We start from the raw sequence: 55,149 nt of genomic DNA, 5'->3' as shown, positions 1-55,149 counted from the left end.
GAAAATGTAGAAAGCTGCTGCGGCTATATTACGCTTTCATTCATCGTGTCTGCTGTGGCTAAATCGTGTGGGAAATAGTTGGAAGCCAGTAATGCAATTTTTGGTGCATTTGCATTTGTCCTTTTTATTGGGCTGATTTGTTTATTTTACTATAGTTGTCAATTACAGTAAGCTAGTGTCTTGAACAGATTCCCCTCTGAGAAGACCATACATATTATTTTAATTGGTAGGGATAATAGGATATTGTTTGTATACTTTTTTTGAATCACGGTAGGGAAAATTGCAGGGGAAAACAGTATAGTAATATTAGAATATACTGATTATCACAAACAACATTAATTACGTTGTTGTATTCAAATCTCGTTTATCAATCTTTTCAGTGGGCTTATGCACTTGTCAAGGATGGGAAACGACTGTATGAGGCGGAGAAGTTCAAAAGGGAGTCCTTTGGAAAACTCTTTAGTAAGTGTTTCTGTCATTTTAGAGCACCATTTGCTTTCAAAATAACACATGAAATACAACCAGCAGCAGAGTTTTATCTATTATCTTATTTCCTTTCAGGGAAGTCTTTCCTCAGAAATCGTTTGTTCAGAGGACTCGACTCATGGCCTCCAACATCATTTTGTGTAAGCTATAATCAATTTGATCACTTTGGTATTCTCGTGTAGTTTATCTCCACTGTATTTGAAATGGTCTAATTTTTTGCCTGCTTTTTTTTGTTTCTAGACACGAAAGCCCAGAAGGTTTGACGACGAACTTCCAGACATCTCAGTTGATGACCTGCAGTACTTGAAATCTTGTTGTCCTACAGAAGTGCAGCCTTTCCTTCTGTAAGTTACGCTACTAGAACTATCTTAACGTGACAAATCAAAACATACATTTGGAAGTTTGTGTACACAATTATATCACATTTATTTGGTTGGATTCCATTCATGCGTTTTTCTGTAGAATAATCGAAGACTTTTTGTCATTCCTAATTTAATAGTTTTCCCTCCAGGGTCCCAACAATGTGTGATTTCGAGCCCTTAAATCGACACGTAGAGACGCTTCACCAGCTGGTCAAAGCTGCACAGAGTGTGGATGAGATGTCTCAAACTATTACTGACCTGCTAAATGAACAAAGGGTAAAAACAGCTTTATCAACAAACTTTATCTGTGTTTACTTAATCAGTGGTTCTTATACCTAATGGCCCTATGTCTTCATCTTCCTGTCTTTGCAGACATCCTACAGCCAGAGATCATCTGTGTTGACCCCGCAGTCTGGAAGCATGCCAGGGTCCTCGACACCAAGATCCCCCAAAACCCCTTCCTCTCTTAACCTTCAGGGACCCAGCTGCCAGCCCCTACATGTTCCCGTCCCAGCTCCTCTGGAGGACTTGTCCCCAGACAGCATAGATGCGCAAACATTCGACTTTGAAACCATCGGCCACCCGAACATGGACCCCGTCCTGCAGCAGGGCTCCCTTGACTTGGACTCTCTAGCAGAGAGCCCTGAATCTGACTTCATGTCCGCTGTCAACGAGTTTGTGATCGAAGTGAACTTGACCTCTCCAAACCCAACCAGTGACCCTACAAGTCCCGAGATGATGGGGGAGTCGCTGTACTCTTCAGTCATCAACGCTATTGACAACAAACGTATGCAGGACACCACTATACTAGAGAGGGAGAACTCGAGGATCATTGTCCTCAAACAAGAAATTGACAAGTACCGTTCTGCTGCAGAGGAGTCCCATTCCAACTTTAGAAGTGTAAAGGAGGACCTCCATCACTTGAGAGGTGTGGTTTTAAAAGAACAGCAGGACTTTGGTTTTGTTTTGAGGAATATGTCCACAGAGGTGCGCACTATTGTGGACAACATCTGTGAGATCCACAAGCTGGAGCTAAAGGAGCAGCATGAAAGCGAGCTTCTCTCCCTGCGACAAGAGCTCGAGAAGCAAGTGCAAACACTAACGGAGGAAAACCAAGTAAACCAGAATATTGTCAGAGATGTCCAGCACGCAATGCTGGAGCTGGAAGGGCATATGGAGCGCAAAGAGAAAGAACTGACTCAGCTGGAGAATGAGAAAGAGCGATGGGTTGAAACGGAGGGTAATCAGACGGGTAGGATCAAAAATCTGGAGCAGATGATCGGCGAGCAGATTGAAGAGATCAAGACACTGTCAGCTTCAAAAGACTCTCTGACCAGCCAGCTGGAGAATCTGCACTTTGAGATTGAACGTAGCCAGCAGAAGATCCGGCAGGAGTTGGAAGTTGTCGAGCAGTCCCATTTGAAGCAGATGGAGGACAAAATGAAGCAGGAACATGCAGACAAACTGGAGACCCTCACCAAGGATAACCAGGAGGCTCTGAAACATCTGGCGGCTGAAAACAGTGCAAAGTTAATTGAGACTGCTGATCATCATGCCGCTACACTGAAAGAGAAGGAAAACCAAATGAAAGACCTGGAGGCTCGTGTTACTGAGCTCGCAGAACTCCGCTGCAAAGTAGAGGTGGAGCTTGCCCTCAAAGAGTCGGAGACTGAAGAGCTGAGGCTCTTATTTGAGGAGACCAAGTCGCAGCAGGCAGAAACTGTGACGTCCCAGGTAGACGCTGCAACTGTAGCCCTGAGTGAAGAGCTGGCAGTCATGAAACAACAGCTTCATGTCAAGAATGAGGAGCATGAAGTGGGCCTGGCAGAGCTGAGAAGTATGATGAGGGACGAGAAGGACAACTGCATCTCCGAGCTGGTGGACAGACACGACGAGGAGATCATCTGTTTGCGCAACGAGCTCGCCTCCCTACAGCGCCAAACCGAAGCCGCTGAGAAGAACCACGCCGAGCAGCAACACAAACTCAGGCAGGAATCGGACCAGCAAGCTGCTGCTCTGAGTGAAGAACAAGAAAAGCAGTCCAGGAGTTTCCAGGATCAGGAGCAAGAGTTGAGGAGCGTTATCGGCAGTTTGCAGGCAGAAAACGACCTGCTCTCCAAACAACTAGAGCAGGTCAGACAAGCAATGGAGGAAGAGTTGGAAAAGGAACAGGCCTCTGAGGTTAAATCACAAGATGCCTTTAAAGATATGGAGCAGCAGAAGGAGGAAATGGAGAAGAGACTGACAGAGAAAATAAAACAGCTCGAGGCTGAGCTGCATGAGACACAATCCTCCAAGAGGTAAGTGTTTGACTAAAATGGCACCACATAAATAAATCAAGTTTTTAAAGTGAGAACTGAATGGAGTTTGGATTCTTTTAATCTCCTAGCATTTAAATGACACAAACATGTGGGGTTGGATAAGTAAACAATCTTATTTGCTGTTAATTGAGAATAAACATTTATTTGTCTTTGCTTGCCTATCCAAATAATACAACTCTTTTTTTTTTGTGTGCCTTTCAGGGATGAAGGGTTGCCGCTGCAAGCTGAGGGCCCGACAGATGCCGGAGCCCCTCTGTCTCTCGACTCTGCACTGCAAGAGCGGCTGCAGCAGGAGAGGGCCTCCCTGCAGTCTCAGATGGAGCTCCTGGAGAAAAAGAAGAATGAGGAGATGCAGAACCTCAAGACATCACTAATCGCAGAGCAGCAGGTTTGTATTTTCCTCAGGCTGTAGTAGAAAATATCTGGTAGCTAAATATGTATCTAGTTGCTGTGTAAAAGAATGTACAGTAGATCGCTTTGAACTACATTGAAGCCGTGCCGAATCACCGCTATACACCATGCGGATTGACATTGTACTACAGTGTAACAGTGAGTACTTGACTTAAATGTCTAATAGATATTGACAGCGTCACTCTCAGCCTCTTACAATCAATTCAAGTTTTCCCTTACACATCAACAGATCAATATTTCGTTCATTGGATTTCTTTATGCAAAAGATCCCCCAGTGGCCTCAGAAAGAGTGTATTTACGTCTCTCAAATTGCTCACTTGCTCTTACCTAGGAAAAGTTTGATGTTTTGTCTCTTATTGATTACAAAGAGCTTTCTGAAGCACTGTTTTGGTGGTTCTGGAGTTCTCTGTTACCCCTCCCCTCACAGCTTAAGCTGATAAGAGTTTTGTTTTGTCGACACATTACACAATACAGCGTGTTTACGATATTTTGGAATAACAATTGAGCCCACATAATTACATTTTAGATGTGTTTATGTTTTGTTACTGGGTTTAATAACTGGTGAAGGGATCAGACATCGGTTAGGGTTATGAATCTAACAAATCAATATAAATCAACAAAACAATTGTAACTCCAATGGCTGCCAGGTGATCTGCTTTGATAGCAATTACGAGACATTACCCTAAATCATCACGCCGAATTCCCTGTAGCAACAAAAACGCCTGTTAACCTTAAATCTCTGAATGTATTTTTGCTTTGTGTTTTTTTTTCAGACCAACTTCAACACCGTTCTAACCCGAGAGAAGCTGAAGAAGGAGCAGATTATAAACGAGCTCACAGAGGAGTTAAGGAATGTCACCCAACAGCAGGAGAAGGACAAAGGTGAGTGCTGTAAACACTGAGCGCTTCGAGAGGAGGATCATCTTTAAGGAAAGGAAGTGTCTCTACTACTGACTGCCAATAATTAGCAACAGCCATTGTATCGGCAATAAAATAGAAATGTAACTTAAACTAAAACTGCTGCTTGGGCAACAGTAATCTTAACGCAGGAAAAATGTCCAGGCCAGTAATGTCATCTTTGTCCGGTTTATTTTTTCTTGTATTCCATTAACACCTTTCGCCTTTCCTTGTCTCTCCTGGTAAAAATCAAATGCTCAAACTGGTGTGCCTAACCCACCGCCTCCTGTGTTTACTATACAATAATAACCAGGTGCTCAAATCAGAGTGTTCAAAACTTCCTTCAAAATAAAAGCATAGAGAACTACTGCAACTAAAATGATTCTGATTAATAATGATTCATTTAATACAAACAAAAAAGAGCCATAAATAAATATTATAACAGCCATGTTTCAGGTTTTATGTTACGTATTGGCATGCTGTTTCTTACTCATTCGACTTTTTGCAGCTCTGATCGAGAAGCTCTCAGAGGACCGAGCTAGTGTCATGCAGGAGAAGAAACACTTGGAGGAGGAGCTGAACCGCATGCGCAGCACCGCCATGGTCTCCTCTGCCTTCTTCACTCCTCACCACTCGGCTCGGGAGACCCCAGAAGCCGCAGGAGCTGCAGCTCGAGCTCCGCCTATGGCTGGGGCTTTTACCTCTGAGCCTCTGTCTGAAACTGACAGATTGGCCTCTGTAGCAGCCATTGGAGATGACGAACAGATCGATTCAGCAGTGGAAGCCAGCATGGTGTCAGTCCAGTAAGCATCCTTACTCCAATAAACATTATGTGAGATGCAGTGTTGGATGGTGATTTCTCCTGATGTGGTTCCATGTTTACACACAACAATTTCAGGGAAGAAAAATAAAGGCAACACATTTAAATGCATCGCCTTAACCTGATTAATGGCTGTGCTTTACAGTGGGGTCAGGGAGTTCTTCATAGTTCACTGAGTGCAATCTGTGTAGAGGAGAAACGCACAATTGTCGCTTGTTTCTTGTTTACATGAAGCTCAAGAGATCAGCGTACTGCAGAAAGCTGACAGTTTTCAAGAGGCTGTAGTGAGTGTAAACTGAATTACCACAGTCAGTATTCATCTTCAGTGCAGTTTCAATCTGATACTATGATGCCTTCACTGACAGAACAAGGTATTTGTGTTCTTGAGGAAGGTTTAAAAGGTTGTTGTGTTAAATAGCCATAAATGGATGGACAGGAAGGACATTTGACAGTGTGAAGAAGGCAGGCTAGGAACAGACAGTGTAAGTTTCACATTCATTACTTTAAACAGAAAATGCCTCAGAAATGAGAACCCACACAAAACATTTTTCATAGGACCTTCGTCAATAATCTTCTGTTTTCTTTCTTGTAGTGATAACCTCCTGATGTCAGAGGAGAAGCAGCGGATCCTCTTGCTGGAGAGGGTAAATGTACTCTGTGCATCTTTAGAGACTCTTTGTTTCTGGGTGTTTCTCCTCTCTTTAATCAATCTGATATATGTTTCAGACTTTACACATGAAGGAAGAAGAAAACAAGCGCCTCAGTCAAAGACTGGTCAGTCATTTATTATCTCTGTGTTATGTCACAGCTGCTCCACTTGGTGGCAGTAGCATCAAAGAGTACAATCCTGACCCAGGCCAAAGAGCTCACTGAAGGAAAAATAATTACTAGTGTCATTTGTGATTGTACAGAAATACATTTCAGTGAAACAAAACTAAATCTGAAGTGTTCAGTTCAAATGTTACACATATTGAAAGTTGAAAATATACTTGCAAGTTAATTACCTTTGTTTGATTCACAAAGGAAAACGAACTCTGAGTATTATGCTGTTAATTGGGTTAAAGTGCTAATACTTATTACTAAGTCTATTTCTTGAAAATTCCCAGCATGACAAATGTTTAGAAGTCATTTCTAGCCGGCGTTAACCCTTCAGTGTAACACTTGTAACGTTGCCTTAATCCTTTCCTTTGTAGATGTCTCAAAGCATGTCGTCTGTGTCGTCACGGCATTCAGACAAAATCGCCATCAGAGAGTAAGTGAATATAATTAAAAACACACACATGGCCTTTTGTGATTTTTAGCAGTTATTGTTTTGAGCTAAAACTCTGACCATCATTACATGCGGTGTAATTAAACACATTACTGTATAATTACGTTAATGTGTTTTTTGTTACCAGTTTGCACAAGTCGTGTCATCATCCCTTTGTGTGTCTTTGTGTTCAGTTTCCAGGTAGGCGATTTGGTTCTCATCATCCTGGATGAAAGGCATGACAACTACGTGCTGTTCACCGTCGGTCCCACCCTCTACTTCCTCCACTCAGAGTCTCTCACTGCACTGGACCTCAAGCCAGGTCAGCTACACCCACATGTCCTGTGACCACGAGGAGGATATTTAAAATAACTAATTGAATAAAAATGTAAAAGTGAGATTTGTTGATTAGATTTCACGTAGAAAGCATATTTTAATGTCAAACAATGATACTGTATTTATGACAGTTTTATGATTTTGCTATATTTTATGTGTTAACTTTATTACACACATAAAATGCTTTGTTGTTGTTGAGTGTGTTTATATGTTTAACAAGTCCATTGATTTGTTGTTTAGCATCAGGGACTACAAGACGGCCGTGGGTTCTTGGAAAGGTGATGGAGAAGGAATATTGCCAAGCAAAAAAGGTACTGAATTTACCAGGGACAAGGGATTGTTCTTGTATGTTTAATGAAATGAATATTTAAGAACCGATGTACACACAAATTCACAGTTTTCTTGGAAATCATGTTTTTTGGTGACGTATCCACACTGGTTATATAATAATTTATTTGAATTGATCTGTGTCAGTTATTCTGATATATTCATGCTGTCACGTTTTTAACCTGACCAAGCTTTCTTTCCTTGTCTCCTTTCCTTCACTAGGCCCAGAACAGGTTCAAGGTTCCTTTAGGAACCAAGTTCTACAGAGTGAAAGCTGTTCCCTGGAACAGAAAAGTATAATAGCCAAGTAATGAGCTAAAATGTATATTTATATTGCTTAATTTCCGAACAGAAACTTCACATCATCATCCATAACTTGAAAATCGAAAGACCTTAAAATACGGACATAATTCAAGAAGATCATCATGATATCATCAGTTTCAGTTCAAAGTCCCACCTGCCACCACCTCTTTGTTTTCTTTAAACCCAGATTTGTTATTGTGGACCAAATGCTTTTAACTTTATTAGGGCATGGCCCGTTACACTGTGGCATTTTGCCATTTGACCTGTGTGTAAAATTGAACAAAATTTGGATGTTAAATATTAGTTTTCATTATCAGCATTTGTCCTTTTGTGGAAAATACTGTGTCATTATCAGCATAATAAAATAAAAATATACATTTATTATAAATGTTTATGGAGGAATGTTCATGGCATGCATATTGATATATTTTCTTTGATTTACTTATCCAGATAAATGTTGTAGTTGGAAATGTAGTTAATGCTGTTTGTTACTCACAAAGCAGTGTGGCCCTCTGTCGATACTGAAATGTACATTATGGCGGACTGATGCGGACAGTCGTCTTTGCAATCCTTGAAATGCACTTTCAAAAACAAATGCTTTAGTTGATTTGAAAAGGGAAGTTAATTGAGCTGTCAGAACTAAGTAAATATATCAGCACAAACTTCTCACTATCATAGAATATGGATATGTAGAAAGGAACACGTTGTGACTGTGTTTCATTATCAGGAGACATTGTACATTACCCATTAAACACACATGTAACAATAAATGACTGTATTGTAAAAGATAGAGTTTTGAAACAATAAAGGATTGATCCCAAACATATTCTGCTGTTTTTATCCTGGACCATTTTTTGTGTTGTATATTCATGAATTATATGCAATAACGCTATTTAACTAACCCTTATAATAATTAGGGTGTGAAAATGATTCCCGGTTCATGGACAAAAAATGATTTATTACACCAGCAGACATTTTCCAATTTTCATGAAAAGCTGCCTGTATTAACTAATGAATCATTTTATTAAAGGCTGTTGTTTTTAAATGATAAAAAAAAGTGACTTTCAGGACATATAAGATAAGTACTTTTTTAAATTATGCTTTTAAATGTTCTTGGGGATTCAGGAGTCAATGTGGAATAGCACAGTATAGTGTATTCATTTGATTTAGCGTTTTTGCTTTTGTGGAAACATTAATGTTGGCACGCTGCTGCAGGAAACAGACTTCAAAAAGGCTTCAAATCGGGGCCCAAGAACGATGCGGCCCTCATGGAGAAGGAAGCCCACCAACATCACTTTCCCAGTTCACAGCGGGGAGCATAGCAGCTCTCTGCCGAGCACTCTCTACCATGTGGGTCTAGGGGTGTTTTAACAATGTTTAGCTCTATTTTCTCCATTTAGCATAAGCCTGTTGTCACATTTGGATGGCTCCTTCATAAATTGATGGTGTGATTCCTACAATTTCGGGACAGGCCTGAATGACAAAATATGCAACACAACATTCGATACCGAGGTGGCTGGCAAGCACCAACCATGTGCACTGGACAGGCTCTTAGTGTAAATGTTTACAACCCCCCACTGAGCTCAGTGCTGCTGGGAGTCACTCTCATCAGGCTGAATGGGATTTAACATTGCCATGTGTAGTCTCTAGCTAGTTTCACCATTAAAACTGCCTTTGACTCGCTGTCAAACTCCTTTTTTATAACACCTGAATACTTGTCTTCAGTACTGTCTCATAATATTATCTGTTGCTAGGGAGTGTGCATAGTTATCTAAAATGTGGGATTTATCTTTGTAGTATTTAATTAAACAGGAAAGGTTACAACAGTATTTTTGTGAAAACACTACATGTTACAAACCACTGTTAAGAGTGTTTCTAATAAATAATAGTGTTGTTCTATGTATAACGTTTTTCAAGGAAATTAACAAAATACAAACTGAAAATATGAAGTCATAAACATCCAGAACCTATGTTACCTTTGTAAAATATACAAAATACACATTGTATGCCCTATAGGTAGATTTGACCACCTGTCACACACCTACATAGACGCAAGAAAATATATTAAATTAAATGAAAGAAGCCTTTACGTAAAACACTGTTTCAGATGTGATTTAAAAGAGGATCATTTGAAAAGCACAAGTTGAAAAAGCATTGTTTTAAAACCTATTCTTATAACACAATTAGAAATGTAATCTTGCCCAAATTATTTTTGTATTAATACTGAAGTGATGTAAGTGTATGTGAAATTCTTAGAATAAAATAAATCATAAGGAAAAATTGCCATCAAATTTGCACAACTGAATTATGACATGACTGTCAATATCTATATCACCACAATGTAATTCAAATGAATCTGTTTTATCACCATTATGCAAAAAGTTCAAATATAAGCTGAACTGCCTTAAATTCAAAAGCATAAATTCATCACAAACGTACTTCAATAATTGCATAAGGACAGGTATTTTAAAGCAGCTTTCAAATGCCATCAGCTGAAATGCAAAGACACATCATAATGGCTTTTCTTTGCTTGTCAACACATGCTGGAGGCACTAAATTAAGGTTTAGATGAGTAAACGTGAAATATCAAAACGATGTCAGAGACAACTCAAAGAATGTCATATGGCCTCAGATCTTGCCCTTTGTCACTGATATCCTCTGTATTTGAAGATAATACACAAGTTGTATTTGATTTTCCAATATCTCTGACACTGTACTATAGACACGGAGCTGCAAATAAACAAGCATTATTTGTGGAGTAAATATATGCATGAACTTCAAATGATGGATAAATGAAAATAAATAGGGAAGCCTTAACATAACATTTATATTTTCGAAATCTAAATGGAACGAGTGTGTTGAAGAAGAGCCAAGAGGCATTAAGGCTGAAACTGCAAACCAAGGAGTAAATCGACTTAATGCCATCACATTTCCACCCTATTCATGCCTAAGAAAAGGGTAAGGGAAAGAGATTAGGTTATATATCTGCTGTCAGGCACTGAAGAGACCAAGAAGAGAACTTCACCTAAACAGAATGATGATCAAACAGACATGCTTTAACAGACATGCTTCATAATCTCATCCGTTATTGTCCCCCTCTCTGCCTTCACTACAGGTTCAGAAGGAAATCTTAGACAGGGGCAGATTAAATGTGTGATGAAATGTCTGAGAAATATGTGAGAATGCGCGATATAAGGATGGTTGATTTTCTACCCACATGATGAACATAATCACTATTAGTAACACATATCCACATAAATATGATAATTCAAATTTTAAACACATTTATTGGGTTCATATTGGAAATCATCACCATCTGATGGCATAGTTTTATGGATAATTACCGCCAAAGAGATAATGCAGCATATGAAAGGAGAGCTTTGAGGCTTCTCCACTCACTGGGAGGAGAGTGCGTAGGTTTAGTTGTGCATCTGAGCTGTACCCAAAAGGCAAATATGTGGAAAGTTTGGTGACAAGCATCCAGGCGTGTGGTTAACAAGATTGCATCTGGTTAGCAGGAAGTGTGGGATATAACTGAAACTACGTATTTAAAAAGGAAAATTATATTCACGTTAAGTTCAGTTCCAGCAGTAATCCGTCCAAATATAGATAGAACTATTTCATTTTCAGTAGGAAAATAATTATTCAAATACCCTATAGTGCAAATCCCATTAATTTAGTGCATGACACAGTTTTTGATTTCCTACCACAGAACAAAACGGGAAAAAATCCAGTAAACATTGAAATCTGTTGTTTTATTTTAGTAATCTGGCTGCTTACTGACAAGTAAATAATCAATACAAATAGTTCTGAAGTGTCTGAAAATAGACGAGCGATTTAAACTGTAACTAACAACCATGCATTTTCCAGCTGCAGAGCAGTGTTGAGGAAATGACACCAGCTTTGATGGGTTGTATAGCTTTTGAGATGAGCCTCTTTATGCCGCTTGCAGTTCCATTATGGCTTTGTTCGAAAGCTTGTTTACCTGCTGATAACATACACTGGTGGATTCAGGAGCACCGATCCAAAATCTGCTGCCAAAGTCACTCAAGTCTCATTGTACTGCAGGAGGGGAAGAATGAAATGTTTATGCGGAGGGGAATGCAAATGCTAAATGTGAAATCAAACTATGGGACCAATAAGGGATCAGAATAACTTTGCCAGGTTTTATTTTTAGCCCAGTTGCAATGCTAGCTTTGTGAAACACTTTTCAGTTTAGCCTCTGTGCATCTGCAAGCTTAGGTTTTATTCAGTGGAGAAATGCTGTTGCAATTTTCCCAAAATGTTAAAACTGTACATTATTTTTTCCCAAATAGGTTGAGGAGAACACAACCTGATACCATCATGCTGCATATTGCTTCAATTAAATTGGAATAACCTGCCCAGTTAAGGAAAAAAACCTGATTGTGGGGCTGCTGGTCTCTGATAATATCCAATATCAAATAACCAGCAGATCAAAAACTGCTCATCAAATCTCATCGTTGTACATCACTTGAATATTTTTGGATTTCACTGTTAGAAAAGCTATGGTCTCAGGTCAAAGGAAAAGCCCCTTGGTTTGCATATTAAAGAGGATTTGCTAGACCTCTGTTAGCCATGCATCCCCATGCAGGCAGGTCTCCAGGGGGCCAGCAGGGCCCCACAGACGGGCAACTAGGGGGCCAGGTGACCCTGTCTCTGAGGTTAGCAGGAAACACTAAAGAGGGATGGGCAGGGAGCTGAGGAGCCACTGAGTGCGAGTGTGCAAGGCTGGTGATGGCAGCTGTCAATGGTTTGGAAGGAGAAGCAGACAGATTGTGCGTTCTGTTGGTGCAGCCAGTTCGCCACCTGGCAGGCTTTTCCTTGTTAGAACTTCTTGCTGTTTCTGTTCTCATCAGAGAAATGTTTTTCCTCTTATCCTCTGTGTTCAGGGGAAGTTAAATTTGTCAAAATGTTTAAAGATGTTTCGCAAAATGCAATTGTTCAAAGTACGCTCTGTGCATTCTGCGGAACGGCTGCTGCTACTGTCTTTTATCAAACCATTAGAAATGAAAAAAAGCTATATATATTCATGAATGTAAAACAAGCTTTGGACTTAATGAAAATAAAAACTACAAACTGAATTAGAAAATGTAGTGCGATGTACACTGTGAATTTTGACCCTGTGCTACATTATCAACTCCGTTTTTAAGAAAGGGAAGGGGGGGGTTTCAAGGGGTAGGATTTACTCACTAAAAAATAATCTGTAACTTTCAAATCCCATCATAGCCGTAAATACTGCTCCATGTTGTTCACTTGTTAAGAAGAAATGCAAACGTAAACCATGAACAGCTTAAAAGTACATTTAAAAATCAAATTTGGCAGACAGTCCTTGTTCCAACAGGATTAAAAAAAAGTCTTTCATTTGATATAAATATATGCAAAGAGAGTGGTGTGGTGATCTGGGTGCCAGAGGTGGCGCTTTACTCTGGATATTCTGGCTTGGGCCTGTAAGGGACATAAATTAACATGAATTAACACATGCATGCAATAAGAAAATAATTAATTCAAGTTATCAGTCACCTCTTCCATTCCAGGAATCTGATTGACAAGATAAAGTAATGTGCAAACTGCTTTTCAAAGCTAACAGCCTGGAGCACCCCTCCTATTAGTTAGTCATTCCCTCAGTATCACACCCGGAATCTGTCATTTCACAATTTTCTCCTATAATGCATATGTGCCGCTCTCACCACTTCACTACAGCAACTGCCATGTAACAAGTTGACACAGAGAACGATACAATTCACGTCCAGTATTCAGTTCCATATATGACAAGCATCTGAGGCAGACGGGTCAAGAATATGGTACATTCTGTTCTCTCTCAAAATCGCTTTTCCACAACTGAGAGAAGCTAGATGAAGCGCCATGATATCCTTCAAGCACCTAAAATGAGTTTTTAGGATTTAAAACACCTAGAAGGTGTAAAAATAGTCTGTCTTAATGAAATTATGCAATATCTCAAACCTGTCTTTTTTTCCTTAATGTTGCTGTGATGGTTAAAATTCATGCACATTTTCCTTTAACCTTATTTAGAACAGCAAGTCTCTATAGATGCATTTTCTCTTTACAAGAAAGCCCTGGATAAATTAGCTAATAGTTACATTAATATGTGTATAGTTGTTGTTAGTGTTAATATACTTGGCATAAACCTTATTCCAATTTTGATTTAACTCTTGATAATTGATAAATGTACATTCACATACAGCATAGCACTCCTGGTCAGATTGGACCTCAGAAGAATAGACAAAGAATCTTGACTATTTTCCTCATGAAATATAATGTTGTTAAATTGGCGTTTCGACGCCTGACATAGGTGTTGTTTGACAATAATCTATGTATTGTGTAGATTATTGCAACGAAAATGCCATTATTACCATTTTCACTAGAAGTTGCAATGATACAGTAAGCATGTATTTAAATGCATAATGAAGTGTTTTTAAATCAATATAATACAGTTTATGATAAAAGTGTTTTGATTAAGATTGCAGTTATATAAACAGCCTTTACGAACCACATGAACGGTAGTCTGTACTTCATAATTTTATCAATAGTTTAAAGTATTTTACCCTTTAGCATTTTGTCTGTTAGCATTAGCCTTTTAGCAATGAAGGGATGCCTAAGGATCTATACTTTTTTTAATGAACATTCTCAAAAAAGTACGCTTTTTAAAATGTATTTGAACAGACACAAGTGAATATTTAAATTTCAATCTACACCTGAACAACTTTTGATAAAATGATAATTTTGGAAAGCATTTAAATTATGTGTTACCATTGTCTGCTGTTAGCCTGTTTAGCCTGGGCTAAAGTGTATGCTCATAGTGGGTTTTATTCCGAATAACTACAATTTATACAAGTTGTTTTTATTCAAATGGTTTAGAGCTCAATTTAAGCAATTGTATGTGGTTTGGTTACAGCAATTCTTAAGTTTAGTTCAAGTTAAATTAAGTTAGTATGTTAAGCGGCTAAAACACAAGTTATCATTAAGATTTCTGGTGGTGAACACACTGTCAAAGTCAAATTTCATTTCATTGACATTGCATGTTTTGCTACAAGCTACATTTGCATTCATAACTGTGTGTAAAAAGAAAAACTTAACAGGTTTCTAAAAAGGTCCTTTAGCCTTTACATAAAACTTGGTATTATCTTCTTTGCTGGAATAAAATATAACATTTAGTACCTTATTGGAGTTTTGTTTGCTATGCATTATCAATATGTAATGATAATAATGTTAAAGAGAATTATGTTGCTTTTAGGTTGGTTTCAATAAAGTAGATGGAAACCAAAAAGTACACTAGTCCAATTTGGGGAGAGAGAGAAAAACTCTCCAGCGGACGGTGGTGTGCACAAAAGTTGTTCTGTTGCCCGTGAGTGTGGTGTCAGCCCGTCCCAGTCCCTGCGGCCCTCACCGTGCACTGTGCAGGCCTGACGGGAAACTGACTGCAGCTCAGGACATGGCCTCGTTTGTTCACGGTCCCCCCTCTCTGAAAAGAGTTATGCTGTCTGTTTTGAATGGACAGCGTTTTTCTTTGTGTGCTCGATCAAAACAGAGGGCAAAGTTAGTCAGCAAGTTGCATAGCTTCTGCATTCTGATTCTTCAAGCCTCTTTTGTATGAAGTTTAGCACAATGTTTTACACCGTGTTTGACCCGAATGGCATGCTGGAGGTAGGAACATTTTTCCGAACTACAAAATAGAAAGGGGTATAATGTGGTTTTGCTATTAAATATTACTCATTTATGCTTTTTTTCCTGTAGAACAAAAGTAAAAATTATCATACAGGGTTAAAAACTCAGCTATAATACACACAATGAGTGCCGTGTTGCTGAAATATTTATACGCTTTTATCTGATCTATTTCCTAACCACAAGGTGTTTGCCTGCGAATCCCTGGCACTTTTGATATTACCTGAAGGCAAATGGTATATAGAATTATACAAGTTATTTACAACAACAGCCAAGCCATTCCTCTGGAAACTAGGCTGCAGATCAAAGGATTGTTTTGATCTCTACTTAGCATATTTGTTTAACCTAGCCAGTGATTCTGAAAAGTGCACAAGCTTTTCGGTGATATGCAGAGCACCCTTTATCCGTCTTTTTCTTCTGTTAGCTCTGGATTTAAGTACTTTCTGTATTTAGGAGACAACTGGATTTGCCAGCTTTTGAAATTTAGTTGCCCACTGCTAGCAGTCTTGGCACTCAAAAATAGATAACTAGGTATGTTCCACTGCTAATCCTGATCGGCCTTGTAATAGTATTTGCGGACTGTACAGCACTCAATTAGGGCATAATGTGCTATTTTTATTTCCTTTAAGTTGGATTAAAAGTGAAAACATGTTTATTCCATCTACTGTTTACTGTGTGGGTACTTTGCAAAGAATTGTTTTATACTGTTTCAATCAGGAGCACTCTCTCCACACAGGATTGCAAAATATCAGGAGGAAAACAATGTCCAAACGCTTTCTAAAAAAGATGCCAGGGCAATCAGGACAGTTTCTGGAATGCTTAAGAGAATGCATATGCACACAATGCCCTAATTCTCTCTTACTTTGGGTCTGGGAAAGATGAGCCCAGGTTTATTGAGAGCCAAAAAAGGGGGCAGATGGCTCACAAGAGGGATAAACCTGGGAAGTCATGCTGTAAATGTGTTTTACAGAAAACAATGAAAGGAGCGGACAAAGCGATTGTGGCAAAGTCCTTTGGAAAATGGGAAAGCAGCTCTCTAAGGTCCAGGACCATGGAGAAGCCGGATGAGCCGTCCGAGGAGAGTAAGGAGGAGAGCCTTTCCAACTGCACCTGTGAAGACCCCCAACTCGGCAAGAAACCAGCTGGTAAAAGTACCTTATTTTCTTATTTCAAGTCCATTCTCAGTGCTGTGTCTATACCTGCTTATTTTTCTTGTGGCAATTTTAATTATTACTGTTGTGACTTTTTTTTCTTTCCATTTGACTCTGTGGCCTGCCATATCCGGTGAACAAACAAACCGCATTGTTGGGCAGGAGAATTCCTTTTGAGGCAAAGTGTGTCTCCGATGATACAGTGTTGCCAGAAAAAGACAAAGCAAAAAATAGCAAACACAAAAACAGTCACAGGTGCATGGGAAAAAGAGGGAACCGAGTGAATGGTCACTGCGGTCCCCAGGAGGTCTTTCAGTGTTAGCCAGTGCGGTGGGTGGACTTCTGACAAGGACGTTGGTTAGCAGCCAGGTGGAGTGTGTAACTGAGAAAGCCTCTGTTTATTCTTTTCACATGCTAATGCAGCTCCTGTGTGACTTTAATGCGGCAAAACTTTTTCTCAGAGTTAACATTTTTGTTGTTCCAATACCTGCTCTTGTATCACAGTAGTGGGCTAATTCAAAGGCTCCACTCTCTTTCATATATACTTGGGACTGTGCCAGGGATAGAGATATATTAACTGTGCTGTTTATTAAAAAAAAAGGGCTTTACACTGGTGGAATATTTTCAGGACAAACAGGTACAAATGTGGCCTTTTAAAAGATGGAGTAGACATTGTCATTAGGTGTATTTAAATCATAACTATGACATTTATTTATTTAATTTAAATTGAAGGCATAAACATTGACATCACTATGTATTCCTAAGAGTTGGTTTACTGTTTATTTAGAGATAAAAGCTTTGTTACATACCTTACAAAATGGCTTTCATCCATGTTTTATATTAAATTAAAAGTCCATGCAGCATTTTGCCCTTAACTTAATTTCAGGCCATAATGTTCCATGTAGTATACAATGTGAACTACAGTATTTCACAGGTTTGTATTGGTCCTACAAAATGAAATTAGGCTTCTGACAATCTGTAATGAAAGACACGAAGGCCCAAGTCCTGAGCAAATGCACCCCTATGTGGACAAAGTATGAACAGTGGGGTATTTACATGAAACAGGCCCTGCAATCCTTTTATTACAATAGTTTTTCTTTCCTACAATGCTATCTGACTTGCTAGTATAATAAGCTATCAATATTGCAGAAAACATGCTCTAAAATGTATTTTTCAGTTAGTTCATGAGCCAGTCTAATGCCTCGGAGCACAAAGGAGCAATATGGTCTCACGCTATGGGTCTTTCCATACCTTGTAGTGTACAATCTGTAAATAGCTTAAAAGGCATCGCATCTGCCATCTGCACTTCTAGGAACTCTTCTGCATAACCATTAAAACAAGCTGTCTCAGAGGACATCATTCGTATTTCAGCCTCAACCCTGAATTACTGTGTGTTCATTATAATTATAAGGGAGGAGTGTTGCCAGGCTAGCCTGCAGAATGCCAGGTGCACACTTCCATAATCTACCATTTTAAACAACTCAGAGCATTAACAGCAGTATCTACATGCTATTCAGCCATTAGTTCACTTTGGCTTTCATGCTCAAACTCACATCAGTCATCCAAGCATTTTGTTTGCCGCAACAGACATACAGGAAGAAAGTGCAATACTTTGTAGTGTTCCATTTTCCTAAGCCTGCTTAGGTTATGTGACTGAGCCATGCCGCTGTGTGAAATTTTATCCCGATACTGGCACTGTATCCTTGTGAGGGAGTCTTGTAAAATAGGTTTACTTAGCGCCTTTGCTGGCATTTTCCGAAGATAGCAAATGCACAAACACTGTCCATGATCGGATTAACTGTTCAACAAAATGATGCAACTCTTTGTCTTTCTTGTGTGGCATAGGTTTCTCTGCTTAAGTGTAGTGGTCATCCAGAAGAGAATAGAAACATCTGAAATCCAGTCATATCATTATAATCCATATATTTTAAATGTAACAGATGACAGGCTTGGTTTGTCATCCTTTGTCACAGAAATGTGACATGTGAGTACCCAGAGTGAATCACTCATGCACTAAATTCACTACATTTCACAGATACCGTCTAAAACTGCACAACTACAGCCCTTAATTAACACAAGTCCTGATTTGCACAGCATTTCATGTTGAACTTAGCCTGATGTTCCTCTCCAGTGCTGAGGCACAAGATTTAAATTGCATGTGATAACTGTGAAAGATTTTTTAAGCGTCCATATACAGTGTAATATGCCAAGTACATAGAGAACAGAAATTTGCACCTGAGGACATAAAGCTATACATCCAGAGTCACAAGGTGTGTCAAGACAAAATGTTAATTACACAATTTATGACAGAAATCAGCTGAAATATCTCAATGGATCTTGCTTATTTACATTTTAATTACTACTATTACTTATTCTTATTTTTTGGATGTGACCATAGCAAGCCCAATTCCTCCCCTACACTAGAAAGGAGCAAAATGACTGTTTTCCACTGGAGGTTTAGATGCTTGTTTATCACTTTTAAATACCATCATCTTTGCTGAAATCCCCTCTCAAAAGAACCTTTCACTTGCTGGAATAAATTCAAATTAAAATTTAAATCCCTCTTTGCATTTCTTCAGCCTTTTTTAAAATAGCTGCCTCCTTTTAGAAAGCTGTTTATGTAGTGATCTGTTCATAATCCAGTTTGTTTCTCAACAGCGAAAAACACAGAAATCGTATTATCACTATCTTGGAGAGATGATGCGAGAAATCATGAAGTATAAATGTCTGGATCTGTGGAAGTTTTCAAAGTTGTGAAGCTGTAGAATATGGCAAAATCCTTTCAATAAAGTAGTCTTTAACAGTGTGATTTGACTTGCAAATACACTGAAAAATAAAGTACATTGTGCCAATAACTCAAACACATTTCACCAACCTCTAGCAGAGCTAGTGCAGAGATACACAATATGCACTCATTCAACAAATACACAATATTTTGGCATGTTGCGAACAATGTACACAGTATTTCACATATTTTGTGGATGGATGGCGCATGAGAAATGTTGAGGTGTGTGACATACAGCTATTGAAGTGGGAATCTGAAGATTAACCCTTGGCACCGAGACAAGTCATGCAGATCTTTGTAAACAGCTCTTTTTAATCCTAGGAGGTGCTCACACTTCCAGTGTACTCAGAAAAACAATATCTAATCAGAAATGTAACATAATAAACAAAAATATCAGACATTTAAATGCAATACCTTTTGATAACAATTCATTTCAGATGTTAAATGACATAGAAGAGGACATAGGGAAATTTAATTTGCTCAAGCTAGATTGGATTTATTGTTTGGAAACAAATTATAATTGTGTCTCCAGAAAGTTAACCAAGATCTAAACAAAAGCAAATCAATGACCCACCCCCATTAATCACTCAACGCTACTTGTGCTGAAGAAACTAACTTCATAATCAATTTCTTTGTTTTGCTCAAAAGGACATTTGCATTTTAGTTCATGTCAGCAAGCTTCCTGTGTCTGGTGCAATCAAACATTGCAAGCCATCCACATTAATGGAGTTTTTTTTCCATTTGTTCAAGTGCATATCTCTGAATACTCAAGATGATTTTCAGCTTATTATGCAAACTACCCAACAAATATTTTAAAGACAGGGGGGGGAAAGATTCTGTTGAGAGGCAGACTTAACTTTTCTGGTGCTTATCACGCTTCTTATCACGTGGTAAAAAAAAAAAAAGTCTGCTACATCATCTTTTTTATTTTAGTTTTAATGACTAATCTTCCACATTCTGCACATAAGGATCTTGCAACTGAGCACCGACGGGACTTCTGAGTCCAGACAGAAATGCCTCCTGTTAGTTGTGTCTAGACATACTATTACGGCCACCAAGGTCATTATCAAAGCAGGCATTATACACACCTGTTACCATTGTTTAGATGCTCGTTTTTGGCTGAACATCCAAGCTCTTATCTGGCCATTTGTAGGCGTGTCTGCCTCATTGTCTGCCCGCCTGAGTAGAAAAGATGAGCAGGGACCCCGCGAGACGCCCAGATCTGGACGTAACCTCTCAATGACACAACACAAAGAGTCCACGGCCTCTGAACTACAAAAGCCACATATCCAGTGACCAGCCATGCATTGATTTCTTAGATGTGAGCAATCAGAGGCTCTCATGTGAGGGCAGTAAATGTCAGGAACCACTAATCACTGATGCTTTTAGTTATTACTAGATAATTGAAAACGTGCAGTTATATAGGTAATTATGAAAATTAACTATGTTTAAAACATGTTTCTGGATCCACATGGTTAAAGAATTAAGATTAGACCTTTATATTCATTAAAGCAATTAACAGGCTGAGTAATTGGGATTTTTATAGATCAGAAGTGGATGTTATGTCACTCATCTGTGGCCAGTTAGTCAGGCAAAATGTAAAGTAACCTTACTTTTCATTGGTAATGATCGAAGGTCAAAAAATAAGACCTTTAAATAAACAGATTTTTTAAAAACATTTTAAATCAGCAATTCCAAAGTAGAATTTATTACCAAACATACATCTTTATTTATGGTTTCTACACACAAAGTCCATGTTTGGTCACCCTTCACATCTACTCAGACTGCATCTATGGCATCTTAGTACTTATATTAGTTTTTGATGGCTACCCAAGTATATAATACCCCATGAGAGGAAGATTTAGTCAGTTTGGACAACACATTGAGCCCTTGGTCCAAAAGGCAACAGTTCAAGGCAGAGATAGAAAACCTCCTATATTTGTCCATACAACATTTGAAATGTTATTGAAGTGTCTTCAAAGGACACTGAATAAACATATTGTGCCCACGGTCACACACAGATCACCCCAAAGGAGATTGCTGGGAAGTAATCTAATCATTTCTTTTAACTGAGACACAGTGACATGCAGTGTAGATAATGATCCCCATGAAAAATGTACTGTATTTTCAAAAGAATATTCCCTGTCTGCTGACATTAACATAAAGATAGTTCTACATCCTGGAGCCATATCAACAACATGTACTTATGTTTGGTTGATCGTATTTGCATATGCAAATATTTTTTTAAAATTTTAATTCAGTCCTTTTATGTGACTTTGTGTGATGAACAAGCGGCATCAAGTGGTTACACAATGAGGGTTCAGCACCACCAAGAAGAAGAATTTGTGTCATTTTAGACCAAGCTTAAAGCATTATAGCTGAAATTAACCACAGTTTAATATAGATTTTTACACATCTATCACATTCAATGGCACAGTGTGAATATGCATTGTTGTTTGGGTGTATGGGCTGCCATGTGAAATTAGTCGCTTTGCTTTGTTGAAATTACGGGGCGGGGTGTTGAGTGAGGGGGTTCGTTGAAGTTTTGCTGCTGACATTTTGATCCTGCAGTGCATTAGAAGAATTCAGTTAAACATATTTGTGTAGGTTTCACAGGAGGAAGGTATAGTGCTCGAACAACGGGGTGCTGTGACCCTTCACTTTGCTTACATAATTTGCAGCAGAATGCAAAAAGCTTTTAGACACAGATGTGACCCATTGTAATACCTTTCTAAATGCAATCAAACACTTTCTACAAATATGAGCAGGACTTTTTAAATGTGAACCCTTGTTTGACATGTAATTTTGTCCAACCCACTCCTCTTTCATTTCTCCATCAGCTCTCTCCAGCTATGCCCACATTTTCAGTTGATGAAATAGCTTGACAAAACACTAGTTTGTGTTTTATGCCTGCTTTGAATGATGTCCCTTTTTTCAGAGAGACAGAGAGAGAGATTTAAACAGATGTTCAGGCCAAAAGAAAAATTATATATTTTGTAATGGCGGTTCAGTGTAGCTCTCAATATGTTTCTGTCTCACAATTTGTCAAGATTGTTTTACATGAGTTGATTCTTTTTGTGTTTTCTCCCAGCAATACTGATGTCTAGTACAGGACATGAAATAATCATCCCTTGAGCAAGCGTGTTGTGTCCTCACAGCGAGATTGTCTGCATGAGCAAACAAAGACCATGTTATTTGATAAGATGCTTAGATAGAACCTTCTTTACTTTCATATGTTTGTACGATTATCAGGCACGAATGGTGAAAGGAGAGGAAAAACGTGCAGGTCGACTCTCTTTGTATGTCTCTTTCACAGTGTATCGTGAATTGGCTCTTGAAGACAGTTAGAAATTAGACTTTCAAATGAGGCATTAAACAAGGTGATGATCAACTGCCAAACCTTAAGTAATGATATTCTCCGTCCTCAAGTCCCCAGCCTTGCATAACCAAATGCACAAATCACAGAAAAAAGAACTGAAAATACATTATTATTACATATTGTGTTCACACGTCAGTCCCCTGGGACCGGGGGGGACATCAGCGACAGATAAGCATGTTTGGGTGGCCCCTACCATCAGCTGGGGAAGGCTATGCTCGGATCTTGAGGGGGGCCCCCTCATGGGTATCACTTATTTTAAATCCTGAGCCACACCACCCCCACCCCCCCTCTTTTGCCCCCCTCGCCCCAGGCTCCACCCAGAAGTGTGGTTGCCTTTGTCATTGTAATCTGGCCCTGTTTGCTAAACGCTTCCACTGTTTACTCTCTGCTATGGGGGCTTGTATGAACAGGAGTCAGCAGGACGCAGGGTGACATCACTTTTGCTGGGGGGGTGTTTGAAAAGCTGCATTTGTAAATTCTCGGGGCCCCTTTCTTCTTTTATTCTTGCCTGTCTCTATCCAGGCCTGTCGAACGCATGAGCTAACTCAGGAGGCTAACATGGCCTACAGGGAGGAATTACACCTAATTACTTGAATAACTGCTAGGCAGCAGCCTTCCGTAGTCACCAAAAATCATTTCCAGGTCTCTGCTTTTTACTGATAGCCAGACGTCTTGTCACAGAAAACCCCCGGACAAAGCTTTTACATTCAAATGGTCCAGGAGAAATGAAACAGACTGACAGGTACAAACATTAAAAAGGGGGGAAATCAAATTAACAGACAAGGATTTCATATCATCTATTTTTGTTGTTGCCGTAGCGATAAAGTCGCAGACATTGAAACTGGTCTGTTGAGCCATTGTTATCATCCCTGGCCATCTGCTGCTGAGGAGTGACATTCCCTCTCATTTGCATGATGAGTGATGTATGAGGAGCTTGGGAGGGCATATGCCCCGTTCTTATGACAAAGCAGGAGAAAGTTTTTTTTCAAACGCAGAATAAGGATTGATATAGATATATAATATATATGCCTGGAAAAAAGAACTACAAAAAAAAATAAAAAAAATACCTGTGAGTGTCTTATGTGTGTATTTGCCTGTATGTATGTTGAATCTTCGTTTAGCACAAATCTGTGGTGTGTGTGTGTGTGTGTGCGTGTGTGTGTGTGTGTGTGTGTGTGTGTGTGTGTGTGTGTGTGTGTGTGTGTGTGTGTGTGTGTGTGTGTGTGTGTGTGTGTGTGTGTGTGTGTCTGTGCGAGGGTACGCGCGCATGAGTAGAGGCTAGTGCGCGCATCTGCCTTCTTGTGTGCCTGTTTGTGTGTTTTGCGGATGTGGGAGTAGAGCGAGGAGGGGGGTTGGTGGCTGTTGATGTGCAAATGTGCATCATGTTGAAGGGCTGTGAATGGGGAGGTGTGACGTAAAAAGGGACCCGAACGCAGGTGCTTATCTCGAGGCTGTCAAAGGCACAGTATGTCATATTCCTGGGGACTACCTTTCAAAGCCACAGCACCAGCTCAGCTATCAAGAGACTGGGAGAAAATCAAACTTTTTGGATCACAGCACTAGGTTGGTGTCAAAGTTCTTTTTATTTAATATACTGTCAGTTTGGTCAGCATTTATCTTCACTGATATTCTGTATCGCATATGTGAACGACAAGCCTTTCAGCTCCTGCTGTTCGATGCTGTCATCTGAAAACAGGAGTGTTAGAAACTTACTGAGATTTACACTGAGATTTAGTCAGCTGCTAAACTTGTGTACCATGGATTTTACTAGATTATGTGAAATAGTATTATGCTGGCAATTCTTTTATACTGTGTCAGGGAGTATTTACAAAATACTGCGCTGATGATTAATATTGTTTGCTCGATACAAAACGGTGTTCTTAAAATCTTTGCTAGAAAGCGAGCGCAGCTTCTGTCCAGGTTTCAGACAGTTTGAGAGGAGATTAAATGGCTCAAACTGTTTTTTGAGAGGCATGACCTATTTTTGATCAGCCAGATAGTATGAGATACTGTCTATCTAGATTAAATTCACAGCATTTGTGTAGCGTATAAGCTTGTCTTAGAACAGCACATGTTTGTATTGTGTGCAGAGACAAAGCATTGTCAGGTTGCCTGTGGCTTTGACAGTGACAGCTGTACATACACGACCACTGAGCCTAATGCACTTAAACATTGACTCTGTGCTCCAATAACATATTTGAACAGTCAGTGAAGTATTTTATTGCATCCTGTTTTAGTTTTCCGTAATGTGCCTTTTAAGTCTGATAAAGTTTAAAAACTATAAGCTAATGTTGATTTTAGTTGAACAGTAAAAAATCAGCTGTTGTGTTGTACTTTTTGGGTGGTAAATTTGTAAAATACATCAGCACTGAAACATTACATACTGTTCAAAATGTATCTCTATCATCTATTGCTTTCTAACTTTGATACAGTTAAAAAAAACAACTATGTACTAATGCTAAATATAGTGCAAAACACTCTCCTGGTAACTTTAGTGTTATACGTTGGTAAGTTTAGCTTTGAACTAAATTTAGAGTGGCCTAAGCACTCAACAGTCTCCAGAGCAACTATTGATTTAGGAGGACGGAAGTTGGTTAAAAAAGTTCATCATTTACTAGTAAAGTGCGCCACACTAATGGCTCCGAGTCTTCTTTATGACCCAACTTTAAGTTGATCATTGTTAAACAAAAGTAGGATTATTTTTTCTTAACAAGAGCTGACTTGAGGCCTGGGTTTAACTTGTGTTCCTGATATTATCAACCCTTTAATTTGTTTTAATATTTAGTTTGTTATTCTTTTTATGAACAGAAAATATACAATATAGTATAGCGTGTATGACGAAGAATATGTATGTAAACGTAAAATACTGCACATATCTATTCTGCATGTCTTTTGAAACATTATACTCTGTGATTGAGGTGTTAAATCATTTTTTAGTTTTGGATAATTTCACTATAAAGTTTGGAACATTTTCAGTGGTAAAATAAATGAAAATGCCAGTTGTCATTCTGCCTGTTAGCTTCCATTTAATCACAACTCCATCAGCTTATTTCAGCTCGCAGCGCCCAACAAACAAGAAAAGAGCAACAACCAACACTAGATAAAACACAGTTTTGTTACAAATCTGAATAATCCTTGAAACAGTTTGGTGAGTTATACACAAAATGATAGCATGTAAAGTCAGGACCTGTGAGCGAGGTTATGAAGTTAAACTTCTACTCTTTGTTTTAAAGAGAAAAGCAGGGACGTGTGGTAAAGCGGTGATAAGTAAGAGGCATTATCCCTCTCTGCTGCCCGCCCTCTGCTTCAAAGCACAGGGATGTTGGTTGCTACACAACACACACATTTAACCTCTGTTCCCCTGCAGGAACTGTCCATGGTACCTGCAGCTCAACAAATCTGGATTCACAAACTTGGCCACATGGCTGCAAAACACAAAAAACTCCTGTGAAAAAACAATGTTTACCTATTCCCAATAATCTAGCAAATAAATTAAAATATATAGTAATTCCACGTTTTGATTTCTCTTATGTTGTTTTAACTATAAATGAATTGCCGTCGGCACACAATGTAAATTAAAACAAAATGTGCATGGAAAAAGCTTAGCATGTTACATATTGTGTTACCTGTTTTTTACCCTGCTCAAACTTCAGTTAGTTAATCCAGGAAAATGAATTATGTGGATTTAATTCGACAAGGTCTCAGAAATGATCCATCTGCTGTTGAGCAGCTGGTGAAAGGATAAATGTAATTAATTACTTAACTTTTCAACAGTATTCCAGAAAAACAGTGCTGTTTGTGTGTGCTATTGGGAAAAAATGTAAAGCAACACTGTGATGTAAACCTTATTAATGTTTTATTTCCTCCTCAGTTCTTAAAACAGGGTTTATTTAAAATAGAATGTCCAGGTTGTAATATTGTTTAAAATTGGTGTTGTGCAAATATATAATCATATATTTTCAGGAATTTGCTTCAATGGCAATCTATCCCTTATATACTACTGTAAATATTACTCTTCATTTAGCAAAGATACAATTTCAGCCTATATTAAAAACAATATTATAATTGATCAAAAACTGCTTAGAATTTACATAAAGTTGTCCTCATATAAATAATATTTGGCTTACAGTTTAGGTTTATATTTTACTTTCTCAAAATATGATGAAAATCAGATACTCTAAAAAAAATATGCATTTATTGATTATTATACAAATTATTTGAAAATCTTAATTACATTTTTGTGTTGTATAATAAATCATATTTTCTGGTTCTACTTTACAGCTAAATTATCTAAAACGTTAAGGTTAAAACAGGTGGGATTTTCCTAATAAGATAAAATATAATACAACCCTTTTTTAGGGAATTGATATATTTTTTTGACAGGGCAAGACTATGAAATGTTCCCAATTATTATTACATTGGATTTTATTCCGCCTCTCTTGTTTTAAAAATATATTTCAGAATTTACCTTGATTGTAATGTACCTCATTGGCTGTGGTTTTGTTTGTTGGCCTAACTATAAAGGATCTGCTTATACCCTTGTGGGTTGGGAAGAATTAGGATTTATGAATTTATTTCCTCTGTTGTATTGTTTAAACAGCTTTGGTTTAGTTTTGATCCCTTCCTCTTGCCTTTGAGGCTGTTCCACGGTGTCAGCTGTTGACTGATAGTAAGAGAACTGCCTCACAGTGTGAATGAAAGAAAACTAGCGGTTGGTAAACACTGATAAGGGATAAATAGAAAGCGGTCAGGCAGAGATAGTTCTGTGGGAGCCCAGATTGTGTGCGGTCTGTTAAAATGAGATTCTGAGCCTGTCCTTTTTATTCTTCCTCCCCTCCCCTCCCCTGTGCGGCGTTTGTCTGGAAAATCTCCAGTGACCCGGCTCGGCAGTCCCAGGCTGCAGTATTCTCTTTTTGTATTTGTTTTGTTTTCTAACAAGGGTCAAGTTGGCCAATAGACACGTCCCTGATGCTTATAGACAGCTGTCATGACTTCAAGTACTTACAATGGTTACATTTTACACACAATTATGGATGTGCACCAACAAACACTGTAGCAAAAGATCTGTTTGAAAGCTTCATATTTAAAAGATGTAAGATTATTACCTTTTATCATATAATTTTTTTTAAAAATCCTATAAGATTTATTTAAAAACCTGAGCACGAGGAGTTCTGGAAATCCATCCATAATTTCTTATATCACCCATAACATATGTGCTCAGAGTACTATTATCACGTCAAGGTGTATATATCACCATGCTATATTAATTACAGTCACATAATTAGACATTTACTCTTCACTACAGACCCTGAGGAATATAAATCTAATTTCTCAATTAGATTCACTCTAAATTACTGTTTTTATTTAATGCTTTTTAGGAGCATTCTGTCCTATCCATTGATTATGTTTTTCTGGGGGTGAATCTTTCTTTTTATGTGATTAAAAAGACCTTCAGAGGTCTTACCTTGAGGATCACCATGTGGTGTATTTACACAGAAAATAATTCAGCCCATTGTAGCCCGGCAGCTAATGAGATTGGTTGTTAAGTGAATGACACAAAGGCTACAAAAAAAAAAAGAAAAGCTTAGCGTTTCGGGTGAATATCACTGTGTCCCTGCACTCACACACACAAACACACACACACACTATCTCAGCAGCGGCACTCTGGACTACCCTGTACCCCACCTCGATATCCTTTTGCTCCGTCTCCTCCCCGATGTCACTATAAGATGCAAAACAAAGGCTAAGAGGGGCATGGTAAGTCAAGCTTGCGATTCTGCCCTGTCGGACATGTTAACGTGCGTGCGTTTAGATGCAGGAGACAAGTGATTCTGTTTGTCTGTGTGAGGATGTGCTGCGCTGTGTAAGCCTCAGGCTCAGATAAGTACATTCATTGAAGGGTCAATAACAGGGAGGCTGTCTAATGTGACTCATAGTAAGATCATCACATTTTTATTCGACCATTCTTAACTTCTCATTTACTGGTAAAACTTTTTTCTCTGTCAGTTTCTTGGACTTGAACTTTAGATTTTAAAAGCAAAACAGGTGTATGTTGTTGTATCTTTCTGTGCTTTTATTGTTAATGATGTGTGTTATTTAGGTATTGTTGTTGATCCTTGAGTAAAGCTGGACTCGGTGTTGTCCAAAGATTTAGCTAATAAAGCCCTGGAAGGCACAGAGAGAGGCATGACAGCACAAGAGAGGGTTTTGTTAAGCACCCGGACTCAGTTTGTATCGATTTCTAAGCTGTTTAGATACTCACTCAAAAGTGAATAGATTCTGTTTGGACACAAACATGCACATTTTGTGCGGATATCGTGTTTCTTCCCTCGGACTCCTCTTTCTGATCTCTGAATAGTAACACTGGAGCATCGGTAGTGATTGCTGTAACAGGAACATTAAAGTGCATTAGCTTATCATGCTCCACTGTCAGGCTGGAAACTGGGTTAAAGTCCATCGCGTATATTAAACCCTGGACTTAAGTCAAATTTACATTTTGTTAAAGATTACTCCTTTTATTGATGCATATAATCATATTCATGGGCCATCTGCTGATTTGGCAAGCATGGATCAAACTCACAAAACAGCCCTGCTAACCTTATAAGTACAAAATAGTCTGGCTTAACTCTCCTAGCCCAGAAGTGTGTGTGCGTTAGTGTGTGTGACAGTGTGAGAGATTGTATGGATATTGGATAATACTTAATTTAGATCCTCCAGGCTGCTCATGCCATATTTTCTTTTATCATGATCGCTTTGGTAGCAGACCAGGGCTTGTGTTTGAACAACTGAGCAAATAATGTTGGTCTGACAATAAGCAAAGCAAAATCTTGGTATGAGGAATCTGATTAAACTCTTGACCACAGCGCACAGCTCTCAGTTTATACCCGTCACCATGGTTACGTGGGTTTCACAGTGCAGCACTGCACACTTCCACCTGGTTGTGAGCAGCTACACGGGCCTCACCTTCTTGAGGAGGTAATAAAACACTGCTTTAGGCTTTATAGTTATTCCGATAACTGACTTAGTCCTGAGCTATAGCCCAGTGTGTGTTTCACAGAAATAGGAATTCACCACTGGGCATCCTTACTGCATGAAATACTTATGTTCGACTCATTCCAAACAAAGCTTACGCAGATTGAGAATTCATATGCCAGAGGTAAATCCGAGTTAACACGGATTTATACTGGCATGAGTTAAAGGACTAGAGTTTGTAATCCAGGTGGCCAAGGGATTTTACCATACAGTGGCAAAAATCACTTAAAACTCCCCCAACATCCTAAGCCACTGAGCTCAGTAAGCAGACAGATTGTTGAGAATTGATGACAGCACAACTATATCAGAGCTGGACTCTGTGTTTGTGTGTGTGCGTGTGTCCGCGTGTCTGTGTGTACGCCCGTGTTTGTGCGTGCGCATATGTGAACATGTTTGCTTCCTATATATGCTCAATTAGTGCTAAATGGGCGCTTTAGAATAAGACCTTGACAGATTGGTATAATTTCAACAGGGTAGGGGAGCTGTATTGGGAATACTGCCTTCTATCTGCATAAACATCAGTAGCATGAATAAAAAGACAGCAACTTCCTATTCCAGTGGCCTCTGACTGACTATCAAAGTCGCTATAATGTTCAAACAATCACTGGGTTAAATAGCCTTTGCTTGATAACCATATCTAATACATTAAAGATAACACAAAGGTGCATCTGTATGTGTATAGGGTGGTGCATGTGTGTGTGAACTTACACACCCGTGTGCACATGTGTGTGGAGGACAGAGGAGCAGAGATAGAGTGGAGTTGTTTAATGACAGGAACAGCTGACTCATTTAGAGAGAGCAGTGAAAGGTAATTAACCCTGGGAAAACTACAGCTGCCATGCGAGCTGTTCACTTCAGCGCAATCTGATTAGGAATCACTGCTCGAGTCCCTGACTCCTTTCAGACACTGTGTGTTTGAGGTAAACTTTTCCCTTTGCCCCGGAGAGCCTCGGAGCACTGGAGACCTGCCTTTTGTGACGGGGGATTAGCTGGAACGGTTACTACGTTTCTCCAAATTGCAGACCACCTGGTAGCATTCATGCAACCTCCTCCATGAAAGGGCCTCCTTGGGCAGGAACAATGAGCGGGATTACTCTGCTCATTGTTACACCGGGGCTGGAACTTCTTTTTCCCTAAACACCTGTCCCCCAAATTAGACAGGTTTAAAAAAAACATGTTCATGACAGGATTCAAAGATTCAAACTAACACGAGAGCGGTTTGGCAGACGGGAGGCTTTGACAATGGATGGATTGTCTGCCACTCCGTTTATTATGCTATTGATCCATAGTGTAGTGCAAGGAGATACTAATTTTATTTGTCTCAATATTTTGGTGTTCCTAATTGGATTGAAATTCACAGAAAAAAAAAAAATAGCATATCATCTAGGCCCCCTTTCATACGATAAAGGAATTAAAAGCACCAGAAATTTGGTCAAAAACAGAAATTGGCTCTTTGATGTCAGAAGAAACAATCTGGACTTGGTGCTTTTGTGTGGTCCGGCTCCAGATGAACTCAATTTAGAGGGAAGGCTTAGGGATGACTTTGGAAAGCGATTACAAGATTCTGAAATCACCTCGGCAAAGGTGTCACCATCTGACTCTTTTATGGGACTCTTGCTAACTCCGTCCAATAACAAGTTTCCCCTGTAGTTATGCCATCATAACAAATCATTGAAGCGATAGCGGTTAGCCAGGCTCCTAATTGTCTGTTAAGAATTCTGTGAGCTGTGTTCTTTTATTGAAGCGTCTCTGTCTTGGAGAAGTGATAAGATGCCAATACGCTCCTCTATAAAAGTACTCTTTGGCAAAAGGGACAAACACTTTGCTTGGCCGTCAGGGTAGCTGTGAGGCTGTTGTATATGCAATCGCAGTTGACTTCAAGATTTTTCACTGTCTGCATGAATCCAGAAAACTCCATCAGACGGTGGAATGCTCATAAATTGCCGGCAGAATAATTTTCTTGCAGATAAACTATTTTTTCTCTCTTATTTGAGAGGCCATATAAATGAACAGCACAAACAAAATCAATAACTCCTTTTTTCACAGAATTAACATGAAGTATTTTATACTATAAGTAAACTCATCTTAATATTTAAAATAATTCAAGGGAGTACTTTTATAAAACTATCCAAACGTCCCTTGATTCAATTAGTAAAAAATACATTGTCTAATAAAAACAGCACATTTTCCAGCTCAGTTTGGATTGGATTAGTTGAGTGTGGATTAGCTGTCGATTTCAATATGTAGGTAACAGATAATTAAACACTGTGAAATAAAAAAAAAAACGATTTTATGCCAAGTTTAAGACATAAATTAGACACCCTAGACCTCTTTGTCCCTCCCCCCCTCCTAAACTATATCTCTGCCATTATTCTAATGTCCAGCTGGTATTTAGGCACAGGGCGTCTGACGGCTCCCTGGCCACCTCACAAAAAAAACACAAAAAAAGGGAAGTTGTTTATCTAAATATTCTCTCAACAGAAGTTGATTTTAATCTCTGAGCAGCGCTTAATTTACTCGCCACAAAGCCATTTGCATCTCAATGAAAAATAGTAAAAGCAATCCCTGCTTTCTGTGTACAATTGTACCTGCTTCCCACAGAAAGGGTGTGAGCAGGAGCAGGTATATTGCTGCCAGCTCACCTTTCCGCTTCGTTAAATGTGTAGCTGCTCGTCTGCGCACCTCAAACCTCCTATAGGGTAAATATAAATTACCAATGGGACGCTATATCCTCAGACATTCATTACAAGGAAAAATGAAAGTAAAAGGTGCTATCTTCTTGCCGTTTGCTCTTTATAATACCTCAACAGAAAACACTTAGCGTGTAAAATTAATGTGAAAATTATTCCCGGGGTAAACTATAAACACAGAAGTTACCCCGCACATTTACCCTTTTTTTCTCCTTCCCCTAGATCAGAGTGTAATTGCCAGTAATCAGGTCTGTTTGCTGCTGATAAAACCACTCTGAATGCGAGGAACCCTCTTTGTGTGATGACTCAATTATGCCAGAAGTGGCTCATCAAACCTGGCCCATCAGCTGCTTTAATAAATAAGGAGGAAAACTTGCTGCAGGCGCATTATAATTCCATTCATTCCATAATTAAATCCATTCCAGTTTTAACCCTTAACTCAGTGTGCTTCTGGAAGAGGAAACAAAAACAAGGAGAGAGGGAGGGGGTGATACACACCAGACAGTGACCTTGCACAGAGCACCCATCCGTTCCCTATAATTCAAAATGATACTGTTGAAGAAAGGTTAAGAGAAAAAAGCTTGTGTTGAAAAGGATGGGAATCAGTTAAGACGCAGCTCCTGTTTTTTATGTATGCATTGTTTCCACACACAGCCTTAGACAGTAATTATATTAAAAGAGTAATCTAATCATAACAGTTGGTTGGTCCAGTGTGCAGCACTGACATTTTGAAATCTTATTTTGTGTAATCTCATTTGCCTCCATCATCTTCGCCTGTACCCCCCCCCCCCCCCTATCTATAGGAAATGTAAATAATGTAATTAATTTTATGGTCTCCAGAATCTTTACTTTGCGACTCTGGCCTGCTTTATTGGTTTCAAGATGAGGTATCAACACAGTAGCACACAGTGAGAGTTTTTTTACTCCACCACAATAATGTCTGTGTTAATTACATGAGAGCGTCCCAAGTGCGCGGATAAGCTGGGAACAAGGGGACACAAAGACTCAAGGTCAGTGATGAATATCCACAGCAGCTGCACGGTATTAATAAGGCATTATATGAAAATAATAATAATAGCTTCACTTACAACAAAATGCGAGAGTGTGGTTAGAGTAATGTCAGGAGTGTTATACAGATATTTCCTCTCCACTATCTCAGCTTGGATCCAGCCTCTCTGATAATGGTGCGAGGCAATGGTTATTCATGATGGCTGGACTGGGAAGGTCTCTCTCTTTTGCTACCCCCAGTCGCAGCCCATTCTCTTCTCTGTGGTGGGAATGCTAGCAGATGGGGTTAGGGGGGAATGGGCTGGGCTCAAGGACAGCTAGCAGCCAGATTAACACATAGCAAATCTCATGGACCCTCAGCATCAGGCAGCCTCCTTTCCCCCTGAGAAATCTGCCCCTAGACGCAGGGAAACAGTCCTCTGAGAAGCAGTATTTGTGTTGGACCTGGGGTGTGTGCACGAGAAAGGAGGGGGTTGCATAAATATGATTCAGCAGATGACGAACCGGCTCAAATAGTAGTGAGTCTTTTTTCATATGCTAATGAACCTGCGTGAATAGCCCTCCCTCACTCAACCCCCTCCCTCCCTCCCCTCTTTTCTGTTTCCCCCAGTTTAGTTTTTCTGGGGAAGCGCTCTGTGAGCTATAATTAAGATGATGTTGGTTTTTCAAAGCAAACAGAAATAAATAATTCCATAATAAGATCTGTGAAGTGAAGAGGCTTAATGTACTCATTGTGTTCATCCTTGTTTTCCCTCTTGGATGTTTTGTATTAATTAGAAGCAAGCAATTTGATCTCTGTCAAGCAATCAATTTGCATCATGTTCCTTATTCCATGAGAGGTATTAATATGCTCTTTCCACCTTTTTCTGACTGCATGTTCACATCCATGTCTTGCGGTTAAGGAAATACAATGATTAAAACCATCAGGAAGACATATAATACATTTTCATTTATGAGAATATAGATGCAAAATGTATTTACATGTATCTGTTATTTGTTTATGTTATAGATGATGAATTAGATGATCACTTCCTGAGAGAAAACAAGTGTGAAAGCATCAACCAGGGGGGACAGTGCGGATCTGGCATCTTCTCTAACAGAGCGCTCGGAAAACTACAATCAAAGGTAAATAAGCAGACAGACAAAGCATAACAATACTACACACTCAGTGAAAATAACTTCTGTCAGGGACAAAAAGTCTCTAAATGATTGTGTAACAGTGTTTTGGATAAGTAGCATGCTAAGTGCTGCAGGGTCACTGCTCCTCTGACCGGAGTGAACACAAACTCAGATTGTTTTTTACTTATGCACAGCTGTGGGTGGCTGCCTGATCATATAGTATTTTAAAAGGTAGTGCTGAGTCTGCTCTTTTTAAAGTGATGTCGGATAGTTGTCAGGTTGTCTCGGCTTGATTTGTATGATAAAACTTCCTTTAAAACCATAGAAAGTTAAGAATAATCTGCAACAAGGTCTTCAGGTTTAAAGGACCATAGATGTACTTTAACAATACATAGCATCGTTATCACTAGAGGGCTGGAAAATAAAGTGAATAGAGATACAATTTAAGACTCTATGCGAGAATTTGAGAATCTATGCTTTGAAAAATGCTTTTGCGTTGCCAAAACAAGGGTATATTTTCTAAGCGTTGGTAAAGTAGTCCTACAACAATCCTCATTGTTTCTTTCCAACATTGTTTATGAATAATTGGCAACTACACTAAATGTAATGCATGAACATGCTAAGATAGCGGTGGTAGTTCATTGCGATGGAAACGCTTTGTTTTTACATACATTTGAGGTAAGAAAATGAAAAACTCAACAAAATCCCTGAAAAACATTGCTGGGGAGTTTTAGCAGAAAGGAGTAATATTCTGAATTACATTTCTATTTATTAAGGTATTACAATAAAGTAGGCCTAACTATTTGGTTAGAATACTGTTTTACTAAATGTAATTTACTTTAGCATTTCGAGGCCGGACAAATACGGTTTAGATAAACTGACATGCCAATGCAGGTATAAAGATATTTCAACATGTCTAATATTTTATATAATTTTTCCTATAACAATGTATATTATATTAATACCACTTAATAATTATTGGTGCACATAGGAGGTGTTATAGTTAAGTACATTAAAAAACAATTAAATCTGATTACAACTACATCATAATGTCTTATAAACCATGTACTATCTAAAATAACCATTACAATAAGAATGAAAAGGTACATTTTATAAAGTCCTCAACTACATTTTGTCGGGGGTATCAAATAAAATCTCCCTTTGACCCTAAATGTATGCATTTGTTCTGCTTTTGTAAACACTCAGCCTCACCTGTTTGTCCATGTTGTTGCCATGCCAGGACTACCTGTTAGTACACAGAGCATAGACGGAGGCCTTTCCTGTTCTCTGGTTACTTGTCACCTCTTGTTATGTGAATTAAATAAACAGAAGCCACATCTTTTTTCAAATCTGCTGGTAGGGTTTGTTATAATTATGTCAGAAAGGCACATGTGACGCACGTTATAAGCAGAGCGAACAAAAGGAAGGTTTAAATCTGACGGTCAGATTTATATAATATGTGAAACTTGACACGCAGCACGCGGTAAAAAAAAGGCAACACGCTGAGTCACACGTAAGCGTAACTGTGTTTCATTGTATGGATAGGTATAAAACTACCTACGAGCTGAGTATTAAAACCTATTTCTCATTATTAGTTGATTCATAAGGCTTTAAAAAAAAAGCTATACTGAAATAATAGCATGGTGTTATCATTCAAAAACATGTTATTGTGAATAATTTTCAAAAATCAAAAATAGAAAGCATTTTCTGTATTGTAAATACAAGTTCATTATAAAATGTTGTTTTTATAACATTTGCACATCTGAAATGTCAAATAAAGAAAAAAAATAACGCCGTCCTGGTAATAAAAATGCGAGTCACTGGTGATATTTCCATACACTGATAACATCATTTGAACTTTGATTAATGTCCATGTTACAATCTCAGGTTTCAGGATGTTAGAGCAACACTTTGCCTTCAAAACAACATATTTATACAAAATGTTGAAGCATGTCTGTGTGGAAAAGTGTTGAGAAAACTAATGAGCTACATTCGTTTTTACAGAACGTAATCTATAGTGTTTGGGAGTTGTTTGTCTCAATAGGCTGTAGTAATCAAAAGTAATGAACCTATTATGAGCAGGACCTCTGAGGGCCCGGCGTGGCATTAAGAGTGTGGCACATAAAAGGTTTATTAAAGGAAATTAAGGTCCATCACTGCCACACCTGCTCCCCTATTATAAATGTATGACAGGTCAGTGCCTTCAATCACAACAGCAAACGAGAGAGAGGAGTCATGTTTCCCATTACCAGGGAAAAGTAACAGCATATCCTATGACTCACAGATTTCACTGGCCTGTGACCACTATACGCCACCATCAGCCTGGAATAATTATGTTTAATAGGTTTTATTTGGGACCCACAACCAACAGCCAGCAAGAGTGGATGGATTTTAGCAACTATTTTTGTCTAAACACACACAGTGAGGTGCTGTCCGTACTTTGATGTCATTATTTTCTGCCATTACATTTTTTTTCACCTTTAGAACTTTTTTTTCTAACATTATAGCTTATGTGTTTGCATATTTCTGATGTTTTAGACGCTCTTTGTGATGCTGTAGTGCACATATATTGATTTTAAGGCTCACTGGCTGACAATAATGTCCTATAATCTGTAAAGCTTTCCAGTGATGTTCAATCCTAACTAAAGACATTTAAAGAAAAATCAATTCAATTCATTATAATCTGTGTGTTTAACTCATCTGTACATTGCATTTATTATTTTTTAACAGATGGATTCTGAAGGTGAGGAGCAAACCCTGAAAACATGTAACAGCAGCGCAGGTGAGTGCAGCTCTCGGTTTTAGTTTGCTATTAACTAAACACACATGCATGCACACACACACACATATTCCACTTATCACCATGGGTTCGGGGTATCAGTTCAACAATCCAACTTTATAACTGTCAATTTTATGTATTATCTTGCCGGTCTGAAGAGCACTGCACTGCCATTTCATTATTCAGAGGGGAATAACTTCATTAAATTGGAACACTGGCTCAAATTAGTTAAGGAGTGTGTATATATGTGTGATTGAAAACCTCTAGACTCGATATGTCATTATGCAAGTGTTCAGGGCCTCTGAGGCCCGCCTGCTCACGCTGCGGCTATTACTACATCTGGGGAAATTCATGAAAAGTGTTATTATTGGTTGTGCTTCATGGGAGTAGGGGTAGAACTTGTGAATGAGATTCACGCAGGCCCCTGGGAAAATTGATTTAGCCTTTTTAAAATCACGTTGTCAACGTTGTCAAAGGATGAGCTACCGTTGGTCTCACAGAGAGAATGAAAAAGCTTTTCAGATCAATGACAAGACCACTTCTCCATCGTTGTGCTGATTACTCCCCATGGCATTGTAAAGGGGGAATAAAATCTATGTTAAAAGGCTGCAGTATTAGCCCAGGTGCTACCATCCCTAAAAACACCATCTACAAAACAAATATTTACAGAACATTGTAAAAATTTCATTAGCAATCTCCCAAAAGTAGTGATCCGCTTTGAACCTTTGAAGAATAATATGTCGACAGATGCTGTGCTACTGTAGTGGAAATGTAAACATGATGTTTTATCTGCTTCTGTTTTGTCCTTCCTTTTAACAGGGCTGGTCGACTGCATCACTGATATTCACAGGTAAAACTTTATGACACACATTTTCTCATCTTTTTTTAACCTCCGTGCCAAAAAAGAACCAGTTCTTCCTCGATCCTTGATGTGACTCATTAACTTCATAGAAGAAAGTGTCAAATTTGAGCCTTTGAAATGAGCCAACTGAGGCCTCTATTGACCCTGCTGAGCCTTTTGTCCATTCCCCTCTTCCCCCCCAGTCCATATGGGTCCATGGTGAGGAAGAGGAGTGCTCAGGAAGGGGTGCAGGGCGCCCCCGTCAACAAGAGAAAGTCCCTGCTGATGAAGCCCCGCCACTACAGCCCCAGCGAGGCATGTGAAGAGGAGAGCGAGGACCTGGCACCGCCACAGGACAAAGAAGAGCTGAGGAACATTGACACTCCAGCAGGTAAACAGATGTCCTGTTGTTTTGTCTGTTTTGATGAACAATTGACGCTGAATTTTAAAATCCCATCTGTTGCATTCATATTTCCCTCCCTCTGCCATCAGCCAGCAGCCGCAGTCATTGTGCAGTGGAAGTGAAAGACTACACTGCTGGGTCCACATTAGTTGTGTCTCACGTCCACAAATTGAAGTTTTGACAGCTGATCTGCCATGATATTTTTGGCGTGGCTTTACCCTCTTTTGATGGGGCCAGATTTCAGACCCCTCATCTGTCCTTTTTTCAATAGCCAGTCCAAAACCCATTGAATCCATAGAATGAAACACTGAATGGGGGAGTGCCCTGGATCACTTTAAATCAAATTAAACTTCCTCTATTCTTTTAAAACGGAATATAATTGAAGTTGCCTTTGGAGCAAAACAAAAGTGTCAACATTGCTGGCCGTATGTTGCACATGTTTTCATTTTTACTGAAACCACAAATACATTTAATCAACAGCTTAAAATGATGTTTACTTTCACTTACGCCGATGTCCTTTCAGCAAGCGAAAATGTTTTCTTTTTACCTAATGAATTGAATTTTAGTGCATTTTGGCAACAATGCTCGCGGTGTACATGTGCATTCTCGCCCACTATAATCTGCACTGATTTGGTATATTTTTAACGATGTAACTAAGCAACAAACGTAATTGTCCCTTTCAAAAGCTTTTGTTAGGCCCTCTAACACAGTCTAATACATAATTAGGCATAATGTCTACAGCTCATTATAGTACACATGTGTGTAGTTAAATGGACCAGGAGAGTAGCTCACTGAATTGTGTGGATTCATTGGAAATGGAATTTATTTGTTTCCTGGGTTCAGATTACATTACAATTATCTAAGTAATTCATTGTGCATCATTCGTTTTCCTTCTGTTGTTGTGGATACTTTTTATCACCAAGTGTTGATTGACTGCTGTATATTTTTCCTGATTTGAACCTGATATTCAGTGGACTAGCTTTAAAACAAAAACAAAATACAGCCTGAATAATACATATTAAAAAAATGATGGGTGTCAAATGCACATGGGTATTGACACACAATTTTAGAACATATTTTGCTGTTATTGTCAGATTTGAGGGCTATTTTCTGTGGAAAAACAAAAATTGGAAAAGTAGACTGGAGGCAGTAAGATTTTTTTCGCTGTGGGAAGCTGGTCATATCTGCATTTTAACAAAAAGGGAGAAAAATAAGCCTCTCGTTTGGTTGAGCCACACTGCGTTCAACTCCAGCCAACTGCAGCCCTGCTGCAGAGTGCTGGTAATGGCTATTCTGGAGTACAAACTGTTCACCTGTTCCAACACACAAACCACCGGAGGGATCCAAGTTTTTTTCCTCCATCTCTTTCCTTTTTTTACTGCACTTCTGTCTCTATATATGTGTGTGTGTGTGTGTGTGTGTGTGTGTGTGTGTGTGTGTGTGTGTGTGTCTGTGTGTGTGTGTGTGTGTGTGTGTGTGTGTGTGTGTGTGTGTGTGTGTGTGTGTGTGTGTGTGTGTGTGTGTGTGTGTGTGTGTGTGTGTATACGTGTGTACATGTGTGGTTGTCTGACTGTTTGCGGCTGTGTCAGGCCGTGGAGTCCATCTGGATGAAAAACAAAACCCTTGTTGCTCGCCTCATAAATGTAAATACGTTTAACTGGTTTTAATTTTTCATTCAACAGGGTTTGTCTTCAGACACCTCTTTTTAAATATTTCTCACAGCAGGGGACTGTTAGTAACACATTGTAATGTTGCAAAATGCATATGAAAGCAGACATGTCAAATTCCACCGCACCTCATTATGCACGAAATCATATATTTTGTCTTGTTTTTTGGTGCCACATATTTTATGTTAAAGCTCTTATGGTGAGGATTAGATTTTTTTGTGCTGCTCCGTTAATAATAATGCCTGTATCTGTATCATCCTCAACAGTGTGTGATCTGATTCTCAAAATCCATTTCTATCTATCTATCTATCTATCTATCTTCTCAACTTATATAATATCTGATGTCTAGCCACTTAAGAGGATAGAGCCCCACTGAAAGTAAAAACCCTCACAGTGCAAAGAGCCTTAGAGCATAAGTTTGAATGGTTTTGGAGGATCAAGAGAGATTTTATTGAATCAATCCAGATGATAGCCTCCCATTGTTAATCACTGACTATGACTTAATATAAGCAGTGGTGTTAATAAAGTGTTGTTTCACATGCACTTAGGATAACTCTAACCCTCTCTGTCTGTTGCACTGATCAGACTTTCGGAGCGTAAGGCTTTGCACAATATGTCTGTACATGTGACCGGGATTTATGCTAAAAGATAGATGGCAAAAGGTCAATGCAAATTAATTTATTGGGAGAACTCAGCAAAATAAGCTATAGTAGAAAGAGATCATAGGAAATTAGTGTGAAATTTAGGAATTAAATGCAAACATATTTTAATAATCTGCAATAATTGTGCTACATTTATCATATATGGATTTTAATAGTAAAAAGCTGGGATTTTAATGCATGATCTTCTAAAATTATATAAATTAAAGTGCTAGAAAAGGTATAATAACTCTCGTATTTGTTAAGCATCCAAGTCTTTTAAGAGTTGAGAAATAATGTCTTAATAACAAAACATTTCTGACTCAAATTTCCTTTTTCCAACTCTTTTTTAACCACTGTTTTAAAAGCGTTTTCTAAGAAACTGCAGGTGAATTAAATATACAAATTTGTATCAAAAGACATTAGATCACTTGAGCAATTTTGGATCATGTTACACTTTTCTGTGAGCGCTGTACACTGTCTTTATAATTTTTATTTCGTTTTCTTGACTGAGATGTATAGGCATAAAACCATGCCACACACACAACAGCAGCTTACACATATGTTTTCTCTTTTATCTGCACGTTTGTAGTTTCCTCCATCTGTTTCTTTTCAGGAATCCTCATCACTTTCCTTGTTCACATCTCTAGAAACAACAATTATGAATTTCTAAATCAGTTTTATGTGCAGATGACAACATGTTGCTGCTTAGTTTGCACTTAAATATACACATTATGAATTAAAAACTGATGTTTGCTGTCCATCGCACGGTAAATCCTTTATAATCGTGTCCTAAATCTATATTGGGTTGTAGCACCAATTGGAGGCACAGAGGAAGAAGAAAACAATTGTGTTTCTCATCACTAGGTTTTGTGTTAAACTAACAAACATAAGGTCATATATGTTATCCGAAATATACTTGAGGAATTGCTTGGATTCTTGCAACATTATGATTACTATTTCTATTGCAACATGTGTTCTTTTAAATCCTCTCAGTTATAAAAACATGTTTTTCTCAATATATTATTTGTAGAAAAGTAACAAAAATCTAAAACCTTTAAAGGATTTGGAAAAGATTATCGAGGACAAACAATTCTCTATCATGAGTGTGACCGAGGGGTCACACAAGAAGATGTTTGGTCCGTTAAGTCTGAAAAAAACATAGAATAATAAGTGTTTTCTTGTTGTTTTAGATGGGAACATAAAAGCAATCAATGGAGTTGCCTACATAAACGGCCATGATGTGCCAGCAAACTCAAGCGATCCTCTCGGGTGGTCAGAAGTTGCGTCTGATGGCTCTCCACAGTGTGAGCCAGACACAACCGAACCTCTGATGGATGAAGATGATGAGGAGCTCCTTAACAATGAAAGAGAAGACCAAAGCCAAGACAGGATGAGCCGTACGTCATCGAGTCCATACCAAGATATGAGGGAGGCGGAGTGGGAGCCTCTATCTCTGTCCGCCCAGGTGAACGGCTCTGTCTGCAGTCCCCAAAGAGCGTCCGAAGACTTTTCAGGCAGGGGCCGTGTGAAAGAAGAGCCTCATTTAGAGTTAGGGGGTCCGATGGGCAGGGTGGGTATTTTTCAGGCTGAAGCTCTGAGGTACAGGCCGCTCCCCACAGAGGAGGACAGTGAGGGTGAGGCGGAGGTGGAGAGACCGCCTCAGATGGACGGATGGGCTTTAGGTCTCCACCCGGACAGAGCCCTGGAGATGTGTCGGGGAGGGAGGGTGAACTTCAGCATGTTGGAGCAGGCCATTGCTCTGCAGACAGAGCAAAGACAGGTGCTGCACCACGCCTACAGGGAGATGGATCGCTTCCTCATGGAGCAGATGACCAATGAGAGGAGGCACCAGAGGATGATGGACATGGAGGGCAGACTCAACTATCATGGAGGAAAAGGTAAGGACAGCATGAAGCTTATCCATACACACAAACTGGCTGCAAGAATCAGAAGTGATCATTTTGGGAACAATTATTTTTGGGGAATGTATTTTCATCCATAAATCAGATAGACCACTTGTGATTTGGATGATTGGGTGCTCAAAAAACATTAAAAGGAATAAAAGAAGGGGGAGGGGGGAGGGGAATCAGAGGGAGGAAATCCTCTTAAGTACTAAAAACATTTTGGCAACAAGTGAAGTAATAAATGAACAGAGTAAAATAAAGAAGAACAACATTTTCTGATGGAATTGCTACTACTCAGAATATTGGATTTTGATAGGAATCAACTGGATATTTAACCATGACCATAAGTCTTAAATCCTCCTAAAGTACCTCTCATGTTTCCCTCTGATTCTTCAAATGACTGCAGCTAAATGTGTAATCCTACATGTAATCTTTCGATGGATGGGCATTAAGAAGTGAATGTTGAACTGCAGCCTTAACTAAAATGACAGATTAAAAGATGCATTTTGTGAAAAAAAGTATCTAGCTTTGCATGATATTTTCAATCTGTTGACCTTTGTACAATATGTAGACACGAAAGTGCTTTGTATCTATGTTTCACTTCAAACTACACTTCTTGGTAGAACACAAAGACAGAAAGGCTTTGTTATATTCGGGCAGTGGTACAGTGGCTGTATTATATTCATTTATTGTGGCATCTCGTTTACTGTGTCCGCAGATTCTCCACGTACAGATAAAAAGGACATCAAGTGTCCGACTCCTGGCTGCGATGGCACTGGTCATGTGACCGGGCTGTACCCGCACCACAGGAGTTTGTCTGGGTGTCCTCATAAAGTCCGAGTTCCTCCAGAGAGTAAGTCACATAAGCAGTATTTGTATACATGCTGTACAGGGGCTGAGTTATACTTGTAAAAACTGCAATTTGTAGGATTTATAATCAGTCCCAGTAGTATAAATCCTCTCAACACGAAGCCAAAGACAAGAAAGACTTGATTATACATTTAGTTCAATTCAAATATGGGCATAAAACTTTTCAAATAAAGTTAAAGGATTTCCTCTCTCTCTTTCTCTTAATGTGCTGTTGTGTGAATTCTTTCTTTTCCCCCCCTTACACGGGCGATTGTTAAGTCATTTCAATACAACTCAACAAACATTCAACATTAAACAGTAATGTTACAAAAGGAACAGAAAAAGTAATTAACTTTTTCAAAAAAGCGCGTGCTCTTAGACTGTAGGCAGTATTTGCAAATCAAAGGGCTAGCTAACGCAGCATTCAAAATAAATAGACAACTCCAACAAACTAATTGGAGAATATGTACAGAAAAGAAGTTTCTAAGGATACAGAGCGGACCTTTAACGACGCGTTTGTTTTTGAAGAATATAATCAGCTGTCTTGTAACGCTCCTCTTTGCACTAAGCTATTTACATTTCAGGCACATTAAAGCGTCCCTCACAATGAGAAAGCCTTTTGCTTTTTCTTCTGTTTCCGTCTCTGTGGGATCTTTCCTCTATAGGCGCTAATGTTCCAACCAGTTCCATAAATCCTGATTTAATGCATGGAAATGTGTTTGTTTTATTTCCATAATGCTCAGTATGTTTATGTATTACAAGTTATAATCTTTCCGTTCGATTATGTCTTACATGTTGAGTTATTTTGGACTCTTCCTGAGCTTATCTCCTCTCTCTGTCCTCGTCCCCTCAGTCCTGGCGATGCATGAGAACGTCCTCAAGTGCCCCACACCCGGCTGCACCGGAAGAGGCCATGTCAACAGCAACCGTAGCACCCACCGGAGGTAAGTCTATAGCAAAAAGCAATTAAAAATCTGCACTCTTTTACAGTATTAGGCTAATGTGTTTGATATCCTCCTTAACCAGTCTCTCAGGCTGCCCCATCGCTGCTGCAGTGAAAGTGTCCAAACCTCAGGACGAGAACCTGAAATGCAGACAAACACCTGACCGCTCACCGAGGTACATCACACTGCCAGATAACGCTGGGGATTTTCACTGCTATCATTGTGTTCACATGTACAGGACAATAATTACAACAAGCTTTCAGAAATCATATTCAGCTCTGTAGTGAGCTGAAGTTGTTTAACTGAGGTTATGCAAAAAAGTGATAAACACTATTATTGTTGAGGAGAGTAGGATATTTTTATTCACTGATCCCAGCAGATCAGCCTATTTCCAGCTTTCCAAGCAGACATAAGCAATGGTTGCCGCTCCTGTGAGTTCCTCTCTATTAGAGATGATAAAAGAGCAGAACTCTTTGTTCCCTGTGGATATATCATGGGCAGGATGCCCACTCCTACTATATTAATTAGTCTGGCAACCTGGCTGTAGATCTACAACACACATCAGATCCCAGACTCTATCTGTACAAAAGCACTGGCATCCCTGACTGCTTAAAAAAAACATCTATACTTAACCGCTTAATATGAGCTTGTTGGGCACTTGTTATTTCACGAGGTTTGCACAATAAAATGATGTTTTTTTCTTTTGTATTTTCCTCCTTGCAGAGCCATCGGCTTGATAAAGAAATACGAGATGAACCAGTTGAACTACAGGCTCTCTCATCCAGTAGCAGCCTTGCAAACGAGCCTCACAAAAGACATGGTCAAGTACAGCAGAATCCGCTTTGATTACGCCAGCTTTGATGCCCAGGTCTTCGGCAAACAGCCTCTGATGGGGCCCAACCAGGACCAGGAAATGTCACATTTCCCCGACTGTAAGTTTAATACATTTTAAATAACAAAGCTTTTGTGAGCGTGTACATGTTCTGTCAGATGTTCTAGGTATGGAGCTTTGTTTCAGCCACAAAATGACAACAATCACAGATCTAAATGCAAATATTTGTCACGTTTCAAGGGTTGCATCTCCTATTGTCTGGTGTAAAAGCCTACCAATATGAACTTCCAAATTGTTGTACATTACTCTTAATTAGCGCTGTTTCGGTAACTATGTTATTTGATTATTTGTTTTCTTTCAGTGCCTCAGCAGTATCCCGGCTTCCTCGGTGCTCCCGGTGGCTGTTTGCCCACCTCTGGTCAGCTCAGACCTCCGGGTCAATTCAGAAAAGAAGACGGGCTCCAAGCCGCAGCAGCGACAGCCGCCATCCTTAACCTTTCCACCCGCTACCAGAAAAACATAGAGGCTGTAGCCGGCCGGCCCCTGGCAACCTCAACAAAGGTAATCAAATTAGACCACTTGGAAAGGTATTTAATGTGGTCAATTTAAAGGAACTCTGATTTGTGTATAAAAAGAAAAGACATCAAAAGACGGAATTTGGCAAAGAGAGCTCGGCGCTCTCATGGCAGGAAATAAAGAAGGTTTCCTCTCCATAAAGCTTTAATGTACACAAATGGAAATTCAAAAGAAAAATTCAATAAGCCTTCTTATACCCAATTACAGCTACTCGTCTATTTTTTTATTAAAACATGTGGTACTGTATTTTGTTTCGACATCAGCTGGCATGTAAAACCCTGAACTGTTTTCTGAAAACGCGTCTTGCCCGCTGCAGATGGCAGAGGATATTTTGCTTAGTTATATGATCCAGGAGAGGCTGTGTGTCTACACCAGATAGCATTTAAAAAGCAGTTTAATGGATTAGTCCAATCAGCTAAAGGAGTTAACATCTGAAAAGTTTAATTCACACAATTCCAAACTCTTCTTGGAAACATGGGCAGATCAAAAAATCTCCTCTGCTGTCATTATTTCTATGGTGCCAATTTTTTTAAACTTCATGATTAATATTGATCACAGTCTGTGGGTTACATACGTGCTCACTGTACTGTAGATGATTCAAGGTTTCCACACCTACACAGCACAGATCCTTGTCTCCCAGCTTGTTGAGCTGAGAATGTGGCCCCGTACCAGGTACCAGCCCACTGAATGAATAAAACAGTGTTAGCAAGTTAATCATCTGTTCTCATTTACAGCTTAGTTGTCTTGGAGAGACGTTCAAAATAAAGAACAGCTTTCAGGTCTGAAAAAAGGGGGCCATATTTAGAGTGCTATATGTCGTTGGATGCTTTAACTTATCTGCATATGCATGATATGTATGGCACAGAAAACGCACCACATAGCCCTCTTTTAAAGCATGAACACAAGCTGATTTTAATTTAAAAAAGCAAGCCGCTTAAATTACTTCATTAATTAATCAATAAAAGCAACAAAAAAAACCTAAATCTGGAGTTTTAGTTTTTAGTTGCAGCTAAAAACAACATTAAATCTTAATAAATCATATAAAGTCTTGCGCATCCTTTTGTTTTTACACTGGTGTTATTAAGATTAGGTACACACATCATAAAACGGCTGGATAATTTAAGTGGACAGCCACAGCCAATGTTCATGTAAATCATCCCCTTTAATTAATTTGAAAAGCTCCCTTTTGTTATAAAAAAAGAAGTAATGATGTATAGGGTTTAATGAAACATATGCATTGAATAATTGGTTTCATTTATGGAAAAGGATTTCAGCATTTAATGAGGTAAAACTTTTAATACCATAAAACAGCCATAAGTCATCATGCTTCTGCTTTTCAGCACAAAAAAAAAGAGAAACACATCTGTCAGCGGGGAAACTTATGCCACATTAAGCTTTTTAATTTTTGCTATAATAATGATGACCTAAAACCTGCAACACGGCCCCCCCCCAGCTGCCATCAGGGTTGTGTGTCCTAGAAAACAGATGACACAGCTGTCACTGAAAAACTACACACCAGTGATTATTTTTTTGTGTTCAGCAGAATTAACGCTGGCTTAGTTTGGTACTTTGTCTGGTGTGAGATAACCACTGTATGTATTATTTAAATATGTTTGTTTGTTCCGCGTTTCAAGTCATTTTTTCATGTTTACAGAGAAATGTTTTTGGGTTACAGTTTACCATATCGCTGCTGTCATATTAATAAGACGGCGTACTGTTTTATTTACATTCCCTTTTAGTGTAATTAGAAAAAAGGTTCTATTTTTATCCCCTGATTTATTTGTTTTCACATGTTAGCATGCACTGCCATGATATGTGAGGCCGACTTTATTTATTAGACCCTTCCCTCGTGTGATTTGATTAAATGTTGAGGTTTCTTTCCCTTTAGGACATGCTCATAGAGGTGGATGAAAATGGCACCCTGGACCTGAGTATGAAGAAGTGCAAGGAAAACGTAAAAACCCCGACAAAAACACCTTTTGACGACCCGCTGTCCCCTTCTGAGTCGGCCGGGGCCAAAGGCGGCAGCATGCTCATCAGCCCCGCCTTCTACCAGCCGCTGTGTGAGAGGGACAGCTGGGAGGGGCCCGTCAACTTCAGCAACGCTCACGCTTTACAGGATGCTGAGGTGTGAGAAAAAAAACACAACCCCTCACATTTGTAGCTTTAATGTGAAGATGTGAATTAAGTGCATTAGAAAACAGGAGAGTTGAGACACCAAACAAAGAATTTCAATTAAAAAAAATTCAATGAGATTGAGCAGCATATAAAAGATGACTAAAAGTGAAAGTCTAAAAGAAATGGAGACTATGGTTTATTATTTTTACTGGAGAGCAGGAGTTTATACAATACTAAGGTCATGATTTGAAATCCCCTAACTATATATTTCTTTTAAAGGGAAAATCATTTGGACTTTACATTTTCTATTCATTCAGTTTATCTGTGCAAATATATTGTTTCCCCTGATACAAACAAAAAGAAAACTAACTAAAATACCTCTCAGAACTTTCTTTTATCTCTATAATTGTTCTACATAAATGTCATAGTTTTTCCATAGAAACATACAATCATTTGTTTAAATCCAGTATTTATTACTACCTTATAATCTCCAAACTTAAACATGTCAGAAGGCTTTTTAAAGCTCACAGGAACTTAAGAAATATTTCGTTATTTGAGTTGATGATCTTTACGTTGTAAAATGTTGTCTAAAACTGGTCAAAGTTATAAACTTTAACTAAAATTACACTTTAATTAGTCAAATATAGTCCCAAAAATCGTCAAAATACCAACATTTAGTCTAAATTTAGCCAAATTTGGCCTAAAAATACTTTAAACCGTCTACATATTTGTGTGGACATAAAACCCATATATAAAAATGGTCTGCACATATAATGCATGTACTACCTAAATAAATCGTATGCTTTGCTTTAAAGCTTTTCTTTATTCAACATTGATAGTTGTTTGTAGTTGGTATAAGGAGTAATCACATTTGACCGGCTTTCAAAAATCATACAACATCTGGTGACGGAACAATCTTGTCTGTGGTAGAGAAAAGGAGTCCAAACGTCATAGCCATACCTCGTAAATACTATGTGGATTAAGTATGACTTTAAATGGATGTATGGTTTACTAGAGTATAAGTATCCTTAAGCATAATCGCACTCTATCCCCCCAGGGCTTGTGTTTTAAGAGTATTATACAGTGCTTTTCATTAATTATTCACTTTTAGGTCATTGTAGATCAGGTCAGGTTTGGCATTTCAGACAGTCAAGGCCACGTTTGAACTTTCTTTCTGTCTCATCAGGAGGATTACGATCATGTCTCCTTGGAAGACCAACACTATCAAGGAGACGGCAGCATGATGAGCCCCAAAGCCAAGCTGTTACTACGTGATGTAAAGAAAGAGCTTTTGAGGTTTGTTGAAGAATAAAATAACTTAAAGCATCCGTATTCAGTGGACTGTGTATAATGTGATCTTCCCTTTCAGCTGGCAGATGGTCAGCAGTAACGACAAACCATACCTTTGTTTAAATAGGAGGGTTTGAGTCAAAAAAAGCACTGAAACTCATTGTGTTGCACGTCATTGTAACCGCTATGTCTGCAGGTTCATGTGGAGCAGAAATGCTTCTAATTAAAAGTGAGTTTTCTCCCTGTATATCCCTTACAAGCTAACAAATCTTGTAGTTAGAGTGCATGCTCTGCTGGGTCTCCTCTCCAAGATCACACCACAAAATATAGTAGGATCCTCTAGTTTCAACAGCACAGCACCCCCCTTCAGGGATATTATTAAACTAGAGCAATATAATAATGACTCTTCTACTAAACTTTCCGCTGTACTAACTCTTTTTTTTCTCTATTTAATGCCCATGAAAAGGTTCTCAGTGTAAAAAGAAAGATTGAGATCGAGCTGTGGGAACTAGAGTAATCTGTGTATTAATCGCTTTGTGTTCTCCTGCAGCTGTCCGACCCCAGGCTGTGACGGCAGCGGCCATGTGACGGGGAATTATGCATCACATCGGAGGTACTGTAAATAATTACACTCTCATTAGCACTAGCGAGCAGATATATAGAGCAGGGAGACGGCAGTGATTGTTTAATTATGTTGAGACAGTTGAATCATGGCTTGTAGAGTTAAGATTTTAAATCATGTGTCATTTTTTTTAAACACGGTGACATGGGAAAGCTTTCTCATGACGAGGAGGTGGAATTGTGTTTTCAAATGATTTTGTATAAATATGCTTTGAGACATTGTATTAAGATTATTTAATTCAGCGGTGATCAAAGAGTGCATTAAAGTGACTGTTAGCTCTTTATCCTCTCTAGTGTGTCTGGATGTCCCCTGGCTGACAAAACACTCAAATCACTGATGGCAGCCAACTCTCAGGAACTAAAGTATGTGTTTTGAAAAGTGTTATTGTTGCTAAAGTATTTTGCACATTAAACTACGGAAGCTTGCCTCAGTTGGGGTCAATGCTTTCCTTTTCTTGTCCTTTCTACAACACATTATGCATGGTTTTCTATGTACTCCACATGAAGTTGTTGGATATTTGTACAGCTTTTCTGCATATTAGCATGAATCCACCGTTCTGCCCGCAGTCTTTTGCTGTAAAAAGCACCTGCTCTCTGTGTCTCTTCACCTGCAGGTGCCCAACACCTGGCTGTGATGGATCTGGACATGTGACTGGGAACTATGCTTCGCACAGAAGGTAGCAGAGAAAAATCATCGCAACTGAGCATGAAATACATTTGTCAGATGCATGACATTCAAGCAGATGGTGAAAGTCGCACTTTATGCTGCAAACATGCTGCACTTTTTGAAGTCTTGTTTTTTATTGATATTTTTGGCTTCCAACTACTTTAGTGATTAAACATTTATTCATGTGGATTTATAAAACTCGATTGGCTTGTGCAAATTCAATCTCAATAGACCTCATAGCTGCCTGTAACAATTCAGCTTACATTTTTTTTACTCTTAAATAGATTTCCTTCATGTTAACCCATATTGTCGCCAATCATTTTTAGCTTGTCAGGATGTCCACGTGCCAGAAAGGGAGGTTTGAAGCTCACACCAAACAAGGATGACAAAGATGAGCAAGAGCTTAAGTAAGAGATTTTTTTTTTTCTTTTCATCCCATTTTTGTTTCAAAAATAAAAAATAAAACGTTGTGAAAATGCGTCATGCTTTTGCGCCCGGGGCATTATACCTTGAGGCCATTAAGTTAAACAAAGAAAATAATACTTCTCTTGTAGTAACATTAGTGAATTATTTTCAAAGGATTAGCAGGGTGTTTTTGTGGGATTTTTTCAGGGTTTTTATATTTTTTTTACTGAATGGAATATCTGGCTTATTACTCTTCACTGAGTGCTTTCTTTATAATTATAGTATATTAAGACATTTTTGAATTGCCCGCTCTGATGGCATTGCACTCATTTGCAGCTTAATCATTGTCTGTGAAAGTGTTATTGGAAAAACAAATAATGTAATTGATTTGCAGTTTAAATCCAAAGTCAGATATATGAGCCCTTGTTTACTTACATACATCTGGACCGAGATTTTTTCTTTTTAATTACTAATGCAAGGGCATGAGCTTAGGAATTAGACTGGAATAGATCTCATACACATTAAGAGAGAAAGGGGGAGAAAGGGGGAGGGTAGCAAATGTCCCTAGATTATTGTAAATAGAGGGCCATATGGCATGCCTCCATTGTGCTCCTGCCTTGCATCAAGCTACACCTACCTGTAGTAGATGTAAGTAATGGGACTGCTGTTGTTTTGTTCTCTAAGTGCTGCTGCTGTCGAGTAACAGAATGCTGAAACAGGCTTTTTGCAGCAGCACTCTAAAGCATGTGTGTCATTTGTATCATCTCAGGTGACCTTTCACCTTTATCAATAAGGGAAAGGGTTAGCCACCTCCAAATTACATTCTTTCGCATGAGGGGATACATGACAATTATCTGTAATTCATGTCACTCCATTACTGACCTGCAGAAAACAGGCCTGAAAATGCAACTGGAAAACTCTTAATGAAATTCAGCATGACTTGTGCTTTATTTTTTTCACGCACAAATATCATCAACATTAAAGCGTTTGCACCGAACAGAGTGTGCGCTCTAACTCAAGTTGTAGTGGATTAGTAACTTATATTTAATGTGATTATTTTTGTTTTGGCGACTTCGTTTTTAATCAGCATTTGGCTGGATTAATCAACTTAATGGTTAACAAATCTTCCGGTCTAGTTATTACATTTTTTTAATGATGTGCTTGTTATTATATGAGCAGTTAAATGTCTTTATTTTTTCCTGTTGCAAAGAAATGTTATTTAGTGCAATTTAGTTACATTCATTCCTGCGTGAGTCAGCAGTGTTTACAACATGCACGACACTGTGTGTTTCTGGTAGGTGTCCAGTAATGGGATGTGACGGACAGGGCCATATATCGGGAAAATACACATCCCACCGCAGTGCAGGCAGTTGTCCACTTGCTGCCAAAAGACAGAAGGAGTCGTCCATCAATGGGCTGCCCTTTGCCTGGAAGTCCAATAAACAGGAACTGCCCCATTGTCCCCTGCCTGGCTGCAATGGCCTTGGACATGCCAATAATGTGTTTGCCACTCACAGAAGGTGAGGTCCTCCATTTTATCTCTAAACAACACTGCTGGTCGACATGTTGCATTCTTACAATGGTGTCTTAACTCTTATTCACAATGTCTTACTGATGTTAAAGTGTTGTGATATTATCCAATCTAAAAATGTCCATTTATGACCTGCTGAACTAGCTTGTCGGGTTGCCCACTGAATGCACAGAGTATCAAGAAAAAGCACACAGAAGAAGAGATGATGACCATTAAACTGAAGGCCAGCAGTGGTAAGCTATTCAGAAACGCAGTATGGTTTAACAATATTCAAGCATATATATATATATATTTTTTTTTATCAGTTTGAACACGTTAAATTGGATTATATGCTTCAATTCAGGTGTAGAAAACAAAGAAGATATTCAACATTTGGATCACGAAATTAAGGAACTGAATGAATCCAACATGAAAATAGAAGCAGATATGATGCAGCTTCAAACACAGGTAAATATCTACTCTGACAAGTTGATTTAATTAACACCATCTTTTTCTCTCTATTCGACAAATGTCTTATCATTTTTTGTTTTTGCACCCGAAAGCAGATATCGTCTATGGAATGTAACCTGAGGACAATTGAAGAGGAGAACAAGATGATCGAACAGCACAACGACAGCCTTCTGAAGGAGCTCGCTCGCCTTAGCCAAGCTCTCATTAACAGTCTAACAGACATTCAGCTGCCTCAAATGGTACAGTAAGCTTTAAGCACAGACTCTTCTACCACTCATTATATCTAACCTGTCCTGGAAGAAATCTCATTTTATATGAATTGTCTGTTTCTGCTGTACTGTTTTCACTAATAGTCAAACATTGTTTTTGTTGCAGGGACCCATCAGTGAGCATAATTTTGAAGCCTATGTGAACACATTAACTGATATGTACAACAACTCGGAGCATGAATACTCTCCAGAGTGCAAGGCCCTCTTGGATAATATCAAACAGGCTATTAAGGGCATCCATGTTTAAGCTGTAGAGCTACCAAGAGGTTTCTTTGACTTGGGATAATGGCACTAGATAGCTCTATTTTACTGAAGAGTGCTGGCTTGGCTGCATGTATAAGACGAAGCTTTTTGAAATGTGTTCGGCATTTCCTGGTAAATGCACTGCACTGAGAAAATGACCAGCCAGATTTGTAATGCTTTTACTGTTTCTGCATTCACTTGATATGTTTATCCTGGTGAGATTTTTACCCCTCTTCTTGCACTTAATTATTTTGTATGGTTTGCTTGATTTTAATCTGTATGTGTTCATGTCATTCTTATTACCGCTATTTATTATTATTATATTTGTTCATCAGTGTATTTATTTCCTCAATTTTAATTTATTTCTTGAATTGTAAATGCTTAATATTTGAGAAACCTGTTTGACTTTCTGCACATTGTAAATTTACATAGAAGCACATTCCAATTTCATGGCATACTTTCGCCATCTAGTGTTGAAAAAGCGTATATTATTATTGAACCATAAGTTGGATCTCCCTTCAAAGTCAAAAAACCTACCAAAACGACGATGAATCGATATTTTTAAGCATCGCTTTTGCTTTCTTTATTGGAAACTGAATGTATGGTAAGACAAAGTGAACAATGAGATCAAAAAAATGCAATGCAACTGTACTGTTCCTTTTTCTTCTTAACCGATAACAGCTGAATGCAACCAGGAAGTGACACTGAGCAAAGATGCAACATCATTCGCTGAAACGAATGTATTCTGCTTTGCATAGGGTGCCACAAGAAGAGTGCAACAAAAATCAAAAATCCACTTTGTCAAGATGTCTTTTTTTTAAATATAGATATTAAACTGCCTTCTGTGCACACACTTTGGAGTGTGCATATAGTATGTGCCTAAATGTATATGAATCCATAAAAGTATACGAGTACTATGTTTTGTGGTAGGACAGTATTATGTGGATGGTGTCTAATTTATTATACAGTACAATTATTTTCATAGGAGTTTCCTGATGACTGTTTAAATACCGTTGTCTCAGTAGCTGTAATCTCAGAGTCAGGTTTTCAAATATCACGACTGAGATGAAAAAGCTTGGTGTTTATGTTAACTCTTGCTAGCATGGAGAGGAAAAAAAGAAGAAGGAATTAATTAAAAAACGTTTCCTGTTTTATCTTAAACTGCTTTCAAGCCTTAACATCTCAACCAGTCTTATAATATTCTTGTAACGCTTGGGGCAGATTTGAATAGTAGCTATCTCAAAAATCGAGCTGTCTACCATTCGGTTTCAATCATTAAATGCAACAACAAAAAAAGAAAAGAAAAAAAAGGAAATGAAAACATAGACAAAATGGTAGTTGTTGGCTAATCAGTTCTTTGTTTGCATCAATTGCACTTTTGTATTTAAATTATTTTGTGTTTTAGTTCACCAAACTGCCCTAGACTTTAACAAAAAGCAGGGAATTTGGACAATGTAATCGTATCAAAGTACATGTTTAAATTTATATTAAGTTAATCCCACAAGAAAATCTTTATTTGAGCAATACATTTTTCCTTTCTGCATAAAGAAATCAAAGACATGTAGCCTAGGACATTTTGAGAGAACATTTTTTAACAGCGAACGAGCCAAATTACCGGAAAAAAAGGACCCTATTTTATCCAAAAACTCAATGTTGTATCAAACTTGATTCTTAAAAAATGAATTGAATCAAATTCTTTAGACCTAACAATCCTTTATTTATAATTTATTATATTTAATTCC

General features: G+C 38.7%; 2 protein-coding genes across 9 annotated transcripts in view; both read left to right on the top strand.

Annotated features, from left to right (window-relative positions):
* The window catches only part of rb1cc1 (RB1-inducible coiled-coil 1), a 12,396-nt gene extending 4,058 nt beyond the window's left edge, over positions 1–8,338 (top strand). For 2 of the 4 annotated variants that reach the window (XM_063886037.1, XM_063886036.1), the window contains exons 10-23: positions 381–462; positions 562–626; positions 727–830; positions 986–1,124; positions 1,221–3,148; positions 3,371–3,557; positions 4,354–4,462; positions 4,986–5,280; positions 5,890–5,941; positions 6,024–6,071; positions 6,491–6,549; positions 6,741–6,868; positions 7,123–7,193; positions 7,432–8,338. In XM_063886037.1, the coding sequence (XP_063742107.1) occupies positions 381–462; positions 562–626; positions 727–830; positions 986–1,124; positions 1,221–3,148; positions 3,371–3,557; positions 4,354–4,462; positions 4,986–5,280; positions 5,890–5,941; positions 6,024–6,071; positions 6,491–6,549; positions 6,741–6,868; positions 7,123–7,193; positions 7,432–7,509 (3,345 nt within the window). In that variant the 3' untranslated portion in view covers positions 7,510–8,338. The remainder of the gene's footprint in view (positions 1–380; positions 463–561; positions 627–726; positions 831–985; positions 1,125–1,220; positions 3,149–3,370; positions 3,558–4,353; positions 4,463–4,985; positions 5,281–5,889; positions 5,942–6,023; positions 6,072–6,490; positions 6,550–6,740; positions 6,869–7,122; positions 7,194–7,431) is intronic. The other 2 variants (XM_063886038.1, XM_063886039.1) reach the window with 2 other exon arrangements.
* A 6,753-nt stretch (positions 8,339–15,091) lies between these two features.
* st18 (ST18 C2H2C-type zinc finger transcription factor) lies at positions 15,092–54,717 on the top strand. 5 transcript variants are annotated; one of them, XM_063885147.1, is made up of 23 exons: positions 15,092–15,195; positions 16,184–16,358; positions 34,268–34,383; positions 37,108–37,159; positions 37,976–38,006; positions 38,201–38,388; positions 41,899–42,606; positions 43,331–43,465; positions 44,315–44,405; positions 44,488–44,580; positions 45,129–45,337; positions 45,599–45,798; positions 47,702–47,941; positions 49,118–49,227; positions 49,772–49,834; positions 50,137–50,205; positions 50,457–50,519; positions 50,836–50,916; positions 52,213–52,434; positions 52,590–52,678; positions 52,789–52,892; positions 52,991–53,134; positions 53,271–54,717. In XM_063885147.1, exons 1-23 carry the CDS (start codon positions 15,142–15,144, stop codon positions 53,409–53,411), a joined length of 3,378 nt encoding a protein of 1,125 aa, XP_063741217.1. In that variant the 5' UTR covers positions 15,092–15,141; the 3' UTR covers positions 53,412–54,717. The 5 variants fall into 5 exon arrangements, with proteins under 5 accessions (XP_063741217.1, XP_063741216.1, XP_063741218.1 ...); XM_063885146.1 differs by having other exon boundaries at positions 52,988–53,134; XM_063885148.1 differs by lacking the exon at positions 50,137–50,205 and having other exon boundaries at positions 52,988–53,134.
* The last annotated feature ends 432 nt before the right edge of the window (positions 54,718–55,149 follow it).

This window comes from Eleginops maclovinus, chromosome 6 (genome assembly GCF_036324505.1).
Source record: "Eleginops maclovinus isolate JMC-PN-2008 ecotype Puerto Natales chromosome 6, JC_Emac_rtc_rv5, whole genome shotgun sequence".
Lineage (NCBI taxonomy): Eukaryota > Metazoa > Chordata > Actinopteri > Perciformes > Eleginopidae > Eleginops > Eleginops maclovinus.
Note: the sequence above shows the minus strand (reverse complement) of the source record. Positions and strands in the feature narration are given on the sequence as shown.

Coding starts and splice junctions, on each gene's coding strand:
- st18 (XM_063885146.1), top strand. CDS start 15,142: ATGAAGTTTAGCACAATGTTTTACACCGTGTTTGACCCGAATGGCATG. Junction 44,406..44,487: donor AACCGTAGCACCCACCGGAG/GTAAGTCTATAG, acceptor CTCCTTAACCAG/TCTCTCAGGCTGCCCCATCG. Junction 52,893..52,987: donor TGATGCAGCTTCAAACACAG/GTAAATATCTAC, acceptor TGCACCCGAAAG/CAGATATCGTCTATGGAATG.